The 69,593-nt window shown below is 52.3% G+C and overlaps 3 protein-coding genes across 4 annotated transcripts; 2 read left to right on the plus strand and 1 right to left on the minus strand.

Annotated features, from left to right (window-relative positions):
- The first annotated feature begins 13,700 nt into the window (after positions 1-13,700).
- Positions 13,701-23,260, plus strand: MAD2L2 (mitotic arrest deficient 2 like 2). Its single transcript, XM_065421287.1, has 9 exons — positions 13,701-13,746; positions 15,820-15,871; positions 16,548-16,666; positions 17,312-17,383; positions 18,841-18,941; positions 19,338-19,432; positions 20,076-20,149; positions 21,762-21,854; positions 22,637-23,260. The coding sequence occupies exons 2-9, from the start codon at positions 15,832-15,834 to the stop codon at positions 22,676-22,678; spliced, it is 636 nt and encodes a 211-aa protein (XP_065277359.1). The 5' UTR covers positions 13,701-13,746; positions 15,820-15,831; the 3' UTR covers positions 22,679-23,260.
- A 1,032-nt stretch (positions 23,261-24,292) lies between these two features.
- On the minus strand, positions 24,293-33,748 carry LOC135893416 (F-box only protein 6-like). Of its 2 annotated transcripts, XM_065421227.1 has the most exons (6): positions 33,713-33,748; positions 31,497-31,783; positions 30,505-30,631; positions 29,697-29,792; positions 29,005-29,140; positions 24,293-25,855 (listed from the first exon to the last, which is right to left on the minus strand). In XM_065421227.1, exons 2-6 carry the CDS (start codon positions 31,753-31,755, stop codon positions 25,709-25,711), a joined length of 765 nt encoding a protein of 254 aa, XP_065277299.1. In that variant the 5' UTR covers positions 31,756-31,783; positions 33,713-33,748; the 3' UTR covers positions 24,293-25,708. The 2 variants fall into 2 exon arrangements, with proteins under 2 accessions (XP_065277299.1, XP_065277296.1); XM_065421224.1 differs by lacking the exon at positions 33,713-33,748 and having other exon boundaries at positions 31,497-31,875.
- A 4,695-nt stretch (positions 33,749-38,443) lies between these two features.
- On the plus strand, positions 38,444-41,713 carry FBXO2 (F-box protein 2). The gene is made up of 5 exons (XM_065421367.1): positions 38,444-38,693; positions 40,233-40,359; positions 40,452-40,547; positions 40,987-41,122; positions 41,579-41,713. The coding sequence occupies exons 1-5, from the start codon at positions 38,444-38,446 to the stop codon at positions 41,711-41,713; spliced, it is 744 nt and encodes a 247-aa protein (XP_065277439.1).
- Positions 41,714-69,593: the final 27,880 nt, after the last annotated feature.

The raw sequence follows: 69,593 nt of genomic DNA on the forward strand, positions 1-69,593 counted from the left end.
TGAAGAGGCTCAAGGCTGGCAATGAATGAGTCCCTCCTCCTTGGTTACCTCCTCCTATTCCAGCCTTGGTTACAGCAGCACGGGCAAGGCCTGCAGGGGAGGAGAGGTTCCAGTTTCATGTGCAAATGAAGGTCATTAATCAATGCTGATGCCTCCCTTTGATTTCGGACTAGCCCCCCTACCTTTCCCTTTTACCTCCTGCCATCCGAGGAGCTAGAGATGCGATCCTGGCTCCTACGGGCAATGGTGGGGCAGCCCAGCACCAGCTGTCCTGCTGGAGCTGCCTGCCAGGCAGGTTGGCGCTCTGGGCCTCCTCACGGCTGGCTTGCTTGAAATGAAAATGTCAGAACTGGAAGCAGCCGATGGCCTTGTAGGACAGGTGATTGGCTTGCGGCTGGGCTGCACCAGGGAAGCTAAAGCAAAGCAGGGTCTGAGTAAACCCTGGAAGTGTTCCATTGAAGGGTAGCCAGGCGGCAGACGAATGCTTCCAGTCATCTCTGTTGGACTGACAAGGGTGGGAGGGCTGTCTCGTGTGCTGAATAGGGGATTGGGACTGGGCTTCTGAGCTGCTGTTCTTGGGTTCTGTTCCCTGCTCTGCCACTCTGTGGCCTTGGGCAAGTCACTTCACCACTCCTTGCCTCAGTTTCCCCATCTGTGAAATGGGGTTACTGGCGTCAGGAGGCTTGTTAGGTCAGTAAAGCCATTTGAGATCCTTAGATGGAATGGCGAGGGCAAAATAATATATTAACTTATCTTTGTATTCAGATTTCTCATGTGGTTTCTTTACTGCTCAAGTTTCTGTTCTAAGACGGGTCTTCAGACCCTCATACAATCAATGTATGGACTTCACTGCCCTGATCATACACATCTTCTCTCATCTCTCCCCCCACCCCTCCAAAACCAATCTTTCCCCATTGAGAATACTTCTGAAGCCGTTCTAGTGCACCTATTGCCGTGGGACAGAGGTACCGTTATTACCATGGCACTGAGGAGGCTGGTCCCCCTGAGTCAGGGCAATACACGTTTGGCTAGAGCAATGGGAAGCCCAACCCCCGAGGACACTGACCGTCTCTAGAATTTAACTGCAGCTCTTCACCTCCTCTGCTGGGTTAGACCACAAAAAAGCTTCCAGGGCTAACGCTGGTCCTGGTGGACTCGGCTTAATATGAGACTGTAACAAAAACTATATCACAGAGGAAGAACTGTATATCTTTGGGGGTGCAGAGCTTGGCACCCCAACATCTTTCCTCCCCCCAATTCTCTTCACTTCTGATTAATTTCCCCCTGCTCCCAGGACAGTGACCAGATAGCAAATGTGAAAAATCAGGACACTTTTTCCCCCGGGGCAGGGAGGGGGTTGCCTATATAAGACAAAGCCACTGATATCAGGACCTCTGGTCACCCCAGCTGCCAGTGAGCACCTCCTAAGTACATGCCTGCAATGGCTAAACCTCAGCCCACTGCACAGCGGCCATTAACCCTTCACGTTCCAGGCAGCCTCTATGGATTGTCCGGCTAGAGTCAGCATGACAAGAAAGCAGAGGAAAGGGGAATAACTAGCATCTCCTTTGATGCCAGCCCCACCGCTGCTTCATGAAGCCAACCATAGGAGGCCTGAGATTCTCTTCCACAGTTAAGATGTTTTCCCTGAGTTTCAAACTATGACACAGATTCAGTGTAAATCCAGAGCGTCTCCCCTGAGGTCAGTGAAAGCTCCTCTGCATTCACACCTGCATTACCGAGAGCAGAATCTGGCCCTGAGACAGGATAGAGGAGTCCCACCCTGAGCCAATGGGCCAGCTCAGCTTTCTGAGGGTTAGCTCCCAGGAAAGCAGGACTTCTGTGTCAGGGAGATTCAGTGTGCGCGTGTTAGGAATCAAACTTTAATTAAACATGAAAGACATGAGTTAAAAGGACTCGCCAAATGCCCATTACTTGGTACTGATAGAATCTTTACCATTTGCACATTTTGCTGGGGATTTGTCATCAGCACATGAGGAAGAAAGGGAAGCCCTGGCTGCCAGGAGCAACTGATGTGCTCATAAGAAGGAATTCTTCAGTCCTCTAGTGAAAACCCTGTTTATTCATCCCCAGCAAGCTCTGTCACAGCCTTCCTACAGTTACTGTGTGTGGGTCTTTAGAGAGTGGAAGGAGGCAAACCCTTCCATACTTTTCCACTCCCACTGGGAAAAGCCCCCTCCCCTGGAAGTTCAGGCCTAAGCAGTGTTAGTGTAGACAGCACCTGTACCTTTATTTAGGGCTGCTAACGAACAAGGAAAGCCGCGTGTCTAAGCATTGCTTTGCGAGGCCCTGGAATATCTTATTTGCCGAGGGAAGTCATGCTACAAAACAGCATTTCATTTTGGTTCATGCAAAATCTAGAGTTACAACTTGGAATCCATTTAGCAAAGCATCTGCAGTTCCCAATCCAAGGCCAGTGAAACAATAAATATTGTTGAGCAAAAACAGTATCTCTGTGTCCAGAACATTTTCATCTTTTTTTTTTTTTTAATTAGAGCAAGTCAGTTGGATCTTGGCAACTCTGAATTCTAAGGACTGGGAACAGTGTCTCACCTTCTCATCCACAGGAGAAATGGGAGGGTGCCAAGCGGAAGGAACAGCAGGTGCCAAGAGTGGATTAAACAGGCGGCTCTTGCCTGGGCTACACATCACAATCACTAGTGCAGCCACGAGCCCTTTGCTTTCCACTTGAACATTACCCCAGCCACGTGTTCTTTTGGGGACCTGATGACAAAGAATCAGATGCAGAACCCCCCTGCGGGGCTAAATGCTACTGTGAACTTAAATGCAGCTCTTCACCAACTGGGAAAGTGCAGCGCACAGTCCCTGGACCTAGCAGCTGCCCTGAGGGCATGATACAGTTTGGAATCTTGCAGGGGCCAGAGTGCTGCCTCCACTCTGCACTAGATCTGTGGGCATGGGGAAGAGGGCACAGGTTTGCAATAATAATGCAGTTAATAAATACATTATATCATACAGCACCTGTCATCAGAGGAGCTAAGAAGTGTTTATGCTGCTGTCCTGCCTGCGTGGCTCTAAAGACAACAGCATACATTCGGGCCGCCCTGAGTTAATGGAACTGATGCTCCATTAAAGGGCAACTCCTACAATGCCCCTTGTCAACATGGGACTCCTCCATATAGTGCATCCTCTTCTGCATCACCCAGTCATATGCCCAGATCCGGATGCTACCTCTACTTCCCATCTCCCTAGGCCCAATCCTCTTTCCCTGCACAGTCTGCAAGTTCTCCCTTCCCATCTGCGGTATCCTTTGCTTTACACACACAAACCCATTAGTTTCTGACCCTGGTCTGCATCTTCTCCAACCTCCCCCTGCTGCTCTTCCCATCAGCAGCCAGTCTGGCTCCTGCTCCTCCTCCCTCCAAACCAAGCTCCAGCCTAGCCTCTCTCCTGATTGAGCACCGCACTTGTACCAAGTCCCTTGTGCTGTGCATTTCAGAGACATAGCAGCCAGCATCAGGCTGACACCTCCACTCCACTCTCTTCATAACAGGATACATTCTGCGTTGATCTCAGTAGGTTCACATGGGGTGTTAAGTCAGAGCGGAATTTGGCCCTGCAAGGAGATGCCTTTGCCAGCCTGCTCTGAAACAAAGTTGTACATAGTGTAGAGACAAAAGTTCACCTCCTTCCTGGGGTCCGGCTTAATCAACAAAGATTATAAAGTTCCCCCAGGCTTGGCTGCTCCCAGGGTTCCTCCCTCAGTGCTGCTTGGCCCACACCCTAGATCCTCCTTCCTCTAGAGAGCCACTCCTGCCTCCCCTATGTCCAGGCAGGGTAATGAGTCACCCTCCTCCGTGTGTCAGCAGGACCCACTTAACATTCCCAGCAGGATCAACACCTGCTAACAGAGTGAAGGGTCCAAAGCAAATACTACCAAGCCTGTTCATGGTCCTAAAAGTACCCTCGGTGCAGACAGGATGGTTTAGGGGATTATTAATGGGCTACAGAGCCTTCCACTTCTAGGTCACCAGTTTGAATCCAACTTGGGTAAGTAGTGGCTGTTCAGTAGCTTATATAAGACATGAGTTTGTTGGGGCTCAAACCAGTTCCTAGTGGGCAGGCATCTGTAGCACAAAACCCACCAATGTAATTGGCACTAATGTGCTCTGTCATTTGTAGTCGAAAAACCAGGGACTTACTGTGCCACTGAAATGCAGCCATCTTCTGCCCCCAACTTAAAGGTGGTTCCTCGGGGATAAAGCAAAACATCAGACCAACAGCAAATTCATTCAAATATCTAACAATCCTCCCACTCCATATCTGGAGGAGTAGGGATGGGGGGGAACGGAAGCAGGAGCTCTGAGCCCATGAACAAAGAATGTTGGGACTCTTGACAGACAGACAGCACAGAGGAAACCAGCTTGTGCGCTCCAGGGCTGAATCAAAATGGATTGAACAGAAACCTGGGCCAGATTTATCCCTGGCTTTAAGGAAATTAATTCGCTGTGGGAGTGCTACAGTGTACCGCTCTCACGGCGCTCCAGATAGAGGAACATAAGCTGCAGGGATAGACAAATGTACGTGTGTCTCTCATCATCTGTGTGTGTTGTGTGCGTGCATGGCAGGCGTGATGGACAATGAATCCCAACCGCCCGGGCCAGGGATCACTGTAAAGAAGGCAAAGGGGCTCTCTCCATCTGTTTTTCTATTTCTGCAGGCAAGTGCTGGGGAACTTCACATGTTTCTCTCCCCTTCACCAGCATCCCCCCCTTATATGCACTCATCTCAAACACCACCACCCCAGATACAGGAAATGCCCATGGTCTCGTCCCTGGCTTTGAGCATTTCTTGCATATTCCAGTCACCGACTTTGTAAAGAGCTTTCTGTCGGGACAGCTTCCGTGCCAGAGCTGCCAGCCCAGGCATCCTCTTTCAGACCTAGCTCGTGCAGACAAAGAAGCACAAACCGCCTGCTCACTCTGTTCCTTTCAGGATCCACCTCCTCCTTTTCCGAACGGTCCACGAACTTGCTTCAGCTTTCCTCACTCCCCTCACTGAGCCCCACCCTGCTCCCCCTTCATTTGTCCACCCCTGGGCTCCTCCTTGTCCCTGGTCACCACAGTTGGTGAAAGAGCCTTCTTCTCTGCAGCTCCTTTCTCACTCTGTCGTTATTTAACTTGGTGTGGCATTTTACAGTTACTGCAAAAGCTGTTACACAAAAGGAAGTCCCAAGGCCAAATTTAGCAATGCCCTAAGCATTTGTATGAGGGCTGAGTTTGGCCTATATTGTGATTGTGGAAGGGTTGTGACTCTGACACAGGACTGAATGGGCTTTGGGAAAATACATGCCTGTCCCGTTTCATGGCCCCCTGCATCATATTCAGTAACACCTAACCCCCCACCACCACCACTATACAGCCTCTTGCTGAGCCTAGATGGCAGAGATGGTCGGTCCCCGCTGCCTGACCCACACTGTCTAATGTAAATGCTTTGCACTGCCATGGCCCCTTTCATCCAAGGATCTCAGAGTGCTTTACAGACCTTAGCCGCACAATGCACTTGAGAGGCAGCTCCTTAGGATTACCCCTGTTTTATTAACAGGTGGAGAGAGGCACAGAGGGGTAAGATCCACATTTTCAAAAGTGCCACCTAATTCTGGGTATCTCCCTTTTTGCATGCTCAACCCAAGACACCTTAAAGGGGCCTGATTCTCCATCGTCCTGCACCTTGGGTCGTCACGAACCCCTGTGCAAAGTGAGCATATAATGCTACCATTCCAAACGGGCAGGGCTTTACGTCCACGTTGGGCTCACTTTGCACTGGCAGGAATGACTGCACAAGCTGCAGGCCATGGCAAAGCAGGCCCCACTGGGGTTGTGATGGCCTCATCCCCTCTGCAAGTCAGGCCCAGGGTGTCTCAAGCGGAGCACTGAAAATCAGTGACCACTGGAAAACGTTGGCTTTGGTGGTCAATGGTAGAGCTGGGATGCCCTCCTGAGACCTGATGAGAGACGTAGTGTCACACGTGTAATGCTACTCAAGAAATCCCATCTTCAGCAGCTCACATACAGTGGGAGGTTTGCATTTATATGTTTGCCATCAGGTCACCACTAGCCTCCAGGGTTTTGCACTTTGGCTCTGAGCGGTGCTGGACACCTTGCAAATCTCTCATCTCCCAAGAGATGGGCCTTGCCTTCCTATTACCTTGAGCCTCAATCCTCTACCCGTACCCTTGGGAATAACTCTTACTTATGTGAGTAGCTCTATTGTCTTCAGTAGAACTATATCACTCATAGGAAGCAAGAGGGTTGCAGGACTGGGCCTCCAATGTCCTAGAAGGTGGAACAGACAGATAGGACATGGTATGGAAATGGAAGAGGGGCACCTGGATGAATATGCAGTACCCTCTGCTCTGCTCCCCCCCCCCCCCCCGGGGCTTCACAAAACAGCAGACACAGCCATCATTGGTGAGAGACGTGTGACCTGCTATCAAACAGGGTCTCCTCTTCCCAATAATGAGATTAAAATGGCAATGAGTCTGAGATTAGCATCCAAGATATAGTCACTTGCTGTCACCATGGCACTGAAGAATCTCTAATTTCATGCACAAAGCAGAGTGACAAATGGGGGACGATCAATAGGAAAGGACACTGCACACGCCACTGAAAAGCATCCAGCCAACTGATAAAAAACACCCACTGGAGTTACACTGGGGGGGATTTGACCCAATATGCTTGATCATTTCAGGGGGTGAATTTGTCCCCATGTATCAGCTCATTTAGAGAAAGATATTGACATTATTCCTTGTGTGATAAGTGTTGATTTTTTAAATCAGTTTTCACAAGAGAAATGCACAGTTTTATAAAAGGGAAATGTAATGAAAATGCAAACCAATTTCCATCCAAACTCTGTGCTGATGGAAGACTTCAGGTATGAATTGGATGAATGTCACATAAATTCTATATGATGAATTACCGGCTGTAATAAACCATTAGCTGATGCCAAAATCATTTAATTCAGAATCACAACCCCACTTTCACCAGCAGAAGAAGATTAGAGGACAATCAGGGAGCAATTGAGAGAGGTGTGTGCATGTGTTTCTCTGTGAATACAATTATTAGCTTAAAAACCCCCCCCAGGAAAACAGAAGCTTTCCATCATGGTAACTTTTCCCGATGGAGCAAGTGCAGGCTGAGGAGACGTCTAGGATCAATGGGACAGTGTGGTTACTCTTAGGTGCAAAGGGAGCTAGACAACTGAATGGAGGAAAACAAAGGGTAGAAAGCACAAACAAGCAAACTCAGGAAGACAACGTGAATGGAGTACCGGGATCTTAAAGTGACTCAGAGCCTCTAATAGTATCCAAAGTGACTAAGATTTAAAGGAACCGGGAAACAGCAACTGTGTCTGATTCTCAGCATGAATGGAGACGAGGGCGAGCAGATGATTAATCATAAGGACTGACCCCAGTAATCATGGCCCCATCTCCAAAGATCTATCCTAGAGCAGATCGCTAGATAGACCTAATCAGTGGGATGCGCTATAAATATTTCAGGTTCTTAAGTCCCACCACCTTTCTGCCATGCATTAAGAAACATAACTGGCATCTGTTGTGCAGATGATAGTTAGAAGTGACTGTATCATGACTCGGAGGAACCCGCCACAACCAAAATAATGAACCCTGTTGGCAACGGGCCTGCCTGTGAAATAAGCAATAAAATAACGAATAAAACCCTGTGAGAGACCAGACTCCGAACAGACAGTGCCTGGGGTGCCTTTGAATGGATTAAACTGCATCCCAGCCACAGCCTTTCCAGCAACCACAGTGACTAGAATCAATAATACAGGGGGGGGGGGGGGGGGAATCAGGCACAGGGAGGTAGAACAACTCAAACAATGCACTAATGAGAGGGATCCTGTCATAACAATGAAAGCTGAAAGCTGGCTGCCTCCCCCTAGCTTAGCCATCGCTGGCTAAAAGTGACTTTAGACTGGCACCAACCAGGAACATGGGAGCAGCAGCATGAGCCCCCGCCCCCGCCCTCAGCCCAGTCCGGGAGATTCTAAGTAGGAACATGATGTAAAGGCATCACCCCCCCCCCACACACACACACACACAGACTCTTCCCAAGAATCAGCAGCTGTAGCTGAAATCAGCAAAGGCGAACTGGACCAAAGCTCAGGACTGCAGAGAGTGGCGTGGGGGAGCGGGATCTCGAGCTGCCCAGGTGTGTGGGGGTGATGGGGAACCCCCTTCTGAGGGGCTGTGAACCCCAGAGGGGGAAGGGATCGGGGCAGCCTAAGGAAGTTGAGGTGTTTGGGCCGCGGGGCAGTCAGCCACCCCCAGCATCTCACAGCTCTCCGCCGGGCTGGGAGGGAGGGATGGGCAGGAAAGGTGTGTGGGCTGGGGGGTGAGGGGCGTCCCGCCAGAGGACGAGAGAACCTGCCCATTCCCTGCCCCCTCCCCAGAGAAGAGGGCTGAGCCGAGCTGCAAGGTCAGGGGTGCAGGGAGGGAGAGATCCGCTGCCTACCTGTCTGCAGCTCCTCGGCTCTGGAGTCAGCCCGGACGGCAGAGGCGGCTGGGAGGGCAGGGAGGGGAGCAGCCGATCTGCCTGGCTCAGGAGGCGGGGGGCTGTCCACACCAGAGAAGAGGAGGAGACAGGGGAGGGCGAGGCGAGAGGCAGTGGGGGAATGTGCAGAGCCGGCAGAGGAGCTGGGGACGCTGGGAAGCCCAGGGGAGAGGGGTGGGGGGATCAGATGGAGCTGGGGGGGGGGGGGTTGTGCGGAGACAGAAGGGCTGGTGTTGCAATGGGAGAGTGCGCGTTCCCGAGCCCAGGCGCGCCCCCGCGGGGCTGCTCCCCCAGCTAGTGGTCCCCAGAGAGAGAAGGAGACAAAGGCAGGAGGGAGCCCCCGGGGGGAGAAGTTGATGCTAGGCTACGAGAGTGAGAAGGGAAGTCCCCCCCCCCAGTCACAGGAATCAGGTGGGGGCTGCACAGCTCCACGCCTCACCTGCCTGCAGCTGCTGCCGGCCCGGGGCTCTGCTCCCGCCCCCGTTCACACCCGCAGCGCTTCAAAGCGGATTGGGGCCGCCTCTGGAGTCCCGGGGCAGCGAGCGGCGCGGTGACCGCAGGACACAATGAGATCAAGGCTCTGCTCAGCTGGTGGAGCGTCTGCCCCGCGTCTGCGGGCCCCGGACTCAGTCCCCAAAGAGATTAGTCTCCATTGCTGTCAAATGGGATGGAACAAATAGTCAGGGGGAGGTTGTTAGGCTGTTTGATGATAACCCACCACCACCACCACATGCATCATTCTAGAGAGTGGTGTAAAGGTGGGGAAAATACCCCCCCCCCAGCCCCTGATTTGGGGACATCTGTGTTAGCAGGGAAAAGAAAAGAGAAAGTCATCACCATCATGTACACTGGTCTCTTCAAAGCCAGGACACACCTGGGGTTTCACTTCCCTCCCTCTCCCTGCTTCTCACACACAGAGTTTTTTAATTCCCAGGAGTGGCTTGGCAGTTCAAATGGTCTCCCCCACATCCTTTCCCTCCTTCCTCTGCGCCACAGGCTCTATTTCTGGCTGTGTAAAAATAATAATAATAATAATCAGTCAATCTTAGCTGCTTGTCATAATTCTTAATGCACTGATCTCTTCTCAGAGATGATGTGTGTGTGACTTAGCATGGTACGTTTCAGCATTTCTCGTTTAGGGAATTTACCACAGAGTGTTACTGTTGAACATGTCAATGCATCAGAGATGCCACGGCCTGCTGTGCAACTACAGCATCCTTAACTCAGCCCTCTGGAGCACACACACTATTCCTCATGACTCTAAATGTGCCCATTCATGGCCCAATCCTGCCACGTCCTTCCCGTGTGCTGAGGCCTTTACTAGGTGAGTAGAACACTGGGGTTCTGTGGCGCTCATGTAAACCCTGGTCCTGCCCTCCTCATTCATGAATATTCCTTACTCAGGGAAGTAATCCGGCTGACTTCTTCGGAACTACTCACAGGAGTTAAGGTATCTGGGCTGCGCCACAAATAAAAGTACACCTGGGTTGTGTGGCAACCCTGATCTGCAACGTCCTCCTTGTTTTTGTGATTCAAAGCTTAGCCATAATGTTCAGCGCACAGCTGGTTTTTTGCATTCATTCATTTCAAAGAGTTCAGTTCTAATCCTGTTAAAATCAAGAGATGTTTTGCTATTGGCCTCGCTAGGAGCAGGACTGGGCCCAAAATGTGCGCACTGGGAGGGCTGAAGCTTGGCATACAGAATCTGAAACTGGTACTGCAGAGGCCTATTGCAAAAGACTCTAGATTTTACCAGGGCCGTGTCCCCCATTTTAAAACGGCATCAGAAAAGTCCCACTAGATCTAGAAGCTTTCCTCCTGGGCTCCTGCACCATCAGTGCTGTAGTAAAAGGGCCCAGTGCACAAATGTGGAGTATATGAAATTTGAAGTGACTGTGCAATTTAATGCTCCCCTGTCAAACTAAATATGGTAGTGAAAATTTAGAAGGTGGAATGACTGCGTGAGACAGGAGAATCAGTCTATCTAAGGTACTTCTACATGGTGGTATCTAAACACCTCACAATCCTTAATGCATTTATTCTAGTAACACCACTATGAGGTAGGGAAGTGCTATTATCCCCACTTTACAGATGGGAAACTGAGGCACAGAGCTACTACAGCTGCTACAGCGGCACAACTACACCTCTACCCCGATATAACGCAACCCGATATAACACAAGTTTGGATATAACGCGGTAAAGCAGCGCTCCGGAGGGGGGGGGCAGGGTTGCGCGCTCCGGCGGATCAAAGCAAGTTCGATATAACGCAGTTTCACCTATAACGAGGTAAGATTTTTTGGCTCCCGAGGACAGCGTTATATCGGGGTAGAGGTGTACTGCAGTGCAGCTGTGCCAGTCTTGTGCCTGGGCTGCTGCTGTAACCACTGAACCATCCTGCCTCTCATCAAGGGTGATTGGACTCTGAGGCAACAAAATTCATAGTGTGTGTGTGTGTGTGTGTGTGTGTGTGTGTGTGTGTGTGTGTGTGTATAGATAGATATAAATAATTTTTAATTCTCCATACCTGTTACTCATATCATTTTAGTTTATTAAGAATGACAGAATCTGAAAAAAACTTTTTTTAATGTTTGCATGTAAATTTGGACAATGAAAAAAAATCACTGAAGTCAGTTTCTTTGTCTTTATTTATTATGTGTATGTAGAGAATTTTGCTTTCTGGCTGTCAAACCGTGGCACAATGTTGCCCAGTGTGGGCTGTAAACACCAAAGGGAATGTTTACTTGTTTTTTTTTTTTAAATATATTCCGTGGAAAATTAATAAAAACGAATGGAGATATTTCTGTTGGTTATTGTCTTTTTTCAAACTGGTCTGAGAGTTTTTGACTAAAAGAAGCAGAATTTGGGGCCAAATTTGATCTAAAAGTGTCCCTCTAAGAGGGAGGTTTTCAAAAGGAGGCTGGATAGCCATCTGTCTTGGATGGGTTAGACCAGGGATTCTCAAACTTCATTGCACCGCGATCCTCTTCTGACAAAAAAAATTACTACATGATCCCCGGAGGGGGAACCGAAACCTGAGCCCACCCGAGCCCTGATGCTCCAGGCGGGGAGGGCCAAAGGCCAAGGGCTTCAGCCCTAGGCGGGGGACTTGTAACCTAAGTGCTACCACCCAGGGCTGAAGCCCTTGGGTTTCGGCCCCAGGCCCCAGCAAGTCTAACACTAGCTCTGGCGACCTCATTCAAAAGGGATTGTGACACACTTTGAGGTCCCGACCCACAGTTTGAGAACTGCTGGTTTAGACACAACAAAGCCTGCATCTTGGCAGGAGGTTAGACTAGATCAGTGGTTTTCAAAGTTCAGATCGCAACCCAGTACTGGGTCGCAGAATGCAAGGCACTGGGTTGCCTTGCTCAGCACCCAGGGATCCTGGCGGCCGGCCAGTAAAAACTAGTAGTCCCTACCTGTTCTGACACCGCGCTGCGCCCCGGAAGCAGCCAGCAGCAGGTCTGGCTTGTAGGCAGCGGGCGCCACGGGTTCCACGCATTGCCCCTGCCCCGAGCAGCAGCTCCGCACTCCCATTGGCTGGGAACTGGCCAATGGGAGCTGGGGGTGGGCGATGCCTGCAGGTGAGAGCCGCAAGGAGCCGCTTGCGTGCCTCTGCCTAGGAGCCAGTCCTGCTGCTGGCCACTTCCGGGGCACAGCGTTGTCCGTGGTGCCAGGACAGGCACTAAGCCTGCCTCTGCACCCCATCTGCGCCGCTGACTGGGAGCCGCCGGAGGTAAGCCCGTGCCCCAATCCCTTCCCCAGCCCTGAGCCCCCCTAAACCTGGAGCCCCTTCCTGCACCCCAACCCCTTCATCCCCGGCCCTACCCTAGAGCCCACACCCAGAGAGAGCCCTGACCCCCTCGTGCACCCCCACCCTAGCCCAGAGCCCCCTCCCACACCCTGAACCCCTCATTCCTGGCCCCACCCCCGCACTCCAATCCTCTGCCCCAGCCCTGAGCCCCCTCCGGGTCATGGGCATCAATAATTTTCTTCAACTGGGTCACCAGAAAAAAAGTTTGAAAACCACTGGACTAGATCCTTGCAGTCCCTTCTAACTCTATGGTTCTAGCATTATATGACAAAGCTGAAATGCTGTTACTATATTTTATGTAATGTAAGAACTTAGCCTCTGAGGATAGAACAAGAAGCAATGGGCTTAAACTGCAGCAAGGGAGGTCTAGGTTGGACATTAGGAAAAGGTTCCTAACTGTCAGGGTGGTTAAACACTGGAATAAATTGCCTAGGGAGGTTGTGGAATCTCCATCTCTGGAGATATTTAAGAGTAGGTTAGATAAATGTCTATCAGGGATGGTCTAGACAGTATTTGGTCCTGCCATGTGGGCAGGGGACTGGACTCGATGACCTCTCGAGGTCCCTTCCAGTCCTAGAATCTATGAATCTATGAACTCACACCTGCAAATCTTTACCTTCATTGGCCGGAATCATTCTTAGGGAAATCAATGGGAATATCTGTGTGACTAACCTTTGCAGGATTGGGCCCTAAATTCCAGACTATGTCCACGTCTCTGAGTAAATTAAATTAATGAGATATCCTATCTCTTAGAACTGGAAGGGACCTTGAAAGGTCATCGAGTCCAGCCCCCTGCCTTCACTAGCAGGACCAAGTACTGATTTTGCCCTAGATCCCTAAGTGGCCCCCCCTCAAGGATTGAGCTCACAACCCTCGGTTTAGCAGGCCAATGCTCAAACCACTGAGCTATCCCTCCCCCCAGGGATACATCCGTATGGCGCTTAAAAATGAGTTGAAACAAATCTGAGCGGGACTCACTGAAAGCCCTTGATCAAGTCACTCACCGCTTTGTGCCTCAGTTTCCCTACCTGTAAAATGAGACCATCAGATGAACACACACTCCGGAGACCCTTTATCTGAAGAGGAAGGGACACTGCGTAGCTGGGCTCAGCATGAGCCTCCCGCCCCTGGGGGACCCCCACCCGGAGATCCCCACACCAAGATCGTCAGAGGCCCCGGCTCCCCCAGCCCCTGGGCGCTGCGCCCCGCCCTCCAGCTGTGCGCGGCTGATCGCAGCTGGCAGGGCTGGCGCTGGGAGCGGGGCGCTAGGACCCGGCGGAAGGCAGGGGGCGGCGAGGCACGTCAAAGGGCCGCGCCGAGCGGACACCCCCGAGCCTGGCAACCGGGGCCCGGGCGGGCAGCGGCCGCCGCCCCGCGGTAAGGGCGGGCACAGGGGGCATCGGGGCCGCCCCGCGCGTGCCCCGAAAGGGGGGTGGGCCCGGAATGGGGGGTGGCCTCTCGCGTGCCCCGAAAGGGGGGGCTGGAATGGGGGGTGGCCTCTCGCGTGCCCCGAAAGGGGGGGGCTGGAATGGGGGGTGGCCTCTCGCGTGCCCCGAAAGGGGGGGCTGGAATGGGGGGTGGGCCCGCGCGTGCCCCGAAAGGGGGGCTGGAGGCATGGGGGAGGGGGGCCCTGAGTGTGCCCTAGACTGGGAGGGGGTGTTGGTGGGCTCGGTCCTGCGTCTGCCCTGAAATGAGAGCGGGGTGGGGGGTGCCCACATGAGACCCTGTTACTGGAAGGTGCCAAATTTCTCACAGAACCCCCCCCCCCCGCAAGGTGCCCAGTGCAGGGTGGGTCTGGGGGGGCGAAGCAGCCACCTGCTGCCCTGGAGAAGCCCTACTGGGGGTGGGCTTGTGGCGTGAGAGTGAACCGATCACCGTGGGGGAGAAGGGGGTGCGCTGCTGGATTCACGAGTGACTGCCACCGATTGCCAAATCCAGGCTTGCTCAGGATCCTGTCTGGCCAACTGCCCTGAATATGTAAAAAAAATTCGGATGGTACCAAAATAAAGTCATAAGAGCGTCTCCATTGAGGAGATGCTCAGGTTGTCACCAGCTTCCAAACAGCATCATTAAGAACACAGATACCCTCCATCCACTCGGACCTCCCAACCCCATTGACAAGAACCCTGCAGTGGGCTGAGTGGATCAGTACATTTTCCCATCTGCTGTAATCCAGGTACACACCTGGGACCTGATCCAAACCCCCTTGTAATGGATGGAAGGACTGATCTTAGTGGGTTCTGGGTCAGACCCAGGCTCCCCCATCCTCACCATAGTAAGCCTTATGCTGGGGCGGGGGGAGGGTTAGCCATTACAAACTGTGGTCTTGTCCTGCAGTTGTCCTCAGGTGGGTGCAGGTGTCTCTGTGTGGATTCATCTGCAGGATTAGGGTCTTTGTGAGAGGAAGGATGGTCTGAGGAGGATGGTCTGAGGTTGAAGGTACAAGCATGAGACACTGAAGAGCTGGGTTTAGTTCCCTGCTCTGCCACAGACTTCCTGTATGTCCTGGGGTGGAGGCCTAGATTATTATTATTATTTTAAGGTATTTAGGTGTTGCTGCACTCAGTGACAGTCAATGGAATTTAGGTTCTGAAGTGCCTAAATCCCTTTTGGAAATGAAATTTAGGCTTCTAAATCAGTTAGGCATTGCAGCCCTGAGGGCAGCCCTGCCTAAATACCTTCAAAATCTATGGCCTTAGTCTCTCTGTGCCTCAGTTCCCCAGGTAATGGCACTTCCCTGCCTCGTAGGGTGTTGTGAAGATAAGTACATTAATAATTGTGAGGTGCTCAGCTACTGTCTAATAGAGGCCATATAAGTACTTCACATGGGAGGGAAGTTTGGTTTTATAAAACACTTTTTCCCATGTCAATACAATTTTGTTGTTTGGCTTTAATCCTTCCCCTGCAGTGTTTGCAACTAAAACACTGCTGCATTTTGTTAGGGCAGGTGAACCAGGAAGGGAAATAGACAAAATTGTGAAACTGATTAGCTTATTTTCATTGCCCAGGCTAATGCAAAAAACAAACAAAAAACACCCCCAAACAAACAAAAACAAAACAAAATCACATATCCCAAAACATTAACAAACAAGAAACACTCCCACAAACAGCAGAAACCCTTCTGAGTACATTCAGATTTGCAATTTGAGGTGTTATCAGGAACACAAGGACAGATGTCATCTTGTGCAAAATTATGATTTGTAACCCACTATCCCTTTAACTGGGCTCCTGAGATCAGATCTGCGAGCAACCCCGATGGCAATTCAAGTAGATGGGGGCTATGCGGCCTTTGAAAATCAGGCCCCGTTGTTGGTTTGTGTAATAGCAGTTAGTGTGCGCGCAAATATCTAGAGTGTGGAATTTTGTTGTGGGCATGGAGGTAATGGGGGAGAGGGATCTGAATGGTGCCATGAGCTGAGAGGAAAAACTCCTTTCCCAATTCCTTCCCAGGTTACCGGAAAGATGACCACCCTCACCCGGCAAGATCTCAACTTTGGACAAGGTAGCGTAGCGTGCTGCTCTCCAGAAGCTCGTGAGGCTTCTTGCTGGCATGTGGAGGTAGAGCTGGCTCTGCCTTGGAGTGTTGGTCTTCTACCCCCTCAGCTACTGCTGCGAATGGGGTGCCACATGTACTGTACAGGGAAAATGGGACACCTTTATGCCTTGCTCGTGGGTTGTAGTATTGCAGGTCAGAGGTTATGATGACCACTGCCCTGCCCTGTTATGATCTTTGAAGCTCACAAGCTAAGCTGGGGTAGCTCTGGTCATACTTGGAAGTGAGACCTGTAAGGAGCACTTACAGGTCAACTTGCATCATTATATTTTTACATGGGTATATCATTAAATTCTGCCTTCCTCCAGTTCACCTGCAGTTTCAATTGGATACAGGATTTTTCTTTACTTCCGGTCATAAATGGTTGTATAGTGTTGCTGTGGTGTTAAATAGTTGGTGCATTCCACCCTAGAGGTGGTTACATCTCAGTGGTGAACGCAGTGATCTCAAAGGTAAAACGCTTTGGGAGGACAGTCATTTCACCGCAGTTCATAAAACAAGCAGTGTACAGATAAGCTGATGATCATGGGCAGCAGTTAACCAGCAGATTCCTGCAGCCAGGAAATATTTGCTGGGCTTGTTTTTCTTTACCTGCTTTGCTCCACCACCTCTTTCTGTTCTCTAGTGGTTGCAGACGTTCTCTCGGAATTTCTTGAAGTGGCTGTTCACCTCATCCTTTATGTTAGAGAAGTTTACCCCATTGGGATCTTTCAGAAGAGGAAAAAATACAATGTACCAGTCCAGGTAGGAGTCTCTCCTGTAGCTCTATGGCTATGAGGAAATACACAGTTAAGCAGGGAGCATGCTGTATGTTCAAAAGCACTATCGAAGAGGTAGGTATTATTATTAATGCTTAGCCTCAAGGAGGTGCTATTAGAATGGCATTTGTGGCCATGAATGAGATATTGGAGGTGCATTTGTTCTGGCCTGTGCCTAACTGAATTAGTTTATATTTGAACAAATGCAAACCCTTAATTATTTTCAAAGTGAATTGAGTGGCCCTGAAAAGGGATGAATTAACAACCCTGGAGTTTAAAACGTTACACTTATGCACAGAACAGATAGATCACAGGCAACAGCAGTACAGATTTCCCCCATGCTGCCCCCACAATGTGCTGTAATCCTGGCTGGGAGGGACTGTCTCTAAGAAAGACCAATTGTGAGGTGGACACTGGTTAGGCTAGTTGTCAGCAGACACCACTAGACTTATTTCCCATAAGCCACTGCACAGTTATCAGATGACAACAACTTCCAATCACCACTTACCTCTGCTGGATTTGAACTGGCAACCTAGTGGTAAAATATTCCATCACAGTAGCAACCCCCTGAGGCCCTGCAGCCCACCAGCCCTTCTGCTATTTGATCTGAGTTCTCATTCTGTTTGCACAGATGTCCTGTCATCCAGAGCTGAATCGGTACATCCAGGACACGTTGCATTGTGTGAAGCCACTGTTAGAGAAGGTGAGGCCATGCCAGAGACCCTCGTATGGGGCATGTCCCCTGCCCCAACTGCACTAGTCACAAATAGAGAACTTTACAGAGATTTGTATAGAGCAGTGGTCCCCAAACTTTTCAGGATCACACTCCCCCTAACCCTGTCCGCACCTCCCTCCCCTGGGGCCGGGGCTGCAGCTCCTGGGGGAAGTGGGGAAACGCGGTAAGGGGTCCAAGGCTGGGGCCGGGAACGGAGCCACAGCCAGGGGCCGAGGCCGAAACCATGGCTGGGAGCGGGATTGGGGGCAGGGCCACAGCAGAGCTGGGGGCAGAGCAGGGCTGGGTGGCGTTCTCTCCCTGCCCCCCATGGGGGCTGTCCCAGGTCTGCCACTGTTTTCCCCCCCCTCCCAAAGTTCCTCTGCACCCCCCCTAGGAGGGATGTACCCCACAGTTTGGGGACCATTGTTATAGAGTTAGTGACCTAATCAGTTTCCCCACAATCAGGGTCCAGGTTTGGTGGTGTTCATTTATTCACATTGAAACAGGTGAAGGGACACCAGCAGACTGCTAACTAATATATATATATATGTGTCCTGAACTATGGTATGTTACAAATGATTAAAATTGAAACACTTTAAAAAAAGGGTTATAAATCCTGAAGACACTAGTAACTTTACTCATGTGAGGAGCCTTATGGAAGTCAGGGAGACTATTAATGCAAGCGAAATTAGACACCTGCTTAAGGCCCCAATCCTGCAGTGAGGTCTGGCTGTGCAGAGCTCATTGCCTTCGTCTGTTTTTTAATCTCCGCAGTTTGGGGTTGCTCTCCGTTTGGAGGATTGAAATAGGGCGGTTTCACTTCCTGGTTAATTTTAATCAATTTCACTTTTGAGCATTAGCCACAAAGCTGCAGTGGTTGGTTGCCAACACCACGGGGGAATATCACTGGTTTATTTTTTTAAGCACTCTTTCCATTGTAACTCAATAAATAATAGTCTGTTGGCTTTAGGATTTTTAAACGCTTATTTTTACATAAACTAAATTATAGAGCCAAACTTGCCTTACTGGTGCTGTGAGTGTGAACTGTCCTCTGCTTTGTATTGTCCCTGAGTTGGGAGTGTATATATTGCGTGCCTTGTGTCTAATCCCCTGGGGGAGGTGGAAGCCTATGATGGCTGCACGTTGCCTCTCCCTGTAGCAGTAGCTAGAGAGGGAAATGTCCTATTTGGTGGACTGCAGCTCCCTACAGGTCTTGGGGGTAGTCCCCCAACAGGGATCTTGTATCCAATAATAAACTGGTAGGGCATTTGGTTGTAGCCAGAGCAATCCAGCAGCCTTTCTAAAGCACTGGGAAAACACTGAAGTGATGTGGGGCTAGAGCAGATAAGTATGTTCCTGATTCATAGGGAGCATCAGAGACAGGGGGAGCAGAGGAAAAGGGATGGTCAGGTGGGGAGTTCCTGACCCGGTGTCTGTGCTTGCAGAATGACGTGGAGAAGGTGGTGGTAGTAATCCTGGATAAAGAGCACCATCCAGTGGAGAGATTTGTCTTTGAGATCACTCAGCCACCTCTACTTTCCATCAGGTAAAGGTTCCCTCCTACCAGCCCAGTGCACAGGGCCGGCTCCAGGCACCAGCTTCTCAAGCAGGTGCTTGGGGCGGCCGTTCCGGACAGGGGCGGCAGTTCCAGGTATTCGGCGGCAATTTGGCGGACGGTCCCTCACTCCGCCTGGGAGTGAAGGACCTCCCGCCGAATTGCCACCGCAGATCGCGATCGCGGCTTTTTTTAGATTGCGATCGCGGCTTTTTGTTGTTGTTGTTTTGGCTGCTTGGGGCGGCCAAAACCCTGGAGCCGGCCCTGCCAGTGCAGCCAGTGCCTGCTTCCCTCTCCCTGTGTTCGACTTTGAGAGCTGATATTGGAAACAACTACCCCTCCCTCTGGGCCGGGGAGCTCCCCTAATGATCTCTGTCTCCTCCCCAGCTCGGACTCGCTGCTGTCCCACGTGGAGCAGTTGCTCCGTGCCTTCATCCTGAAGATTAGCGTGTGTGATGCCGTGCTCGACAACAACCCCCCAGGTAGGACTGAAAGCCTTCTCTTCTACAGGGAGGGCTCTAACTGCTGCTCCAGTGATACTCACTGTCTGATTTTACATAAAACTCTTTGCGTAAGGGGTGGTAAAATGTCTCTCTAGTGTGTTTGTCCAGGAGAGAGTTTGTTTTGCACAGCTGGGCTCACTGCCACTCAGACAGGCAGAAATGGAAATTTTAAAAAAAGTACAGGGGATTTAATCCCCAAAAGATCACAGGGCATGGTGCATATTAGACATATGCAGCATCACTGAAATGCAACCAGCTCTGGGGTGGAAGGCAGCAGCCAACTGAGCAAAGAGCATCCCGCTGAAAAGGTGAGGGTAGAAATAAAATTTTGATCACGAGCACTGGAGCAAAATCTGAATCCTATAAAAGGTGCCCTGGGCCAGTTGCATCAGGGGCCTGGAGATGGCAAGGTGGAGACCATGGAGGAGTCCATGGTTTCTGGTGCTAAGGAGAGCGCTAGCAAAGTCAGAGAGAGCAGAAAATGACAGGTTACTTTCCCAGTCCCTTTTGGAAAGGAACATGTCTTGGTATTTACCAAGCTGTGGATGATCCCTGTTACCTCGCAGGCCTCTGGCCATCGGATTACAGTGCCTTCCTCTCATCCCTGCCCCATCCCTTCTAGGCTGCACCTTCACTGTCCTGGTTCATACACGGGAGGCTGCCACGCGAAACATGGAGAAGATCCAGGTGATAAAGGTAGGTGATGCCTCTGTCTGCTTGTTGCTTGCGGTGAGCTGCATGGTAAAGAAGGATGGAAGTGAATTAAGGTGCTGCAGCTTTGGATTTTCCTTTCATCAGTGGGACTATATTATCATTCCCTGGAAGGGCTGGGCCACAGCAATTCCTGAGGTCTCGAAGAGCTCTCCCAAGAACTCTCCTTAACAAGGAAGGGGTGAAGTTTTGCACTTGGAACATACATGCAGTGTTGCAGGTATTTGGCCCTTTGAGGGGCATTGGGCCCAGCCCTGCCTGCGACTGATCAGGTGATTATAAAAGCTAACAAGTAGCCCAGCTGGGAGAGCTGCAGAGAGCAGGAAGGCTCCTGTTGAAGACTCTTGGACTAGGGTTATAGGAAGTAGGTTGGCTCCTGAGGTGGGACCTAGAGCAGGAGGTTCTCAAACTTCATTGCACTGCGACCCCCTTCTGACAACAAAAATTACTATATGGCCCCAGTAGGGTGGACTGAAGGCTGAGCCTGCCCCATCCCTGCCACCCTGGATTTGGGGGCCAAAGGCTTCAGCCCCAGGCAGGGGGCCTGTAATCTCAGCCCCATTGCCCAAGGCTGAAGCCCTCAGGCTTGGGCCCCAGACAGTGCGGCGCAGGCTTTGGCTTCGGCCCCTGGCCCCAGCAAATCTAAAGTAGCCCTGGCTAAGGTAGCCCTGGCGACCCACGGTTTGAGAACCACTGCCCTAGAGCAAGGTAGATCCCAGGCAGATGGCCTGTAGGAAGATTGGGGAAGAGCCGCCAGGAGTGAGAGGCGCTGACTGGCAGCCCCTGGGTCAGGGGAAGGGACTAGTTTGCGATGTGGAATTTGTTACCAGTTTTACATGAAACAACTCAAGCTGAAACCCTGCGAAGAAGGGCCTGAACCAGACAGCGGGCAGTGCCCCTAAGGCTGGGTGGACAGGCCAGCAGCCTACATGCATGTTAGCCAGTACATCCTCACAACACCCCCCTGGGGAAATAGCATACCTGTCTTCCAGACGGGCAAGTCACTAAGGGCTTGAACTTGCAAGGTGCTGAGCCCTCTTTCCCCTATGGGACACGTAACCCACTTTGAGTTCTTCTGCTGTAGCCCCAGTGCAGAGGTAAGGGCTGGAAGTGGAGGTCGGGGGAGGGAATTGGAGGAGGAGATTGAGGTCTCTGGGTGCATAGGGTAATGAGCCCTTAGTAATCAGAGACCTCTGCTGTTAAACCCGGCTGAGGGATGGGCGGGGTGGGCATTGGCAGTGTGTGGATTAGCAAGGCTTTCTGGTATAAACCACTCTTTAAAGCTGTGGGCTCCCTGTTACCTCTCCAGCCAGGCACGTGCTCTGCCTCTGCTCCTCACCCAGCCTGATCTATGGTCCCCCTCAAATCCTCATGTTCATCCCCCCCCAGTCCCTCCTTACTCCTTTACCATAGACCCAATGACTGGGAAGGAGGGGAGGGGGAGCACTTGTAGGGTGCAGAAGGCTGGAGGGAGGGGCAGTAGTGGGTCCCTGCCACCTCCACCCAACGCTGCTCCCATTTCCAGCCCTCTGAGGAGCCCAGAAAGGGAGGGTGCTTTCTCCTGTTCTGAGGAAGCCTCTTCTATTCCTGCCGCCAGGATTTCCCATGGATCCTGGCAGATGAGCAGGACGTGCACATGCATGACCCCCGGCTAATCCCCCTGAAGACCATGACGTCGGATATCTTAAAGGTGAGCAGAGCGCTCTAGCCCAGGCTGGCATGAGCGTTACTTCAATCCATGCAAACTCCCCGGGGAATCTGTCCCCCACTGCCGTCATCTACAGGGCAACGGCTTAGCACTGCTGTGAAGTATCTTACCCCAGTAGGAGATGCTGGTACTACTGAGTGCACTGAGCCCAGGCAAGCTTGGGAGGGCAGGACTTCCCCATCTCAAGTATGAAACCGGTTTGTGGCAAGATGCCCTGACCCCATCACCAGAAAGTTCAGCCTGGCCCAGACCATCTACGTGTACGGAGCTGGGGAGTGAGGTGCCCAATGGGCAAGCCAAAGAACACCCAACCCTGCTCCCTGCTAGTCAGAGGTGAGAGAGGCCACGCCACAGCCCCTGCTGGAGAGCTGGGTTGTAGCTCCTGTCTGTCAACGCTGTGTGTTTGAGTGGAACCCCTGCCCACGAACAGTCTGATTGTGAGGGGCTGACACCTCTTGGAAATGTGCCCAGAATTCCCCTTGGGAACTGTGCTCTTGAAGGCCTGGGCCCTAGCGCAAGAATAAATCCCTGGACTGAATTTCATGGGGGTGAATCCTTAGCTTTTGGTTGCTGCTCCACAGCACCAGTTTACACCATCTCATGCAAATAGACTCCGATCACAGGTGCAACCTATGGAGAAGCCCCAGTGGATTAAGTTTGGTTTCCCCCCTCTACAGTACAGTTCCCCATAGAATATATTAAACCAATACTGCAGGGGCTACTACACTCACGGTTTCTGAACCCCTTCTGTTACTCTCTTCTAGATGCAGCTTTATGTAGAAGAAAGAGCCCACAAAGGTACCTGATGCCGACTCTTCCTATCACCTTCAACCTTGTCCAAGGCTCAGATCTTCCAGAGGAATCCGGTGTCTTCTAGGGGGATGCAACTTATCTTAACAGGTGCTTCTTCAGCTGGCCTCCTGAGTGACTTAATGTCCATTGAGCAGCTCCCCACAGCCAGGCTGCCTATGGGTTTAAAGTGCTCTTACTGCTATATATAGAACTGACTCCTACATGTGAACAGGCTGTGTGTGTGTGTGTGTGTAGATTGTTACAGCAAATCCACAGATGCAAGATGTGAGGGATGTAATGTAAACTGCAAGTGGGAATCAGTACTTCTCACTTGTTCTTTATGATCCCGATTTAACCCTTTATAGGGCAGCTCAATTGCACATTGGTACTTGTATGTGACCGTCCATTTTGTGTACGTACCTCTGAGCATCCCACTGGATAACTTGGGCGTGTTCTGTTGGAAGCCTAAGCTCGTGTGACCCCACTGAAATCGCTAGCCTTACAGCGGGGATGAGTGGGGCCTTATCTACAATGTGTGTGTCCACTGTGAGTGATTGATCTGTAGAGCTGTCAATAAATACTGAGCAAGTTCTACCATCGCGGAGCTAGCCTGAATTGTGTCAAAGGCCGTGTGGTAGATGCACAGGCCTGTACCGGTCAGAACCATTTCACTCTGTGACCAAGTATAACTGGCACCATTGCCCGCAGTGGACTTGCTCTCTCTTCATTTTCAGCGTTAGACACAAGTGATGGCCCCATGTTTCCATGGGCAAGATCTAGGAGGGGTGGAGAACGTCCCCTGGATTCCTTTGGAGTCCCAGTCTCCCCCTGTACACTTACAACTCCAGGGGGAGAGGGATCCAGCCCTCCGATCGCCTGGATCCCCAGGAAACTAGGGCTGTACGCACAAGGTGCTGGGCCTCCCTCTGCCACCCCGTCTACATCACAGCTACTGTGGCGACGTGCTGCCACCACTCAGGCTTCTCTCAAGGAGGGGAGGCTCCCATGGCAAAGGTAATACAGCACCAGCCTCTTGCCTCTCACTGAAGGGTCTCCACGCCATCCTGTGGGGGAAACAATAGGCAGGTGCATTGTCCATGCAGCATAGGCCCATCTCCTGCTCAGCCCCCCCCCCCCCCCCCCCCCCCCGTCAGGGCCCTCTTTGATGTGCAGTGCTGTTACGCTGCAAGCGGAGGCGAGAGCTGGAGTCTGTTCCTTGTCTATGCTCCTACAAGTGTTGTTTGAGGGAGAGGGTTTTGCAAAAAGCACTTGAAGTTGTTCCACTCTGTTACCATTGAAATTTATGGCAAAACTCCCCTTGACTTTCCTGGGAGCAGTGGTAGAGTGGGGTGGGGGGTTTCACTGAAGTCTATACAACACCCTTTAGAAAAAAACAGGGTTGCAGAAGGCCTCAAAGTAGTAGAATCTCGTAGTACTGGTGAGGGTAGAAAAGGGAAGAGCACCGTTTGACTATTGGCTTCTAGACGGTGTTGGCAAGGCTGGCATAGAAACACCCTTGATGACGAATCAGTGAGATGACCAGCATGGAATCACCCGCTGCCCTACACCCAGTGTCAGAGAGCAGAACTCCATTAGACAAAGGAGAGTAAAGAAATTGACTAGGAATATACATATCACTTTATTCATTCCTATTGGCCAGCCAGTAGCACAAGCACTTCAGGGGTAAGGCAGACGGTTTATGTCTTCCCCACCCCAACTCCCTTTCCTTGGTCCTAGGATCACCCTGCACCTTCCCTCTATCCACACACGAAAGCAATAATGCCCAGGACTAGCGTACAGGGAGAGAGTTCTCTGGAGCTAGAACCTGGTCCCAGCTTCGCTTTACTTAGTCAATCTGCAGCTGTGAGGACCACCCAAGGCTGAAATCAGCGTCTAGTTTCTTTCCAAGCTGTAGGAAACATGGCAAAGTGACATACAGGGGAAAGATGGCTTAGGTCCAGTGGGTTGTTTCTCTTTTCAGCGTACAAAAGAGGCCTGGCAGTTTGTTGTTGTTGCTTTACACACTACACGTTGGAGTCTCACCTTATTTTCCAGGGAAGCTTCTGTGGCTGCCTGGAGAACCCAGCTGTTTGATGAGAGATACCAAGAAAGCAATGTAATTCAGACTACTTAGAACTGGTTTACATCTCTAACTCCAGTGCCCAATGAACCGTTGGAAGCAAAGCTCCTGAAAGATTCAAAACAACCCTAACTCCTATGTGAGAAGGGAGAAAGAGAGCTCATGTTCCAAAGCAAAGTGCTCCAATAAAAAGACTTGAAAATCCTGACACTAAAGTAGGGAAAACAACAAAGGTCCCTGTCCCCACATGGTCCCTTCAGGCCTTAACCACAGACCATAACCGCTCTGGGTCTCCTTCATCGCCACCCTGGTTTTTTGTATTTTATGTTTACAGTGAGCCGGCAGCATCCCCCTTTGCTTCTGGCTCAGGGTACAGTAGTAGCAGTAGCCAGTTCTGCCTTCCTCCAGGCTCCCCCTCTTCCTTCCTGTCTGCTTCTAGGGGTGTAGCTGCTGGGGAGACTTCCACCCAAGCCCTGCAGCTGTCCCGCCACTCAGTTAACTGGCCTCCTCTACCAAGGGCCTGCTTTTCAATCCAAACTCAATTAGGGTGAACAGGGGAGGAGATGAGGGACAGGGCGCTGAGTTAGCCATGCCTTTCAGAAGAGGCCGATTCCTTAGTTGGCAGTAGCCCCGGAGCACACTCCCTGCTGTGAGAAAGACACTCAGCTGCTTGGCCTGGCTAATGTCCCTGGTGTGAGATGCATGAGGTTAATATGGAGTCCCAGGGAAGACAAGTCATTTCAGAGAGCAGAGCTTGTAGGAGGCTTGGTGTTACCCAGGAGCACTTGCTCTTCAGACTCCAGCCAGGATATGAAAATACAGTCACGGAGAGGCTGGGGACAGCAAAACCAAAAGCTGACACCAGCCCACGTCTGACCTGGCAGAGCTCACGCAGATCACCTCAAGTGCTACGAGCGGCCTTTTGATTCCAGGGCCCCGAGCCGGAGTCTGCCTCGTGGCCTCTCTACGGTGACCTCCCTGGCTCAATGGTGATGCTGCTGTTTGTCACTCTGCACCCATACCATCCTGCCCAGTACTGCGTGTCCTGTCCTCCGTGTTTGAACAAGATGTGACGAACTCCAGCCTTGTAGTTGCGGAAGGTGTAAGAGATCTGAGAGGTAAGAAAGGGAGAAAAAAATCTTTCATTTTGCCTGATGAACTCAGCCCCAGTCCTGTGACTGTGAGCATGTCTGTACTGCAAAAATCTCAACACTAAGCCGAGGCAGCCAGTCTCAGAGGCAGGTCAGCCCGGCTCGGCAAGAGGGTGGGTCTCAGAGCCTGGGCTCCAGCCCAAACGGGCTATTTTTAGCCCTGTAGCACGAGCCTGGGTCAGTTGACGCAGGCTTTGAGAGGTGCTGCTATAGGGTGGTGTTTTGTTTGTGTTTTAAACAGTGTAGGCATCCCCTATGGTAAAGTAAGAGCTCTGGCCTTGTGAAGAAGTTAGCTCATGGACATCCTCTATGAGCTGGAAGAGGGGAAGAGATAAAGTCTTGCGTTGCTCTATACGGAAGGCCAGAAAAGGTTAAATTAAAGTTCCACATTAAAAATCCAGGCCCCGTCTAGCCTGGAAGCCTCCTTGATATCTATAGTCGGATACTAGAGACCCCAAGTCCTCCCACATTCAGTTCACCGTGGCAGTGGCTACGTGGTGCAGACGGGCCTGGGGTGTTTAACCACTGCACTGGAAAGGATGTAAGCACCTTGCTAAATCAGGACCGTGAGCATCCACTCATGCTACTGCAGGGGAAGAATCATCACTTGATGTTTTCAAACCAGTTGCAGGGATTTTGACGCATCTTCCATTAAATCACCGAGGCCTGGTCTATGCTACTAGGTTTAGGCTTATGGTGTGCACAAACCACTGCCTATCATGCTGGCCAATACAGTCTCATTGTTTCCCTGTGCTGCCCCTCTGTATCCCTCTGTTGTCTGTCTTATATTAGATTGGCTGCTCTGTGGGACAAGGCCTGTCCTCTTGTTCTGAGTTTGCATCACACCTAATGCAAAGGTCCTGGTCTTTGACTCAGGCTCTGAGGCACTGTTGCAACAACTAATGATAATGATTTACTAGCAAAACTCGGCTTCTGTCGGCACAGCCGTGCACACGTCCACACTCAAATTTAAGTCCTGCCGCACAAACTTGCACTCCTGCCAGTGAAGTTACACCAGTTTGAGTGACATGAGCCCCTCCACCTGGACTGTGTGGATGCTGTATTAGCTACACTGGTACCAAGAGTCCTCCAGCAACAGGCCCATGATGCCACGGTCTCTGCGGCAGCGACCGCTCTGCTCCACGTGTTGAACGCTGCGGTGACTGGAAGCCTGCCCCCCTTTAAGCCACCTTTACTGATAAACCACTCTAGGGTAGACAAGGCCTGAGGCGAACATCACTGCACCAGTTACACTGGCTTCACGTTTAGAAGGTTTATCCTCCCTCCCCCCACCGCGTTGAGAAAACATTGAAATAAAGTGAGCACCCACAAAATGCCGCCTCTAAGAGCTACCCTCTATTCTGCCAGGGAAATCAATCTTCCTGCTATGTCTGAAGTTAAAAAAAGCAAGCAGAGAAACATCCCTTCAACCCCCTTCCGCACTTTAGCTAAGTCATACAAAGCACACACCCAATTTCTTAATCCTTTTCCGGTCACCTTTATCAGTCACCAATCAAACTTCCCTTCTTTTTCTGACAGATCAGCTTCCCCTCTCACTCAGGGCCAGCTGCTGCTTAGCAATGACACCTCTGGCTGCCACCTCTCCCATATTAAATAACGTTGAGGCCCACAGCAGGCACTTGAAAATACTTTCAGGAAAGAGGAACATCACAGGCCTTAAAACAAAGGGTGCAGGGAACTCAGATGCAAAATTAAAGGCACACTAAAGAGGAACTACTGGCATTTGACTCAGCTTGGCTTTTCTATACAAATAACAAATTGCTTTGACAAAAAACTGATAGCAATACGGCCAGGGGGGATTTGGAAATGCCAGTGCAATATCTAGTTGTTAGCCAACAGTTCCCAGCAGCATGAGCAACCCAAACAGGAAGAACTAAGCCTGAAAGTGAAACTCAACTTGATTCTCAGCTTGCACAGTGTAGAAAACCAATGATGTTACAGAGAGGGGAATACAGATCAATTTTCAAAGCTTTTCAGTTCATATTTGATGGGTGATTTGGGCCAGACATAGAAATACGTTTACAGTGTGATTATTGTTAAGCTAAATTCCTGTAGTGGCAGGTTTATTTGAAAATATTTGGATTTTAAATTTTCTCCTTTAAGCCTTGCAAACCAACCAAACAAAAAGTTTTGCTAAAGCAGGAGACTGAAGTGAAACTACGCCGGTCTAGCTTCACATCCGCCATGCTGAAAAATAAACAAACTAGAACAGGAACAGGCACATTCCATTTTTAAAGTGCTCAGGTTTTAATACTGGGGTTAGCAACAGGCAGGACATTTGTTTAAAACATAAAATAAAAATGATTCCTCTGACAATGGCATTGTCTACACTGGGAATTACCCTGATTTCAATCAGTTGTGGCCAGCAGCCAGCCCACATGCTCAAGAGCAAACCCTCCTATACACAAGGAAAGCTGCAAAGTCAGGGCTAATACACAGAATAGACAAGGCCAGTGTCCCTTAAATTTGGGGTTTATCTACCCAAGCCAATCGTTCCAGTATAACTTGAGGTGCTGGGTTACAGTGGTGTGCTCTTCCTCTGGTTTAAGAGTGGCTTATCTGTTTGGTTTAATTAGATTAGGAACAGGTTTGAACCAAACCAAAATAGTGTCTACACAGTGTCTTGCACCAGTTTAACTATAATGGTTTAAGAGCCAATTCAAAATTATATTGGTGCAACTTTCTTGTTTAGACAAGTCCCTTGAAACCTCATGATAAAGTTGGTTCAGGTTTCCAAAGTAACTTTGCTCCAGTCTCAGTCAAAAGAATGTCCATACAAAGCACAAGGGACCTGACTGGTCATGTTCTCTATTCGCTTTGCATTTATTTCAACCCTCCATGTTGAAACAGATGTGGGACGTGCTGAGGATCTGCGACCCCCACTGAACCCAGTTCACTCTCTCACAGCTGTGTTGCTTCTGCAGAGCCACTAAGGAATAACTTTAGCGCTGGAGGCCCAGAGAGAGCAGATGTGCTGGGGAAGGAGGCCCCATTGTTATCCAGCCATTGTTCAGATTAGAGTCATGTGTTAAAACCACAGCACTGATCTAAAGCTGCTGCCCACACAGCTAGTCTCTGGATTCCTCACCTCTCTCCACTCTGCATCACTCCATTGCTCTATGACCACTGGTTCAGGACAGAACTCGTTAAGGACGATGTAGTCTGCAGAGAGCAGCTTCACACAGAGTTCATAACGGCACCCACAGTCAAACCTGGCAGCATACCTGGAGAGACAGTGAGAGGTCAGGCACTGGGAAGATGCACACACCTGCCGGGACAGTCACCGTTCTGGGGATGCCTGTTGCCAGAGACAAGCCATCCCTGCTCTTGGCAGGGGTTAGTCATTTTATACAGGGGCTCGGAAATGAAACTGGGGCTAAACTGAAGCCTGCCCATGGGATGGGAAAGCCAGTTTGCACCCCTTATCTGTAATGGCATCTCCAGTTCTGTAGTAACCCGAAGGTGGTATTACTGTTACCTAGCATTCTTCTTCAGAGTACCTCAAAGAGCTGTACAGATGGGGAGTATCATCATGCCCTGGCGGGGAAACTGAGTCATGTGAGCCTGTGACAGAATTCTGGAGTCCTGGCTCTATGACTTTCAACACTAGATCATGAGCCCTTCCAGACTCAGGAACAGAACCCAAGTCTGACTTGTTCTTTATTAAATCATTACAGTCCCCGGAGGTAGAGTCAAAGAACTCTACTGATGTAGTCCCAGCTGAAATCCAGAGTTGTCCTAGCATATGCAGAGAGTCTAGTTTTTAATGTGCACACTCACCAGTCCTTGACTATAATATCAGGCCGTATTTCATCCATCAGCTGGTCCCAGTAACCCTCTTTCTTTAGGTCAATGAGCTGAGACTTTAGACACTGCCTGGGAACAGATCATGTAAGTTTTTAGCATCACATGCAACTTGTATGTGCCTATTTCCTCGTCTCTCCACTGGAGTTTAGTGGTTCCCTTTAGTTAAAGCCCAGGGCTCACCCCAGATTAGTAACACCCCGGTACTTTGCGGTACATGCTGCTAGCCCAGAGAGCACATGGTGTCAAGGATGCAGCAGCAGACATCCTGCCCACTCAACAGCAGCTAATCCTCACCTTTGACCCCTACTCAACTGCTTTCATCGTGGGTCGCTGGAATCAGACACACACTCAGAGCCTGAATCCGATTATCCCACGGGTTTGGAACAAACTCCGTTCAGTTTTACTGGCAAAGGACTGCGAAGAAAGCTGCTGTCTAGGTTATACTCCATTTACCAAACCTTTAGACAAGCTGTTTGGCCAATGCTTATATTAGAAGAGAAACAAAAATCCGAGCTGTGAGGAGCTTCCCGTCTCCGCTAAAAAGCTCTACTGGTTTTGTATCATTGGGTGCCCTTGAGACGTTGCCTGGGTGGCAGTATGCCTCATAAGAGGGCAGAGAGGACGCGCCCTCTGTATCTCCACAAGGTTACTAGTTACTGCTTCCTCTTTCTATTCCTGGACCCAGCTCCACCCTCCTGCATGGAGTTCGGTGTGTTCTCAAACTGCCAGGGGGCCCTCTTCCCTCCAGGCCCAGCTTCAGAGCACGAGATCTGATTCTTACTCATAAGAGGTGACAAAGTATTTGCGCACATGTGGGCTGGGAAAGTCTCTCCCGTGTGGCCCAGGCAGGTCCTCGACTTTCCATTCATTTCCCTCGTTCGGATTCAGATTCCAGGACTGAAAGCTCTCTAGGGAGGGATCACAAAGGGGACAGTGAGGCCACCCAACCAGCAGACGGAGGGTTAATCCCCAAAAGGGAGAGCAGAAGGATCTGAGAACCTGAAGTTTTCAGCCCTCCCCTCAATTTTCCGCAAGATTCTAGTTTTCACTTTAAAAAGCGAGTCGCGGGGTGGGGAATCCATTCCCAGTGATTTCAAGGTGTATCTAGTTTCCCTATTGCAGAGTCTCCTCAGGCCTAATCTACGCTACCCATTTCTTCCCTAGGTGAGCCTGGCGGTCAGCCAGCACTATCCGTAACAGCAGCATTCAGCAAAGACCAGGCACCCCAGCAAACTGATGTGCTGCCGCCACTTTACATCAGCCTTGTACGAAAGGCTCCCGCTGCACACTTCCACAGGAGGCCGCGAGCCGGCCCAAACCCCCTCGCCTACCCTAGAGCGACCTAGGTAACAATTCCCCACTGCTCAGCTGCACTGGGGCCACCGCAGGCTGGGGGGCGGGAAGTGGAGGGGCCAAGCGTGCAGCAGGCTGCAGCAGCCGGTGATTTTATCACCATGTCATTTAAACTGGCTACACACTTTCATGCTGCCAAAGCCCTGCCTATGCTGGAGATTTGTTCTGGTTACACCCATAGGTGTAGCTGCACCAGTGCTACCCTTCAGGCTCCACAGGTGCAGCTTTACCAGCCTATGCTAATGGTTGCACCAGCACAGCTAAATCAGAAGCCAAACACAGATGGCTGTAGCCAGGGCAAATCCACAGCGTAGGCGAGGCCCAAAAGATTAGACCTTGGGCAAGGCTATGAACTGACCATCCTCCTAGCTGCTGGGGAATTCCCCGCCCACCGCCACTTTCCGATAAAAAGGAACAAACCTTCAGCACAAGGATTTTTGAGTAAGTTTTTCTTCAGGCTGCAGAGGAAATAGAAAATCTTCCAGTCCTTGATAGTCTTGTCCCACTTCTCATGATAAAAGCCCTCCCGCTGGCACTTGCGTTTCCACACCGTGGCTAAGTTGACCACATCCCGCCACAGGACACAGACAAGCCGGCAGTTACAGATCAGCTCCCGGGCGGGGACCAGGGAAAAGAGTTCCACCAGGACATCTTCGGGCAGGTCACCGATGTTCGCCATCTTTCTGTGGGCCCAGGGCTCCAGCAGCCTGTAATGCAGGCCGGGGAGAGAGTCACCAGGCACGTTCTGCCCAGAAAGGGTGGGAACACAACAAGCAGAGCAGGTCTCCCATTGAATCATGGTGGGAGGGGAGGGAATGGAAGGAGAAGGAAAGGGAGTTAGGACCTGGAAGTCAGATTTATAAAGCACTGCGCTAGGCAGACATCCCAGAGTGCTGCACTGAGGCTGTGGCTACACTGGCAAAAATGGGACCCGACAGCCACCAATGTCTCTCACCAAGGGTGAGTTGTGGTCCCATTTATGCAAAGCTCTTAAGGCCAGATGTTTAGGTGTATCAAATGCAAATGGGGCTTAGTTGGATGCATGAGTCTCTATGGGAGTCAAGCACCTAACCTGCGTAGGCGATTCTGAAAATCCCCCATGGCATCTATCTACGTCTTTAGGCTCCTACATATTTCTGAAAATCTGGCCCTTAGGCTCCCTCTACACAGGACTTTGAACCATGTGCTAAAGCTAGGGTGACCAGACAGCAAGTGTGAAAAATCGGGACGGGGGTGGGGGGTAAAAGGCGCCTATGTAAGACAAAGCCCCAAATATTGGGACAGTCCCTATACAATCAGGACATCTAGTCACCCTAGCTAAAGCGAAAGCTAAACTCCATTCAAACACGTTTCCAATTTGCGCTGGCCAACTGCAGATTGACAGGGCCCAGCTGATCCCAAGACGCATGGCTAGGCATCTCCCTGGTGGGATTTGCAGCTGTGTAGGAGAAACCTTGTGCAAATGGGTCCTGAGCTGGGCTGCCTCTGCCTACGCATGGGGCATGCTAGTCCCACCCATGTGTAGGCGTCAGTCAATATGCAATGCTAGTCACCCACGTCCTCCAGTCAAACAGATTCACTTTCCCATGCCACAAATCCTGCTTATCTTCCCAGCCCAGATAGGAGATCCTGCACCCCATCACATGCATGGGCCCTACGATTGCCACTGAGGTTACCACCTAGTGGGTATTTGACCAGCCTGGCCATTTTTTTTTTAATGGACTTGCCAGTTGCCAGAAAAATAATTTAATCTGCCATTGTGTTTTTTTTTATGTGGGGCTAAAGATTTGCATTATTCTCACAACACACTGAGACAGCCAACGTTAAAAGTTTCTGCGTCCAACTGAAGATAGCCCGCAGGAGTGCGACCGCTGCAGTAAGTGATAACAACTGAAAAGACAGCAGCTGTCTGCCCACCAACACGCAAGCGGGTTTGAGTCATACGGAGCCATGCAATGTTATCTATATGGGATCTCTCTCCAGATACTATAGGGAGCTGTTCAAGGGTTGGGGTGCGAAGTTGCCTTGTGGTTGGGGCTGTGGCAGGCTTGCCTTGGGGAGGGGTGGAGAGGGGGGAGATCTGTTTTGTTTGGGGTGTGGTTTTTTTTGCATTTCCAAGCTGCTAACACTAGTTGCCACCTGGCCAAAGGTTTTCCCAGGGCGGTCCTGGGAAATGTGTCAGGGGGCCCAGCAGACGCTGCCAGCTGCACCCCGGATGTACCCGAGAAGTGCCAACCCCAATGGGCCCCCTTCTGCCATGCAAAGCCCCCGCCCCGCCCCAGGAGCCCGACTCAGCCCCACAAGGGATCCCGGCCCGCAGCCCCATACACGGGCCGCAGCGGGGCCCCCGGCTCCTGCCCAGCTGCCAGGCGGAGGAACCCGGCCTCCGCCCGGCCTGGCCCCCGGCGCGGGGAGGCTGCCCCGGCCGCTTGCAGCCGAGATCCAGGCCGCCGAGCCCGGGCTACCAGCTCGGCCCGCCGCCGCCTGCGTCTCCTTCCCCAGGGCAGGGGCAGGAAGTGCGACCCGACCCCTCCCTCCCCGGGGCCCAGACCACACTCACCGCCCCCCCCGAGACACCCCGGTCGCCTCGTTCCCCAGCCCGGAGCCCCGCTTTCCTCCTGCCCCCGCCAGCTCACCGCACTCCGGAGCCCGGCGGCCTGGAGCCGGGGACAGCTGCCGAGGGCGGCCGTAGAGAAAGAAAAGGAAAGTAAAACTGCTGCTGTGCCAAGCCCGGAGCTCCCCCTGGCTGTCAAGTCTGCAGCCACCGCCGGTCTCTCGTTTGTACTCCCAGTTACCTCTCATGGGCAGGGGCTGGTCTTTGTACAGCGCCTAGCACCCCGGGGGTCGAGGGCCACGCCTGGGGTTCCTGGGCGCTACCACAGCCTCAGTAAATAATAAAGCTGAAGAGCGAGAAAAGGAGACAGGTGCTGGGTACGACAGGGACAAGCACAGGATAGGAGCACCCAGGCCACAGCTACGCTAGGAACTCCTGGCAGCCTGGCTAGGTCGGACAGGGATGCCATGAGGTGTGACCAGCATCAGGCCTGTCTGCCATTAAAAGCCTCTAGTGTAGATCCAGGTATACTGACTAACTTTTGCTGGTACAGGTTAGGGTGCCTGCAGGACAGTGGAAGAGCGGTGGGAGGTGACCGGAGGCGGCTGTGCAGACAGAAGTGGAGCGTTGCAGGTATAAGCTGTAGCCGCACTACAAGTGCTTTGCCAGTATCACTGTACCATGGTGCAAATCACTCCTAGTGTAGACGTGGCCCGAGCTGGGTGGACAGCCAGGGGGTGCACCCTTCATGTTACCAGCAGCTTCTGTTATCGCTTGTATCTGACTATTCTGTTATAGGAATCTGCTTCATCTTAAGGGAAAATGTACTTAAACAGGGAGGAATTAAAGTTACAAGAGGCAGAAGAATAAACCAATTTGAGGAAAAGGAAAAAGTTTCATTGTTAAAAAAAGAAAAAAAAACCCTTCAGAAAGAGGGAACCATTTTTGTGAATTATGCACGCAAGTAATTATTGTTCTTGCCCAACCCTCTGTCATGGACTGAGAGCTCCTTGGAGCAGAAGTGTTTGGAAAGCACCTAGCAGAGAGTGGGCATTCATACAACTAAATAACGAGAAACGTGATTTAGAGAAATAAGGATAAGGGGATGTCTAGGACAAAAAAATAATAATCACGTTATAAACAAACACCTCTCTCTCCAGTTGCTAATCGCACTTGGATGATTAGGAGTGAAATCATTTTACAAACCTAGTTTACTTTTCACCATCGATACCAATACCAAAACCAGTCAAAATGCTAAGTACATAAGAGCAAATCTTTACAGCTCCTAACAAAACTGAATAGCCACATGATGCACTTACTGTAAACTTTGTCCTTCCTGTGTCCCTGTGGATAATTAAAGTTTTTTCTCTTAATTAGCCTCTTAGAGTTGGTAGGACAACTCCCACCTTTTCATGTTCTCTGTATGTGTATATATATATCTCCTTACTATATGTTCCATTCTGTGCATCCGATGAAGTGGGCTGTAGCCCACAAAAGCTTATGCTCAAATAAATTTGTTAGTCTCTAAGGTGCCACAAGTGCTCCTGTTCTTGTCCCTTGTCGCTGGCTTTACTCTGCAAAGCACCTAGCACATTCCCGAGCCCTGCATACAGAACTACAATAATTATGTGGCCTGTTCCCTTTTGGCATTTCACTGTACTTGGACCACAAAACTAGTTCAGGCTCGGCTCCTGCAAGCTCTTACGCACACTAGTAATTCTGTGCACACGAGTAAGTCTCCTGCAGTAGAGCTGCTCACGAGGGTTGCAGGCACGTGACCTTTCTGAAAATCGGGCCCAAGGTGTCTCAAGTTGGGCATCCAAAAAGTGGAGGTGCCCACAAGTTAGAGGCCGCTTTTGAAAATGCAACTGCCTGCCTGCAGCTGGGGAGGAGAGATGGGCATGAGACAGTGGGAGGAGGAGGAACAGGAGTAGAGTCATGGTTATGCAGCTCTCCCAAGGGGATGAGGAGAGCCCCAGAACTGAGGTAGAAGATGACAGTAAGGCAGGAGGCAGACTCGAGAAGGGAATGTCAATTGCACTTAGAGATTGAATTTACTCATGCAGTTCATTGTTAACACAAAACATTATAGTTTGGGAGGATGAGCTGTCGGGTCTTAGCCTCTCCCATTCCCTAGTAGCTGGGTATGGAAGGTGGCATCAGCCTACACCCCAGCTGGGATTTCTCTTTGCCCCTGGGGAGCCAGCCCCTCCGGGATCCTTCGATCTAGCTAGCTGTTTATCACCCTCACCAGTGTGATACATGAGAACCTGCATCTCACAGCCACTGGGTGCCCCTCAGCCAGTGCTGCAGCGCCATCCGGAGGTGGAGAGCAGAGCGTCAGGGATAGAGACGGGATACAGCACAGCAGGCCCTATTCGGTCCCTCACTTTAACGTGCAGTTTGGTCTCCCCTTGCCCTGGGATCTTGCATGAAACAGGCAAAAGTTCCTAATGCCGGGGGAATTCAGGGTGGCAAAGGGCACATTCATCCTCCCAACACCCTGGGAGGTAAGTGTCAACACCCCGCCCCCCCCCCCCACTTTGACTGGTCAGGAGGCAGAGAGGAGCAAGTGACTTGCCCAAGCTCACACAGAGCCTGAATTAGAAATCAGGAGTCCCAGACTCATACACCCCCCCCCAGGTAACTCTCCAGCCAGATCAGCAATATCACGCGAGCCAATACACGAGCGCATCCTGGATTGCAGCCAATGATGCACTGTCCCTTTAAGAGGGGAACCCATTCTGCCTGCTCTATGCTCTAGCAGAGCCCTGCCAGCATTAGTTACTTGCCTGCGACAGACCAATCCAGAACGGTGCCGCCGTCTCAGGAGCAGCAAGTGAGGTAGGAGCTTCTCAGCATCTCCTGTTCCTCTCTCACTGCCAGGCTGGGATGCGGCTAGGGAGGCAGGCCTTTTGCACGGCAGCCTCGGCTTGTGCTGCAGCATCCTTGGTGTGTTACGGGCATTGTTAGGACAGGTGCTTTAACCCTGCAGCGCTCCCTGCTCTCTTTGCAAGGCAGGGAGTGCACCTTTAAGGCTTGTGCAGACAGGGGAACAGGGCACAGGAAAGGTTTGGGAAGCGCAGGGCACCTGGCAGAGGAGACCAGGGTGTGCCCCCAAATAGGGAAAGAGCTGGAATCGGAAGTTGTTCAGTTCATTGTGGACTCAGGTTAAGTTAAGGAGAGACTCTTCGGAAGGGGACAGGGGAGGACATGAAAGCAGGGCTGGGGGCCGAGACTGGGGCAAGGCGGTGAAATTGAAGGAGAACCGATGAGTCTGGCTAGTCCGGAGACGGGGTGAGCTTGTCAGGGAGGGTGCAGCGAAGTTGCTGCAGACGATGAAGTCAGCAGGGACTGCAGCCTGCGTGATCGGAGTCTGGCCTGTTCTGCCCTTCAGGAATTTCCTTCATCTTAAACGCTGAGCTTGTAACCTGGTTGTGGGGGAGGATGCTAATACCACCCCTCAGAGCCGTGGAATTTTGCCATCTGATGCCAGTGCAGGACAGATGGGAGACACCTGGAGCTCAGAGCTTTTGGGTTCAGAATACCAACAGCAATGACCTCTGCATCCTGCCCTGACTTGCTCAAGTGACACAGCACTTAGTGCTGTTGGCCTGGCTGTATTAATGCTGCCAAGGTTTCTGCAAATGGCATGTCAGGTTTGCCCGCTTGGTTCCATTCGCTCCCGGCAGCACACAGAAGATGGCCCGAATAGAGCCTAGTGCTAGAAGAAAGCTATGATTGGCTCCTGGTGAGTCTGGTCAGGTCCCCTCCAGACTGCATCTTGGTGCAGCCTCAGCAGCTTCTCAACAGCAGGAGTCAGAGGGGATAAAAGCACCGTCATGGTGCATCCCATATTAATGACATGCGGTTTGCAATCTGCACTCTCATCTCCGGTTACTCCGGCGCAGTTGGCTCCAAAGGCTGGGCCGGTGGGGGTAGGCGTGGCTCAATGACACAGAAGGTTTCTGAGTCCGCACCCTCACGTAGGGCGAGTGCTAAGGGACACTTCTGACCCTGTTGCCAGGATTCCTAGGCCTTGGAGGGAGGAGTCAGAGGGGACTCGACTGAGATATTTGCCATTACACAAAGTGCATCATTCTGTCCTGTCCTGTCACCTGAGAGCAAAGGGGCCACTCTGTGATACGAAGGGCTTGCAAATTTCAAACACACCCAACTAAATCTGACGCATTGTCAAGGATTTACAGGGCGCCAATCACCATGGTATCTGGGCACCATTACACGGCATACACCAAGACATTAGTCATCTTATGAAGGGAAACCCAACACCCTGATGCCTGCAGCTTTTTATCTGGCAGTGAATCCAATAGCAAGGCCAGGTGTCTTGCAGCTCTTGCTACAAACAGCCAGGTTCCTGCATAAGCACATTTCTGGAAGGATTGCACTGCAGAGGCACAGGCTGGCTAGTGACAACACCAACCTCAAGCACTCACAAGCTTCACCCTTGGGCTGTTGCATTTTAATTGTCTGTTACTTCACTGCCGCCAGAAGTCAGAGGCTTCAATAAGAAAGTTCTTGCAGTTCTGTAATAACTTAATATAAGAATAACCTACTCTCATGTTTCAGGGTCTAAGGTGCTCAGGGGTCAGGAGGAATTAATTCCGCCTCGAACACTGGTGCCCAACAGCCTGGTGCAACATGGGCTGGGTTGTCTTTTTTCCCATCCTCTCAGGCTGCAGTCATTGGCTACTTCCAGAGGTGGGATACCAGCCCCGATGGACCAATTACCTGTTCAAGGCGTGTAAATCCTCTCCCCTTGTTCTCAGAAAGCTCCGCCCAGCCTGGCCGGAGGATGGAATCCCTCCCTGAAGCCGTCCTGATCCAGATCCTGGCCTCCATCCCTGCAGTGGAGCTGGTGCTGGTGTGCCGCCTGGTCTGCTGCCAGTGGAAGAACCTTGTGGACGGAGCAGCTCTCTGGATCCTGAAGTGCCAGCAGGAGGGCTTCACCGGGGCAGAGCCTGAAGAGGAGGCCGAGAACTGGCAAACGTTCTACTTCCTGAGTAAGAGGAAGAGGAATTTAATCAAGAACCCCTGCGGCGAAGGCGAGTGACTGAACTTTGTAACACCTTCGCCCGGCGGGGGGGGAGGACCGGCTGGTTACTGAGCATTGTGCATCTCCAATCACTTTAAGAGGCCCTGGGTTGGGGAGAGATGCAGCACCCGTCTCACTGTGTGTGAGACTAAATCAACAGCAGCTGGCCTGGGGGTTCCATTAACAGGGGTGGTGGCCAGGCGTTGGATCCTCTTTACACAAGCACCTGCTGGGGATTTCCAGGATGGGGGCACGTGCTCAGGTCCACCGTGGTTAGTGGCCAGTGCAGCATAACAACATCACCACCATCTGTGGTGCTTTACTGCACTGTACGCCACCCTCCCCTACAACTTGGGGGCTTCAGCTCCAGCTTCCAAAGAAGAGGAAGGACTGTGTGCTGGTCAAGGCACAGGACTGCAGGGCCTGAGATTTGGGTACCTTTTGGCTCCGCTACGGATTCAGTGGCAATTCACTTACAGGGTTGGTTTCAAAGGGTCTCCGTTGGGCCAGGATTCTGCAGAGGGTTTGGCTACTATTGGGGGTCTCACAACAAAATAAAAAAACAAGGGGAATTTTTGAAGGAGAACATGGGCAGTGCTTGTTTGAAAATCTGCTTTTAAATGATGTACCCAAGGCTATGTAGTGAGTTTGTGGCAGAGTTTAGAGCTCAAGAACCCCTGGTTCCTGCTCTGCCTACAGACCACTGGATCACGCTACTTCTGGCTGTATCACTCACCAACAGTTGAGCCGATTTGCTTCCAACTTTCCAATATAATTCTGAAAATGCTCAAGCCAAAAGGAAGGGTGGTGGTGGTGGTGGATCTTTTGGTCTGTTCTGACCACGTTAGAGGAGAGTTGAAAACAAGGCTAAGCAAGGAATACTGGCTCCAACTTTACAAAGAAAACCTTTACCCGTCTTATGAAAGAGTTAAAAAATTGAATGAGCTTGTCCCCACTGATGCCAAGTGCTAGCTCTGTGCATTTGATTTCAGCTTGGAGAAGGAAACGGATCAGTCCTCTCCTGCACTAGCCTAGGAGCCCTGGGAATGTTGAAATACAATAAAAATAGTTTTCAGTGGACTTGTTTAAATGATCACGGAACCATTGCAATCAATGGGGGGGGGGGGTGGGTTGTAGAAGCTTGTTTTTACCAATCTGACATTTTTGGTCTAAATTTGACCCCGAAAGCAGCTCTCTAAGGCCTGGTCCACACACAAAGTCAGAGCAATTTAACATCACACCTTTATTTAAACTGTTGCAATATGTACCTAGACCAGTCTGAAATGCTGGGCAGGGCTCTCTAGTGAAGGGAGGCTGCTAAGACAATGATCAGAGCGTAGGTGCTGAGAATCGAGGGCCAGATTACGATAGTCCTACCAAACAGTCCCTTGCACTGCAGATAGTCAATGGCTCGCTTGCGAAGTAAAGCACAACTCAAATCGAACTCCCTGCCTGGATCTATTAAAGAAATCCCCACGTAGGAAGGTGAAAGAGGCTTGAAGCCACGCGACTATAACCCAGAGTCTCTCTCTTGTTCTGCTCTCTGCAGAGGATTTAGAGCACTGGGGGGAAGTGGAGAACGGAGGTGACGGCTGGAAAATTGAGGACCTGCCGGGAGGCTGTGGAAAAGAATTTCCCAGCGATGGAGTCCACAAATACTTCGTCACCTCCTACGAGTAAGGCTGCCCTCTTCTCTGGCTGGGTTCTACCCTACGCTGGCATGTGAGGAAACAGGGCTGCGCTCACCCGGTAACTTCTCGTCTTCCAGGTGGTGCCGCAAGTCTCAGGTCATCGACCTCAGGGCTGAGGGTTACTGGGAGGAGCTGCTGGACACAACCCAGCCTAAAATTGTGGTAAAGGACTGGTAAGTGTGTGTGTGTGGGGGGGGGGGGGGGATTGTGCTGTGCTGGCAGGGAGAGAGGGGAAAGGCCAAGGGAAGCAGAGAGAGGGAGATGAGGAGAGGCTGGAGTTGTGTCTACACTGGGCTTCTTTGACCCCCATTTCCCACCATTGCTTACGTGGGCATGGGTCCATCAATGGTAGCAGAGGCACTGCTCCATGCCTCTTGCAGACACACTGGTGAGAACACCAGCCCTGGGTCTGCACTAGCGCTCCAGCCTAGCTAGCGGCGGTGGGAGACTGGAACAAGCTCACTGTAATCCAGGTGGTTGGGGCTTGGCTTTCTGGACATGGCTTGGTGTAGGACGGTGCCCAGCCCGGGCCCAGCCGCATTGCTCTCAGCACCGGGCCTGTTTGCTGAGCGGCCGCGAGGGGCGAGGCTGGCAGCCTGGGTCTCTTTGCAGGTACGCGGGTCGCAGCGACGCCGGCTGCCTCTACCAGCTGCACGTGAAGCTGCTGTCGGAGCATGAGGATGTCCTGGCGGAGTACCAGAGCGACACCGTCGCCATTCCGCAGGACAACACCGCCGACTGGACTGAGGTGAGTCACGGCGAGCGGCTGGGCAGAGTCAGGGTGACGGGACAGGGCAGCGCATGCTTTGGGGCCGCAGGCAAAGCCTGATAGGAAGGGGCTTCCCTTGGTGAGCTCAGCTGCCAAAGGAGCAGGATGGGGTGAAGGCTGGGTGGGGGGGTCTTTACCCCGGGATCCTGTCTCTCTCCTCTTCTGCAGCTGGGACCATGAGGCTGGGTTCCATGTGGCTCAGTAACCTGCCAACCCAGCCACGTGAGTGGGTGGGGAGAGGGAAGTGGCATGGAAGGAGAAAGCTGCTGATGGCTCCAGCGTAGCAGTGGGGCCCGAAGACCATCAGATAGCCCATCTCCCGCCAGCGGCTGGTGACCCCATCCCCGCAGGGCCTCGCTCCCCGGAGGGGAGATTCAGGGGCGGCTTGTGACTTCCCGGAAGCCATTGTCTCTCTTTCTCTCTCTGCCCCCTCAGCTCTCCCACACCTTCTCCGACTACGGCCCCGGGGCTCGCTTTGTGCGCTTTGAACACGGCGGCCAGGACACGCTCTTCTGGAAGGGATGGTACGGGGTCCGCATGACCAACAGCAGCGTGACGGTGGAGCCGTAGCTGGGCCTTGGCCCCTCAAGCCAGACCAGGTCCCATTCACCGCAGCTGATCCCTTGGGTCCTCCATAGGCTTTGGATAGTTTCTGCGTGGTGCTGCTTCCAGAGACGAGGCAGGAGCTCCAGGCTGAGAGTATATCGTGTGTGTGTATGTGTGTGTGTGTGTGTGAGTGTGAGAGAGAGAGAGAGAGAGAGAGAGAGACACTGCATGCAGCTGCCCACCTTTCCTCACTGGGTTACGCAGAGTCTGGGAGTAGCTGCTTTGGGGTCCATTAATGCACCAACCCTTAGAAAGCTTTTAAAAATCTCAGTGCTCTCCTCTGCCCCACTCGCCCGACGCCCTTTCAGCGAGCCGCAGCATCGCTTTGGAATGGTGCCAAGGCTGGAGTAGGGGGAATGAGCGAGCTGGCTATAAATAATTCCAGGACCTTCCCTCTCCTTTCGGCTGACATCACCTCAGACCCTAAACCTCCCTCCCCGGCAGCCGCGTTGAACAGTGACTCTCACAGTGCCGCTTACCAGCATCAGATACAGTCCACTTCGAGAGGGATTCAGGCTTCATCTTTTAGATGCTTCAAGAGAGCGGCATGGTCCTATGGTCTCAACACAGGACCTGGAAGCCCCAAGTCCCAGTTCTGCCACTGAGCCCCTCTGTGGCCTGGGGCAAGTCACTTAGCTTCTCTCCCCATCTATAACAACAGTTGCCTACTTCCTGGGGGACAGAGCTCGTTAAAGTTTGCTGTGCTAGGTGACTGGTTTCTTTAGTATTAAGAATCATGCAAAGCAGCAGGGAGAGGAGGGTGCCTTTCGCCTTAGGCTGGGCCCAGGAAGGGAACGTAAAGATAAAGGTGGAGTCTGCCCTGGAGCCTGGTCTAGTTTTGTTAAAGATGAAGCAGCTTAGCTAGTATAAGCCAAAGTCTGGAGAGAGACCAGGACCTGGGCCCAGGCAGATCAGCTGGAAATAGTCCAGATGGGAGAGAGAAAGCGAGTGAACGGAACCAGATCCAGCTGCCCCAATGGACCTCTAGACTGGGCTAAATCCTGACCTCAGGCTTTGGCTTTTTGTAGGCAGGAAAGGGGGCGGTTCTTAGAGAAACCCTCTGCTAAAGAGCATCTTCTGCTTCATCCCTTGGGAACCTCGGCCCTCTCTCTGAACCTCCCCGGCGTGCTGTACCCCACGTACCAGGGAAGGGCGTGCACGAGAGCCGCTTCTCGGCTGACACACCAGGGACTGACCCAGGGACCTCCAGAGCTACCGCTTGAGCTACAGACCCAAGGCTCCTGTGTGGGGAGGGCTGGAACAGGTTCATATCCTCTGCAAATCAGCCTCTGCCCCACCTCCATCTCCTCCTGCTCCCCTCCATCCTCCTCATCTCTCCACTCGGCTTGCTCCGCTTTTCATGCTAGCCCCGGTGCCTCCTTCCCAAGTGCCCTCACTCTCCTCCTCTGGGGGACATTCTCCCAGACTCCGCACTCTGACGCCTCCGGCGTTTCTTGGGCTTGAAGCTCCTGGGGATTGTATCTGTGGGATGTAGCCCAGGCTCTTACGTCACACGCTAGAGATAACAGGCGGAAGGGAAGGCTGGGCAATGCAGGAAGCCACATGCTACGGAGCCTAAGAACCCACTGCAGCCTCTGAGCTGTGCCCAGGGCCTGCAGCTAGCCCCGTGCTAGTCAGGCTTTGGGAGCCTAAAGAAGCTGCTGCTAAGCGTCACCTGCCCAAGGATGATCCCTGACTGTTTACATGGGGCCTCTGGAAACCACAGATTCACCTCGAATGCACATGCCTATATGCCAGAAACATTTACGTGCATACTCCCCCTTAATGCCCCTTGGCACGGCTTAGGGCTATGCCCACATCACTGAAAAGAAAGTCCTAAACTTAGCTGAGCCAAAACTAACCCCCCCCACACCGCCCGGCAACCAACCCTAGTGAAAGATCCTAGGCAACCCCTTCCCTTAAGCAGGCCCCCTTCCCTTAAGCAGGCCCCCTTCCCTTAAGCAGGCTGACTGGGTGGTTGTGGGGAGAGAGAGAGAGTGACTGTGTGAGTGTCCTCTTTGCCTCTGCTGTCAGGGCAGTGCACCCAATTTAACCCCTTAGCACCAAATTGTGCCATTACCCAATGCAACATGCTCGTGTTTCTTTTGCAAAAGGCAAGAGCAGTGCTTAATTTGTGACCTCTGGCCTTGGCAGCTCAGAGCCCGGAGGTGCCGGCGCAGCTCAGAGCCCGGAGGTGCCGGGGCAGCTCAGAGCCCCGGCACTTCCGGCCTTGCTGCGTCAGTTATGGAAGTAAAACAATTGCTTGAGCCCCGGCCCCTCTTGCATTACAAACGAAGCCCTGGGCAAGCGTTTCTGAGCCACCACCGCGTGTGTCCAGCCTTCTGTCGGGCTCTCTGCGAGTCGCTGCACGTGGACACATGGGCCCCTCTTGAATTCTAAGCCACTGTCCAAGCCGGAGGGTCTCTCTGGCTGAAGACCACAAATAAAAGCACTGTGTGTACAAGCCCCGCCTGGAGGGTCTGTCTGTCTCTCCAGGCTCAGCTCGCTTTCCTCCTGCCATACATGGGTAGGCAGGGCTATGCCAGCTGCCTTCAGCCAAAGGGTGTGTGGCCAGGATTCCTTCCTCAGGGCTGGATCCCCCACGGGGAGGGCCAACATCCCAGCTATACCCGTCCCCTTAAGGAGCAGGCTATGCATGGGCGAAGGGGCCCATTGCCCCTGCTCTGCAGACCAAGTGCGGCAGCCCCACCAATCAAACGCACAAAGAGGCGGAAGTAAATCTGGGGACCCCTTGCAGGCATCCCTGGGGAGCTGGGAGAGCACAGGAGCCGGTCCGGCGCCAGCAAGAGCTTTTCACCCAGCACGTGTCCCCTTCCCTCACTTGGGGCTCTAAGCTCCAAGAGACACAGGCTGTGAACCGGCCCCTGCCGAATGGGAGATGAGGCTCTGCCTGCTCAGAGTCCGAGACCTCTCGCTGCTGCCTCCCAGGAACCCAGGCTTTCCTGGAACCCCCGGCTGGCCCTTGAGTCCCCTCCCTTGCTTCACAACGCTGCCCCAGTTGGGGGACTGAAGCCTGGAGTTAACTCCCTGCTTGCTGGGTAGGTCTCAGTACCCATCCCTGCTGCACACACGGGCTCCGCATGGTGCTCGTTAATACCCAGCTCAGTGTCAGTTGCCTGCCCCCTGGGAAGAGACAAGAGCCTGGACTATCCCTAGGGAATTGATACAGGCAGCAGAGGGATCCATGCAACCAGCCACGATACAATTCCTGTGGCACCCACCCCACGTAACATGTGCAGGCCTGAGCTTCACCTCCTCAGGCACTGGGTGTCCCCATCGCTCCACCGGCTGACGGTGCAGGTCTACAGAAGGGAAGTCCTGCCGCCGGAGTCCCTGTGGATGTGCCAGCAGGAGCCCTCAGGGAAGGTTGAGGGAGGCCCAGTGGCTCAGCCTGGCCGTGTGGGGAACAACAGAGTAAACAGGATCCTTGGGCAAAGGAGGAGCAGCTCTGTGGTTAGAGAGCCTGGCTGGGGGCGACTCCAGAGGGAGTTCCCGGAAACGCCCCTGACCCAGAGCACACGCTGAACGTACTCTGGTGGGATTCTTGTGCCACCACCAGGCCTGCCCTGGGCCTGTATCTGAGGGTGGGGGTTACCCTGGCAGTACCTGGTCCCAGTGGGGTCCTGCCTATTCTTTATGCCTGCACTCCAGAGCCCCCTGCCGCCTTTAAACAGGGGGCTGGATTTCCCCCTCTCACTAGCTTGACCTCTGTGTCACTCCACTGAAGACAGGGCCACTCCTGATTTACACCTGGTGTAAGAGCTCAGACCAAGGCCCAGGCGTTTCCTGCTCTGAGGGAGAAGGATCAGCTGAAGGGGGCCCACCTTCCATAACAGTGGCTGGCTGGCATCTCCTGTGCCCAGCAGATGGCTCTGTGGTACCACAACAGGTCCATGATGTGGATTTTCAGAGCTAGCCCCAACGCCTGTAAGCAACGGCTGGGCCCCTTGCTGGACTCGCCCCCACAGCTGCTTTGCCAGCGCTGTGCCCAACACGATCATGACCTGCTGTCCCCGCTGCTCTCCGGTGTCTTTCTAGCCGCTCACGCCACACATCCGGGTTTGGTGGGTAGGACTGCAACTCAGCCGTCAGTCTGCCAGGGCCAGGCTGGTGGGCAGGGGGTACGAAAGCACTGCCGCCAGTTAGGCACCTAACTCCCATGGAAAGGCAATGGAAGTTGGGTGCCTGACTCCCTTAGGCCTGAAAAGATCAACCTAGCTACATCGCTCAGGAGTGTGAACAATTTCACGCCCTGCGCGAGGTAGTGACGCCAACCTGAGCCCCGGCATAGACGCAGTGAAGCCGATGGAAGAAATCTCCCAGTAACCCAGCTCCCAACTCTCAGCGAGGTGGTTAACTGCGTCAGCGGAAAAAACCCACCTGTCGATATAGGAGCGTCCACTCTTCACCAGAGCAGTGCCGCTGGGGGCGCCAACATGGCCTTAGGCACTTTTGAAAATCCTGCCCCTTGTGTCTGTTCTAAATGCTATGCATCTGCCCCCCTTTGCAGCACAGGTGCAGGAACCAGGGGTGCAGGGGGTGCTGCAGCACCCCCAGGTTCTATGCAGGGCTCTGGCTGCTGGCCCTGCACCTGGGGGCTCTGCTCCCGGCCCTGCATGCGGGGTCCCGGCTGCCAGTCCCGTGCCCCGGGCTCTGTCCCTGCCCCCAGCTGTGGCCCCAGCCTTGGCCCCGCCCCTTATCCTTGTCTGCATCACCCCCCTCCCAGAGCCATGGCCCTGCTCCTAGCCCCAGCTCTAAGGTGCAGCGGGGGGGGGGGGGCGCAGACAAGGCTAAGGGGGGTGTGCAGCACCCCCACTCTAAAAAGTGTTCCAGCACCACTGCTTTGCAGCCGGCCCCCCACACCTGGCTCCTGCAGCCAACAATGAAATCTGCCCCAAGGACCCCCCCACCCCTCTCTTCAGAGATCCAAGTGTCCCCCAGTTCACAACTCACATTTACTAGGCCAACTGAGCATGCCTGGATCCTTGGGCTGCCCCATGTAACAGGCTTCAGTGTCATTCCTTGGGCTAACAGACCACCGTGGGCCCCACTGCAAGTTAATGTACCCATGACAGAGGAGCAGAGGGGTCTTCACCCTTAAACACCACTGTGCCACTGAAGTGCTGAGTCATGGACAGCTTCAGTGACCAAAGGGTTTCCTGCCCCTTTCTGTAAATAGCAGCACCACCTATTCCTTGTATTACCATAGTGCCTAGCTGTCCCAGTCATGGGCCAAGGCCCCACGGTGCTAAGTGTTATACAAAGACAGGCCCTGCCCCCAAAGAGCTTACAATAGCACTTTCCATCAGCAGCTCTCAAAGCACGTTACAAAGCCCATTTTACAGAAGAGGAAACTGAGGCACAGAGGCGACTTCCCCAAGGTCACCCTGGAGGTCAGTGGCCCAACTGGAAATGGAACTGAGTCCCAGTCCAGTGCCCTATCACCTCAACCACACTGCCTTACCCAATGCCCACAGCAGAGTCAGCTTTGATAAGTTCCTCCTCACCCCAAGCGCTTATCCAATGGCAGTTACTCCCCTCAACCAGCTGGTGCAGCGGCAGCTGGGTGAAGCGTGTCAGCCAGCAAACATCCTCCCTGAGTCCCTCTCAGCCGGATCCTTCTGTGCCTGCATCCTCTTCCACTGCCCACCTCTCCCACTCCGCCCCTTGCTGCTTCAGCTTCCCTCCCTCCATGGTCCAAGAACCCCCCCACAGCTGCTACACTGTGCCCCTGTCTCCTGGGAAACCAACGCGCCCCCTCCAGCAATTCCCTCCCACCTTTCCCACTGAATAAATGGAGGGGATGATTCCAAATGGAAGGGCTAAGGATACTTCAGTTAAGGACATGCCCGTTAAGGATGGCTGGATTAAAGGCCCCTCACTTAAGGATGTGTCTACTAAGGATACCTAAATTGAGGTGATTTTGTTAAAGGCATCTCAGTTTTACTTTTGTTCTTCTTTCTTTTGGTCTTCTGTTTTTTTCCCCTTAAACAAACTAACCGCCCCGGTAAAATAAATACAAAACCCTGTCATTACTGGAACATCAACGCTCAGAACCACCAAAGTCTTCCTCCCCAGACTTGATTGCACCCCACCATCTGCCATTCTGGAACACCTACTTTTAAACCGGGATTGGAGGAGTGAAGCACCTGCCTGTACCCGGGCCAAGAGCAGCCAGGGGAGTAATGGCAGCTCACACTCACACGGTGCCTTTAACCCACAAATGACGCTGCAGCCACCTCTGGGATGGAACGTGGTTGCTATTGAACAAGCCCTCAGCAACAACATCAGGAAATGGAGAAGTCTGCTGTCTCTAGTTGGAACCTGCGGGAGAAGGGGATGAATGAGGGGGGCGATTTTATGAAAGCAGAACAACAGTTCCCCAAACGTGGCCAGGAAACCGGCACTAACCCCCTTCTTTCTCTGGCAAGAAAGTTCATCTTTAACGAACCCATCAACAGCTCAGGGAGACGCCAGGAGAAAAGCACTAGACACAGCCTATATTCAACCCCTAGCCAGCCACAACAGCTGGTGCCCCATCTCGTAAGTGGCATCTGATGCACACAATGGCCAATCACCCGGCTAGAGCCCCACGGTCGTTTTCCTTTCTGAAAAGCCCTCTCCAGCCAGCCCTAGCTATAAATGCCACGAGAATTGAAAGGGTTCTTTCATAACAGCCCCTGCAGTTAGCCACTTGCGGAGGAACAGAACAGAACCGGATGGGGCCTGCCGAGGAAGCACTAACATTCATCTCTTTGTTGGGCCTAATTGAATTTTCTACACGAAGCAGCTATTATTATCCACAGGGGAGTTCGGTGGCCAGATGGAGGAGTTTGCTCCCCTGCCTGGATTCAGGATTGGACGGGGTGCGGGGGGGGGGGGGGAGAAACTGGAGGAGGAGAGGGGAAATCGATCTGGTATTTCTCGAGCTCAGTTGCTTCAGTCAGTTTCCTAAGGAGATTGATTCTCTTTAAATTAAATGGCTTTCTGAGGCAGCAGCAGGGCAGCAGCACACCCAGATAGCCAGGATATGCTTCCACTCTGATGCCAAGCTCCCCGGACCTCTGCACCCTAGCCCGGACATGTCCATCCCCTGCTGTCCTTTCTGGGGATCTCTTATCATGAAGACATTTAAGGGGACAGTGTCGCCTGCTGGTTGGAGCAGGGTACTGGGAGTCAAGAGACCTGGATTCTGTCCCTAGCCCTGCCCCAGATTTTCCCTGAGATACTGGGCAAGTCACTTGTCCTGCTCCGTGCCTCAGTTTCCCCATTTGTGAAGTGAGGCTAATGATGCTTTTCCCACCTTTGTGGAGTGCTTTAAGAATCCCAGGAAAGCAGCGGTATAAAGGCATTATTACTTCCATGCCACATGCTCTTGATGGCTGGAGCGCTGGGGGGTTTTAATCCTCCAGACGCTCAGTCCTTGAGTCTCTCCGAAGCCGGGGATGAGATCCTGGCCCCATTGAAATCAAAGGCAAAACTCCCAGGGACTTCAACGGCGCCAAGATTTCAGCCAAACTCTCGCCATTTTCTCCATTTTCTCCCAGTTTTGCTGTGCGTTAATAGCCCAAGGCAGAGGTGGTTATAATGCACCAGTGCCAGCAGGGGGCACTCTGGCTGTAGCTTCAGTGAAGCAGGACTCTAGCTCTCCGGTTTTCCTGACTCTTTCCCTGGGAGCTGTTAACACTGCGGTGTAAAGTACCTGGAATAATTTAAGATGTTTTAAATTTAATGCTGTATTTTGATTCCGGTTTCCAATTCCTGAAGCTGGTCTCCCCCCAGACGTAGCTTGGCCTCAGCCGTTTCCTTTTCTTCTGCCCATCCTAATTTTAAAAGAATATTCAGTCTCAATTTCCATAGCCCATTTCAGCCAAACGAATCCCAAAGCTGTTTACTAACCTAAGGGCAATCGTGCTTTCCCTGTTCAAGAATGCAGCCATCTCTGGTGCGGAACACTTCAACGCCACACAGCTGTTTAGCACAGGAAGGGAAAGACTATATTACATTTAGTTCAAATTACAGGGGAAGTTTAATGACCCAGTTAACCCAGCCAGAACTGAATCTCAGCATCCTGGCTAACATCTCACTCTTCCAAAGACAGAGCAACGAGAGTGTTGTTGACCACAGGTCAAGCCACTCAACTCAAGGAACCTCCAGCAGCACGGCACCCTCGCGCTATGCTAGGGCATTGGTTTGATAGCACGCAGTAGTAAAAGGACTGTCTATTCCACCACCAGCACTACTTCTGCAGAACCCGGCTTTTCGCTAGAGGTCCCCACTCAAAGAACTGACCCTTGACCTTGCTTGAGTTGGCAAAAATCACAGCTGGGCGTGGCCAGTCTATGTCGTTCTCTGGATTGTACCTGTCGTGGGAGACTGATCTACCTATGGTGTCATGTTCATTTCTATACGCACCCAGTTTGACAGACAGCACCTACAGGATGCCTGCCTTTGGGTTTCTACTCAGTGCCTCTGCTCGGGACCCACAGACGTCTCTGTCGATACTGGATGTGTGAGCGCTAGGCTGGTTTGCGACTGCATCACGAGCTGAGGCATCAACTGGTTCCCATAGGGATCTGCACAGAGCCTGCTGCCTCTTTGATTTATACCCAGACTCAGAGGGTTAGAGTCTGACCACACACTCACCAGGACATGGATTGCACTGGTTTGATATCGCACTTCAACCCAAAGGTCCTGGCTATGCAGGAGGGAGACACGGACTCTGGGGTATGCTAAGGCTCAGGGTGTTGGGGGGAGAGCCAGGTGGGTGCTTTATTGCCTTCCAATGCAGGCCCTTTAGCCTAGCTGTCTTGGGGCCTGACGGAGGAGTGGCTCTGAGTAGCTACGCTGATGCAGATGGTTTTCTGGGGCACTTAATAGCAGAGCTGGGTGAAATTATTCAGACAAATAGTTTATTCCCTGAAAAGGGCAGTTTTGGGTCGACAAACGATTTGCAAAGTTGGGTGGAATTCAGCCAATAGTTTCACCACCCCCAATTTTTTTCCCCCCAAAGGAGTTGAAATGTTTCCTTTGGACCTTGTGGAAACACAATGTTTCAACTTTTCATTTTGAAACAACGTCCTGGTTCAAAGCAATTTCATTTGGACATTTTGTTAGATTTAAAAGCCGCCCCAACCTACGTGACCTCCAAACACACACAACTTTCGGCTGAAACAAAATATTTCTTTTGACCCAGGACAACAGTTTGTAGTTTTTCATTTTGGCGAGAAAAAAAACCAAGCCTGGCAACTCTATAGATTTGATGTGATTTTTCATTTCACTCCCTGAACTGAAAAATCAATGGTCTGCCCAGCTCTGCTCAGCAGGGCGGGTGCAAAAGGGAGCTTAGCTAGCACGAGAGAGAAGCCGCTGGTCGAGCTCAACCACAAAACTTCTCACTCATATCCCAATCTCCTGCTGCCGTTCGCCTGCCCTCACGCAGCCAGTGGCGCTGGGCCTGGCCTATTGGCGAGACGCCCGCGGGAGGCAAACGCATGCTGAAGCCCGAGTCCTGGATACAGTACACGTGCCCTTGGATAACCTCCTTTGAGCAGCCCAAAGTTATCCAGTCGCCGCTGCTCTGCTTGAGGGAATAAAAGATCCATTACACAGCAAAGCCACCTGTCCCTCTCGAGGGGACGACAGAAATCAGTGCACAGAGAGAGCCGGGCCAGGCTGACGGGAGGCTGGGGACGTGTTCAATCACAGTGTAGGGGAGCAGCTCAATGATCTCCCAGTGGAGATAAGTGGGTTTTCGGTAATGAGACACTTTCCCAGGTAGCACTTGGGAGCTGTGCTCCGCGGAGATGCAGGCAGCATTGTCTGGTGGGCCACCGGGCGGGGGGAGAGAGATGCTTGTCGTGCCAGATCTCTGCTACGCCAGGGCCTGAAGCTGACTGGTTAAGATTAGAGAGAGTGTGTGTGTGTGTGTGTGTGTGTGTGTGCACGCACATGTGGGAATCTCTACAGCTGCTCCCCCCGGCATGCACACACACACACACACACACACACACACACACCAAGAACTCCTTGACTTCTGAAGCCAACCTCCCAACCCTTTGGATCCCTTGCGACAGGACCACTCCAGACAGCACGAGGCGGTCCTGTCGGGAATGCCTATCAGGGGCGTCTCCCCTGCTTTGAGTTACCTTGAGCCAAACCAGACCTACCTACATTTGGAGTTGGTTTTTTTCCCCAGGGCCACTCTGCCCTGTGGGCAGGCGCCCACATCCTAAACCCCATCACCCTAACGGGTGGCATCCGCTTGGGAGGGCAAAGACTAAACTCACCTCTCACCCATAAGGGAGCTTCTCTAGTCCAGGGCAGAGGGAGGCACATCGGAGGGGCTGTTTAGTGGAAGCCAGCCCTGCCTGTGCTGCGATGAGGCAGTGCAGTAGGATGCAGAGCAGGGCATATCCCTGGGGATCCTTTATCAGGTAGGTAGAGTCTGTCTCAGCTCACCTTCTTGCCTTCCACCGCTCCATCCCCAGGGCTCTCCATCACCAGCAGACCCAGGAGATCAGAGCAGAATGTCTCTGCTGTGCTAAGCCTCCCGTCTCTGGGAAACGGATTAATCTCCCCTGGAAGCTGGAGCTTCCCAAGGGGGCTGGGAGGGAAATCTCAGAGCCACGTGAGTGGAACCCCCCCAGGGTCCTGTGGCCAGGAGCGGCTCCTCTTGTTCACATTGCCACACTGTGTATTGCAAAGCGAAGCAGATAACATCCTGATCCAGATATGAGTAATGACTTCGCTTTTTTTCCCCGTAAATTAAACGTAATCTTGTGTTGACTCTGCCGTACAAGGAGAAATAATGAAGAAGATTAAGATGAGATCTTGTTCACTCTTGCTGAACAAAAGCCAATTAATTGCCAGCAGGATGACTGTGGAGTCTGATCTTAGACAAATACAGGCAGAGAGGGACCAGGTGGAGGTGGCCTGCTTTGGTGTAGCGATAACTCTGGCAGGACGGATGAATTTAATGCGAAGAAGCTTTTAGCCATGCGACCTCCGCCCCAGGCAGCTTCCCAGGCATCCCTCACCATCGGGGGTTGTGCAAATGGAACAGGAGGGAGGGAGGTTTCTCACCCGCCGTGCAAAGATGGCAGGATGTAATGAGAAGTTTCCAGCCTGGCTTTTTTGGCATTTCCCCCCTCTCCTGTCGTGTTATCAGGTAACTGGCGGGAAATAGGGGAGCAGGTCCTCTGGCACTGTAAAAGATGGAACCAAAACCACTGCTTCCCTGAGATATCACTCAAAACCATGGCATAAGGGCCAGCAGAGACTATGGCATTTGATGAGACACTGGCAGTGGAAGACCATGGCACGTCATGAGAGACAATGGAAGAACGTGGCGTGTGAGGACTGTGGCGTGTGATGGAAGCAGACGGCAAGTAGAGAAAGACGACGGCAGTGGCAAATGGCGGCACAGGATGGTGGCCTCTGGTGGAAGCCGATGGCCTGGAGCACCGTGCCACCGGATAGAAGCCAGTAGCATGGGATGACAGAACCTGGCACAAGAAGAGGTCCTATGGCATTGGCGTCGCAGCAGGCACTGGTGGGTCGGGAAGAGAGAGGAGAACGCCCACCTCTTAGTCACTCTCCCATGCCTGACTGCAATGGCAGAGTTCAGCCAAGCAAACACCTGTTCAGTTCATCACCACTCCCGCGGCCTTGACAGCCCCGAGTGCCCTGCCAGAGAAGGAATCCATAACCGCCAGAAATAAAAGGCGCTGAGTGAATTTGTGGCCGATTTAGTTGGAGTTAGAGGAAATACTTCTCTCTTTCACACTGGTTCAAAAAAAAAAAATGGAGCCCATTCGAGGCCCGCAGCGCTCGCACTGACAGACAAAAATGACTTAGGAGGTGAAAAATGGGCAGGGAAAGTGATTTTCTTTGCTTGCGTTGCCGGGGGAATTAGATCTTGGTTTTTTCGTCACCACCAAGTGGAATAATCCAATATATTAAAGCTAATGTGCTTCTTGTATTTATTGCCGTGTATTTGACCTAACAGAGTTTTATTCCTACATTAAGAATGAAACCATTCTGGGAGGCAAGCTGCAAAGCCCTAGATCAATTACTGCCATCTTCAAACAGCAGAAAAATGAATTATTCCTCATAAAAAGAAAAAAAAAACCCTTGAAAATAATAATAATAAAAAAAACCCCTACCGTCCTTTCTGCTCACGCCATGAATTCTGCACCGTAGATTTAGCTGAGTTAGATAAAATTGAGTTTGGTCTCCAAGCAACATTTAAAAAGCAGGCAGTGGTGTAAGGCCAGTGCTTTGCAGAAGGGCATGTGCACGCAAACACATCACACCCTCCTGCATCCCGGCTACCCGGCTGGTTATAGGGCAGACAATAAGCCGGATACAGCCCACAGATTTTATGCTGTGCCCGTGTTAGGTCACGTTTTATTAAAGTGGCAGAGAGTATACAGGAGGGTAAAAATCGATACAAGAAGGCTGTAGTTGATCAATAAAAAACAACCCTTGAAAAGCCAGGCAAGGCAGGGTGTGAAAGTGCTGAATTTCACCTTAACTCTCCCCACTTCGGGCTTGTGCCAAAGCCAATTGAAGCCAACAAGGAAAGACTTCCATTCAATTTAATAGGCTTTGGCTCGGCCAGCCTCCCATTGTTACGCGGGTGGAATTTCACCAATATGTGAAATTTCCTTCATGCCTGTGAGTCTCCAGTACTGAGGACAATGCACTAATTGTGCCCTGGGGGATTCTCATACAGGTAGACACAAGAGCTTTAAAGCTACATTGGCGACTTGGAATCATCCGTGCGGAGCATGCCCAGACTTCACATGACAGGCCTTTAGTGAGCTGTGGGGAATGACTGCCCTCAGTAGAGCGTTTGTCTAGCTTGCCTTGATTGGTAGGTATTTATATGTCCCTCATAACCAGAGTATCTGAGTGCTTCACAATCAGTGGATTCTCTCCTCATAAGCTCCTCCCCCCTCCAGGTGGAGACGTATTACCCAGGGCGCCAGCAGCTGTATGCACGTTACCCTGGTACATACCATTGGAGGGGCACCGATTTGAGGGCAGGGCTGCCCAGAGTGGGGGCTAAAGGGGCAGTTTGACCCAGCCCCCCATTTCAGAGGACCCTCAATCCATCTGACATCGCAACCCAGCACGCAGGGTCACAATGCCACTCAGGTTTAGCCCCGCAGCCCCTCTGTCATGATGGTGGGGCCACAGGGCCAAATTTCAGTGACTGCCATTACAACCCAGCACTGGGCCAGACCTGAGCGGTGCTGGGATCCTGTACGCTAGGTCACAATGCCACTCACTGAAATTTGGCCTGATGGTCCCATGTCACAAACACCCAGAGCAGGATGGCAGGCCCAGCCCTCTGGGACAGGAGCCAATCTGCCATTACAGGGTGAATGTAGCTGTGCACACCCGGTGAAAAGTTGCTGGGGGTACCCCAGTTCACAGATGGAGGTCAGAGCACAGGTAGATTAAGTGACTTGCCTAAGGTCATACAGGAAGTCTGTGGCTGAGGCAGGAATTGACCCCAGGTCTATGACGCCCTAGGACAGTGCCCTGCCCACTAGACCATCCTTCCTAGCCAACCAGCCCATGCTAAACAAGACTGTACAGTCCATTTTCCCCCCACCTGTGGTGCACGTACAGCCATGAAGAAAGGCAAAGTCGGCCCAACCACCATACAACGAAGAGTAAGGCATTTGAGTTTGTGGTCATGAGCAAGCTAAAGCTGTGTATTACAGATGGAGCAGGTAGTCTCTGAATTTCTGATTTTTCTCAGGTCCTCTCTCCACATGCTGAGTTAAGGTAACCTGGGTCCACTAACTGGATCCATTCCAATGGATGGGTTTCATTTACCCTTAATTTTAGCTCTAAATATCCTTGGGGCTCAAGGGCTGAGGGGTTTATTTTTTAAGTCTGTTCTAAGGGGTAGTCAATAGGCGGCCCGTGGGCCAGACCCTTTTGAACAGACCCTGAAATCTTTTTATTTACTTATGATCATCTTTATTGAAGTTTGGATTTTTTTATTTTCTTCTTCTCTGGAGTCCGGACCTTGACTACACCTTGACCAAGAAATTTGGACCCTGACAAAAACTAATTGACTCCCCCATGTAAAGGGTTTTGCGGGGCGAGGGGGTAAGCATCAAATTGCTGCTTTAACTCCAGCTCGCCTGGGAATTTTTAAACTATTGCGTAAGCTTCCTGGTAGCAGTGCCCTGTTTGTGACAGCAGGAACTCCAGCAGGGGGCGAGCTTCCTCACAGCAGTGGCCTGTCATTGCAGGCCTCTGTAGAGACGTAGCGCCAGAGCAGGGGTGGCTGGCGATATTCAGAACAGGCAGAGAGAGGCAGTTTGCCTCTTCGCGTGGCTGGGGCAGCTCTGCTAAAGATGGCCTTTAGCCGCTAGCAGCGGCTGGTCATTTCGCCTCTCTGCGGAAGAGCCACTGGACAGCGCTATTACTGTCACACACACCCCCGCCACGCCCTACACATTACTCAGCTGGGTCCTAATAAGCCTCTGAACCGTTTAGGTGCTTAACCCCATCTCTAGTTCCCGCTGAAGATTCTCCCATCGCCAGCCGAGCCGGCCAGAGGATCCGGACAACAGCAAATGCTCTGGATCCCCTCTCCGCAGCTTGCAGCTGCTGCAATGGCCTTCCATCGACACATGCCAGCGAGCGAGCAGATGGCTGTGCAGACCTTTGAACTGCATGAATAATCAAAGCTGCCTGTTCCTCTCTCTCTCTCTCTCCCACGCGGCAGCATGGGCAGGCAATTGACCCGGGTCCCCAGAGAGCGCCACTGCAGACCAAGACGCGGAGCTCCTGCTGTTTTACTAATGACAGCTATGCTGAAACCCAGAACGCCATGCTGCTTCTAAATCCTTCCATTGCAGATTCTTTCCTTTACATCTAATGGTCATGGGATGGGAGAGGCAGAAGGGGCAGGTGGCAATTCTGCTCTGCTGGGCCTAATGGTTTCCAGGCTGTCTTTTTTGTCACAGATAAGCTCCCCTCCTCTTGTGGCTGAAACCATCATCAGAAAGTTGGACAAGTTCCCCCTGGTCATAGGACAGCAGCACAAGGATGGTGGGAGGCAAAGAGAGGGGAATGGTATTTGTCACAGTAAGCACTTAGCACAGCCATGGCACCTTTCAATCCAAAGATCTCAAAGCACTTTAAAAAGGAGGGCGAGTCCCATTATGCCCATGTTACAGATGGGATAACTGAGTCAGATTTGCCTAAGGTCATGCAAGGAATCAACGGCAGAGTCAGAAACAGAACCTACGTCTCATGATGCCCACTTCTGTGCTGTGGGCCACAGTGCTACCCCTTTGGGAAGGGAATGGAGCAACTGGGTTGGCACTGATGGGATTTCCCTTTTGGGCTGTGCCATTTCAGGTACCTCGGTGTGATCCAAGTTCCCAGGGCCATACACACAGGTTCTTCTCGGGGCTGTGGCTCCTCTACAGATGCAGGCTGCAGGCATGTGCATCTCTCTGTCTCATGGCTTGGTAAAGTCCTGATGGAGCGGGCAGCGCCTGCTCCGAGGATGGTTTCCAAGCTGCTAGGGCAGGCTAGAGAGCAGGGGCAGGACTGCTGCCATACCAGTAGGGGGAGCGGGCCTGGCACATGAGTTGCCAAGCCAGCCCCCAAGCAACCACTAGGGTTTGACAAGGCTGGCCCTGCTCCCAGGGACGCTATCAGCCTTTCACCGATAGTCCCCTCTGCCACCTTGCGTGCAGGGCGCGAGGCCGAGCTCGCATTGGAAAATATTTTGCTATGGTATAAAGGGGCCAGATGGGGAGTGGGAGGGCTCCTGGTACAGGGATAACATTAGGGTGTAGGCCAGAATTGTGTGTTACTCCAGATATCAGAGTAGCAGCCGTGTTAGTCTGTATCCGCAAAAATAACAGGAGTACTTGTGGCACCTTAGAGACTAACAAATTTATTAGAGCATAAGCTTTCGTGGGCTACAACCCACTTCTTCGGATGCATCCGAAGAAGTGGGTTGTAGCCCACGAAAGCTTATGCTCTAATAAATTTGTTAGTCTCTAAGGTGCCACAAGTACTCCTGTTATTTTTACTCCAGATAGTGTCTAAGGGTGCCGGGCTAATATTGAGGTGCAGAGGCAGAGTTGGGGTGCATAGCTGCTGTTGCACTGCAGGGCCAGGTCCTGGGAGTGTCCCTGGGTCTCTGAGGCTTATGGCCGTGCTGATGGCTGGGTCGCTTGAGCGCGTGAATCTCCTGCAAACGTTTAACCTCTGACAAGTTCCATCAATCCCGACGGGCTGGTGCCCTCTCCCTCCTCCGCAAACACGCCACCCCGCTATTGAGATGTTAACCACATCATTAAATTGCTGGGTACCTGCCAGAAAGCCGCTCAGCAGGTCTGCTTTCCAGTTCCTGCCTCCGACACTGATTCCTTTTTAACCCACTTGCCAGCCCCCTTTTCCGGCCCTCCACATCCTGCTCTGCCTGCAGCCAACAGCTCTGGAAGAGAAACATCCATCTCTAATGACACCGACCGGAATTGATTCCGTTCTACCTGTTTAATTATGGAGATTGGGGCTTAAAAGCTTATTCAGTCAGTCAGTCTAACCTGCAGCTTCAAAGAAACAGAAAATAATACACACAGTGCTTGGAATACAATTCCCACCCCCCGCCCAGGACAAATGCTAACACCCTAGCATGGGCACACTCGCTCCATGAGCACCATCCTCCACTACCCAGTAACTTGGGTAGCTGTAACAACCTCCCCGTGTCCTCACTGTTGCAGCACAGACCTCTGCCACTGGCGCTCAAGGAGCGACTCCATTAGCTAGCAGTAGTAGTAGGTAATTATCCTCTAGCAGAACTATCACTAGAGGGGGATGACACACACATTTTGCCCACGTATGCCTCTGCAAAGCAGATGCAAGATGCTACCCGCACCAGAATTCTCCACTCCACCAGGGAGAGGGGTTCACACCCACTTTGCACATGTGTAAACAGCAAGGCAAAGGCGCAAGGCAGCACAGAGAACCAGGCCCCTTCTGACCCCGGTCTTCAACCAACGCAGCTTTGCTTTAAACCCTGCTAACAGCCAGGACCTCATAACTAGGATGTCCTGTTGTCCCCACCGTACCCATTCCAGCTGGGCTTGCTCAGCCTGCTAGATCACGGCAATCACACCAACATTTTCTTATTGCAGGGGAAGCGGTGTGGATTTCAGGCCCGCTTTATTTTATTTGGCAGTATTTAATATTGGTAATACTGTGTAGTTCAGCAGCATCTAAAGGCCCCAATGGAGGGCAGGGTCCCATTGTGCCTGGCGCTGTACGAACACAGAGTAAGAGATTTCCTGCAGCACAGACTAAGTAGACCAGACTAAAGGGTGGGAGAGGAAACAGAGGCAAAGTGCCACACAGCTGAGCTGGGAATACAACCAGGTCTCTCGACCCGCCTCCCATTGCCCTACCCATTAGGCCACGCTGCTGGTTTTCAGGTTCTGACCCCTCCAGAGCAACTGATGCTCTGTGATTCATTCCTCTCTACTGACTTGGGAGAGCACCTTCGAATTGACTCATTAACCCCGCAGCCAGCTTATTCCTACGGAAGGCCTGCCTTCCTCATTATGCAGAGCGGTAATTACCTGGCTCATCCACACAGGTAATCAAGAGTCTGAAGCTGGCCTCGGAGACCATGGAGACCAATTAGCTGCTCCAGACTATCACATTCCCACCTTATGAAATTACCAAATGTGTATCTGCAAATCGCTAGATAAGGACAATTAGCTCCAATAGAAAATAGCCTGGCCTCCACAGAATGGAGGTAGCTGTTTATAAGGGCTGTGTTTGCTCAAACCATTGGGGCTGGAATGAGATGTAGAAAGGAGGGGGAGAGAGAAAAAGAGGAAGGCCAGGTCAAAGAATGGATTGAATTTGCTGCCAGCATGTGTGTACGCCCATGACTGCCTGCACACATGGGTCCATGTACACGTGTAGGTAATGCATATGTACAGATTTAACTACTTCATTGGAACAGACAATCAAGCTTTAGACCCTTGCTCACAAAAGGCAGAGTAGCTAGCCCACGCCAAGGTGCCCGGCAAGAAAATCTGAGTACTGCAAGCAGATGCTGTAAGAGGGGAATCCAGATTTTGTACTGCATGAATGTGAAATAACACCTAAGAAGGAAACCAAAAGGAGAATGCAGATCCCACTGTGTCCATGAAAACACCAGGCTTTGACCACGAAAATCCTAGAGTTTCTTACACCAAGATCCCTGACACTCAGTTAATCAGTAACATAGACCTTCTCATCAACATAAACCAGAGCAATCTTCTCCCTGGCTGCCAGACGACAACAAAATGTCTGCCTATGTCCACTCTTTTTCATATGTGCCTTTCCCAACATGCTCTCTGCAGCTATTATGGACACTAGCTCCTTCCCTTCCCCTCTGAGTTGAGTCTAGCCACTATCAGTCAATCAAGTCACAAGCTAACCAACATGGTGGATCTCCAGATGAGCACGCTGGCCACCTAAGCTGCTCTTAGCCACAGCAGACCCAGCACGCTACGCTCCCAAAAGGCTGGGGCCTTTTCCTTTTGCTGCCTTCCTTGTAAATCAACTCCAGCAGCCTCCTTATGAGGAATAAATAATACAACTGCACGTGCCAAGCAACTCCCTGAATCAAGCTCTAGAGGGAGAAACTTCTCCTGCTCCTAAAGAGAGCCTTCCAAAAAACACTTAAAGCTTCTGATGGGATTAGTAAATAATGAACTGGAGACCCTTTGCCCAGCACTGGGTCAGGGGAGGATCATGAATAATTTACAGCTGCTAATGGGAGAAATGAACACCGACGCCCTGTCGGCCGCTTCTTCCAGGAAAAGCTCAATTCAGCTCGGCGCCCTTCTTCCGGAAACTCCAGATCGCCTGCCCACCAAAAGGCACTCTGGAATGGAAAGAGCAGTTGAGTAGCCCAGGAGACGTGAGAGGCATATGCAGGCCTGTGCCGGGCTCAGAGGGAGAACAGCTGGACCATCCCACTCAGATCTGAAGACTGAACTCAGGTTCGGGACAGGTGAGGGTCCTGGAGCGCCCTAATGCCTCTGCGCTTCCGTGACAGCATCCTGGGTCCAGCAATCGTCCCCAGGCTAGATCCCCGCGCTGGGGCATTCCAAGTTCAGGGGGATGACGACAGACATCAGTGCGCCTGGACTGACCCACGTGTTAGGATTTCAGTTGGGAATGGAAGAGCTCACTGGTTTAGGACTCAAAGAGTGCATGGATCATCCCCCCTTCTTTATGGGCTTGTCCTCACCCCTGCTATGGCGAGGAGTGATTTACAAATGCCAGAGTAATCACTTGCCCCTTCTATCTCATGCCATGTCAGCGGAGAGTCCAGCTCTCTGGAGGTGGGTGAGCTGTCCCCAGCCTGCCTGCTAGGGCATGGGGTACAGGGCTTCCTGAACTGGGGGAGCTGGTCTGGAGTAGCTTATGGAGACTTTCCCCCTCCTGGATGCTGCGCCACTTCCCCTTTACACATAGAAATGTGCGGTTCCCAGAGAGGCCAGGCCTTGAGTCTCTGTCCCCTAATCTCCATCGCTCTTTTGTTTCCTCATTCTCTGTCTCAGTCTTTTCAGTCTTCATCCCTCCCCGTCATTCTCTCTTCACCTCCATCTCTCTCCGATTCCCTGTTGGATTTCCTGCCACTCTTCCTCTACCTTCCTTGTTCTTGCTCTTTCTACCCACCCCCTTTTATTCCTCCTCTCCCTCCCTCTCCGTCTCTCTGCCCCTTTGCCTCCTGCACTGACAGCTGCCACCATTCAGTCTACTGCTGGAGCCGTATGCACCGAGCGGGCTTTGGATAGAGAGACTCTAAACACTGAAAGGCTTTTGCTGACAAAGCTCGTGTAATCAGAGGGCAAGATTCTGCTGCCACTCGTGCTAGGGCAGGGCCAGGGATTTGGCTGCTTCGTGGGAGAGGAGGTGTGAGCCAGCCTCCCAGGAGTCCCTCCGGGCAGCCAGACCTGCCCTATCACAGCCCTCGCTCTGCAGACAGCTGCTCTGCAGATCACAGTCGTGACCACACTGCTTGACGGCTCTTCTCTTGCTGGCTTGGTCCTGGCCAGCTCAATACGATCCCCTCTCAGATGTTTGGTATCAGAGTAGGTGCTCGACACCACCGACGTCCCTTGGGCTCATGTCTCAGCGCCGCACAAGGGGTCTTGGGAAGAGAACTTCACTGAGAGCTCAGGTCATGCTGGAGGTTGGTCTTCACCTGGGGAGGAAGGTATCTGGAAGTCCTTCCTCCATTCACCCAGCTAAGGGGAATTCCAGATGGGTGCATGCAGAGCTGGTTGTGTACTAAGATCCTTCCCTCACTGCACAGCAGGAAACGACGGGGGAGTGGAAGGATGATCTGGGATGCTAGCTGAGGACTCAGGACACCTGGGTTCAATTCCCTGCTTTGCCACCGACTCCCGGTGTGTCCTTGGGCCAGTCACTTAGTCTCTCTGTGTCTCAGTTTCCCTCTGTACAATGGGGATCGTAGCACTGGCCTGCCTCAGAGGGCTGTTGTGAGGACGCTCAGATATTACAGTAACGTGTGTACGTGGGGGGTATACTTACTTTGCTAGATAGAGGGGAATGGATGAACAGGAGCTAGTATGTGACTCTGTGCCAGTCTGATAGTCTCTGCTCCACCTCCCTGCCCCCGTACCACCTTCCCCATCACAGTGCTCTGAAATGAGGCTGGAAGAACTCATTGAACTGAGTCACATCATCGTGGTCTTCATTTCTGACGAACATCATCACGCACTTCGGTAACGCCCTTCAACCCAGCAGCTCAAAATGCTGCAAGTCTCACAACCAGCATAAGAGAAATCATGAAGCACACAACACTGCTTTGAAGTCAGTAAGGAACAACACAAGATCACTTCATAGGCTGTGGAACTGCAGCCACCTCTGGGGTGGAGTGAGAGCTGGGAGAAAAATGCAGAACAAAAGCATTTATTTAAATGAATTTTGCCTTCTATCCCTGTTTGTGAATCATCAAAAATCAGGGGGGGGTTTTGGTGCAAATTTTGTTATTCACAATTATTTGCTGAATAATTTCCATGAAGGATTTTTGCCCTGCGCTTTCTTGTATATGAAATTCATCCCAATTTGATTGAACGTGTAGGTCAGGTGGTAGGTTTCCAGACCCTTGATTGGATCAGCGGAACTCTTTGGATCCCCGGTTTCCAGTGCTGTCATTTGCAATGACGAATTGGACATTTTCATTCTGTGACTATCCAGAAGCGTTCGCTTAAAATTCCCTGTTTCACCACGTGTTCCTATGAGTCAACTCCTTTGCAGGATGTGAATGCCAAAGGGCCTGGACACAGGTGAAATACAGTCGTTGCAAAATTCAAATATCACTCACAAGCATTCCTTTCCCACATTTGGCTAGTTCCAGGTGAAAACAGCTGCTCATATGTGCAGCTATAAAGCATGGGTTTGAGACAGGATGTGAAGAAAAATAAAGTATCCAGTTGAAACTGCATGAGTCATTTAAATGGACAGGATGCAATTACCTGAGTTGAAGTTTGGCCAGGATACTGCCGTTAACACGCCATCTCTTGTGAAAAATGCCATGGGCTCTTTAATTATTTTGTCCCTTGGTCCAAGCGGTTCACCAATATTCGGAGCCTTGCTGGGTTGTTTCCGTTAGGAGGATACATTGAGGCAGGTATATTCTTGATGCAATATTGTTTATTGACAAAGAATGTACACAAAGTCCTGTTTCTCTGAACACAGTAGGAACAAATCAGGAACAGCGCCCTTGCTCACAAATCCAAGCTTGCCCTTCCAGCCAGTCCTGTGTCCAAAAGAAGCTCTCTCCCTCTCGGCTTCCTCCCACAGCCATATTCGCCAGTGCTGCCCAGGCCTTTTTAGGTGCTGTTTGCTTCTTAGACACTCAGGTCCAGCCCCTGTGTTGGCAGTCAGGCCAGGGAAACCCTTCTTATTCTCCCTGAGTTTGTTCTTGCTCAGGTTTTCCCATGCAGTCCACAACCTTGGGCAGTGGCTTCTATTGTTTCAGCTCTCTCTCTAAACAAAGGGGCAGTTAATTGCTCCATCAATTAACCTGAATGCAGGTGACTAGCACCCCCAGCAGCTTCAGCGAGGCCTATGATTACCCACGGATCAAAGACACGCTGGTTGGCAGCCACCAAACACCCTCCAGCCTAACAAAAGTACACATGGTCAGACCCAAGGGTTTAGGTCTCATCCAAAAGATCTCAGCAGTACAGGAAGAGAGCCCTCTACTGAATCACCAGCACCCAATCAATCCTGGAAGCTCTCCTAGCCACTGATTGAAGCGGCCTGCGCCTGCTGAGCATGCAATCATGGCACAAGGTGACCCGACTGCACAACCAGCTCGCAAGAAGCAATAGGGCCCAACCAACCTAGCTCTTCAATTAGCTGCTGAAAGCTGGGGCAGCTCTGGGCACCAGCCAGCCGGGAGCACAAAGCTGGAGAAGAATGTTATTACCTCTCTGGCTCCTCCCAAAGGAGAGGCTCTTCCCATCCTCTTTCCATTTACACCGGCCCTTAAAGGAGAGACTGGTCCCAGCCAAGGTTCTTGGCGCTCACTCAAATCACTCCCCGAAGCCCTGAAATGCCAATTGCCTCCATCAGTCACATCCATCCTCACCCCTCTCTCGTCTGCAATTACAGGATCGATTTTCTGCCTGGCTTTGTTTTCCTGGCATCGCACCAGCGTGAGGCAGACACCAGCTCAGTCCTCTCTGCTGATCAGGGCACGAGGGGGCACAGTCCCTGAGAGACACAGGAGCTGCCGCGGGGGACATTTGATTCATCAAGGCTGGTGCCCCGCCTCCAGCCCCGGCCAAGGCCCAAGGACAAGGAAGGCACCAAGCCTTCCAGCCGACGTGGCCAGCTGTGCAAAGCTGCGGCACAGAGGAAGGGGGAAAGAAATTCCTTCCTGATCCCCCGCAGGAGCTCGGCTTACCCCCGAAGCATGAGATTCAATTACCCTTATCATTATCTTAGCTTGTATAGCTAGGAATGTTATTAGCGGTGATGAAATTATCGAGCCCTGTTTTACAGCAGAGAGAAAGGGGGAGGCTGCTTGTGACAGCTGCTGTGAAACAATCTTCTCGTTCTGCTCTGGGTCACCTCTCTGGGTCTCTCCCGGGCTCCCCTAATGTGCAACAGTTTCCTTATTCCACATTAGTCCTTTCTCCCATTGGCTGCCACCCAGACACAGAGGTAGCACCTTTCCCCAGACGTTGGGTTGAGGACAGCATCCTGTTGAGCCATGCCCCAAGCAACCCAGGAATCCCTCCAGGCCAGCGGGGGGAGAAGCTGAGGGCCGAATGACCTGGCTATGGAGGGGTAGAAACCCGCATGCTTCAGGGCATAAGCCACTCTTTCATTAATGGAGGTCAGGAGGCAGTTTCCCCTAGGGGCATGTTCTGCTAGAGCTGTGCACTGCAGAGCTCGGAAGCATTTGGGCTGGTAATCCCTATGGTCCGAGAAGGACCCTCCAAATCAGGGCTGAGGGGCCCAAGGCTGAATTAACGTAACAACGAGCAGAGTGGGGGCCAGGGGGAGGGGCCTAGGGCTCTTTCCTGAGGCCCCGCCCCAGGTACCAGAACTGCAGCTTTGAGCACCTGAGGAGGAGAGACGCCTGCTCAGCTTCTCCTCGCGGCAGGACAGCGTCCTTCCCTGGGAGTGCAGCTCGCAGAGTCCCACCCCCCAAATGACAGCCCAGGGCACCCGGCAGGGCAGAACTGGGTGTGCAGGGGGAGCGTTTCGTTAGCAGATTTAACCCTAGCCAAAGAAACAAGCCACGAGTGCCCTTCCTCTGCCCCCACCAATAGTTCTGGGCTTGCCACCCTCAGTCTCCCTGGGGAAAAGCCCCCGGGGGCTAGGAGCTAAACTACAGCTTCTAGGGACTGTAAAAACTTACAAAGCTGCCTCCACGGGTCGCCAGCCAATGACTAGCAAAGCACCGGCATCCGGTAGCCCATTAAGTAGTACCGGAGAATTCCCACCAACTCCTTCTGGCTGCTCTCTCTGTCTTCAGAGCTGGCCTCAGCCTCACTCTTGTCTGGGATGGCCCAGGCCCAGCAGGGCGGGGTTTACCCCAAAGGGGAATGTGTGTGTGGCGGAGGGGCTATACGGACGGTGTGGGCTGAAAGGGAGCGTGGAAGCCATTGCATGGGGAGAGACGTGTGGAGTGAGAGGGCGTTTTGGAGGAAGGGCCTTGGATATTGGGGGAGGGCAAGGTGTGAGGCATGTATGGAGTAGTCCGGCAGACGAAGTGTTTGTATGGGTTGGAGGAGTGTATGGGGGACTTAGTGAGTATCTGCAAGGGGTGTGTGTGTGTGTGTGTGTGTGTGAGAGAGAGAGACTGCATACTGTGCACATGATGGGAACTGCGGGTGTCCAGTCACACGTCATACCAGAGCTCCTGCTAGGAACACGTGCTTGAAAGAGGGGGTGTCATTTGTGCAGAGGAGGTAATGATGACTGGGTGGGGTGGGGACATGTGTGTCTAAGTGTTCCTGTCTTGGGGTGTATTTGGGAAGGAGGGGTACAGGATATGTTTAGAGTAGTGAGTGAGAGGATTGTGTGTGCATAGGGGTGTACGCGTGCATGGGGCCGCTGCACGGGATTGGCGTGTGAGGTCTGGTGCGTGCAAGGAAGGAGAAGGTGGGAAGAAGGCGGAGTGTGTCGTGCACACACAAGTACAGCCACCTACCACGAGTGCGTTGGAGGCAGCTGGGTGTGTGAGGGACCTTGTGTACAAGTCGATATTGGGGAGTAGCTGTCACATCCCACCCCAGCCATGGGTCCCTCTCCAGTGGCCGCCCCGCCCCCACGCTGCCCCCACTCCCGCTGTTGGAAAGCGTTTGAAATTCATCACTGTTTGTAAGAAAGCACTTAAAGAACAGAGCAGAACGGATAGCTAAATTAAACCTGCTGAGAGCGCCTGTTTAATTGAAAATGCCATCTGTAATTTAAATGTCAGAGCCGGGATGGTTATTAAAACCCTCCTTGATTACTGCGCCTCATTTCACAGTTTCAAAACAGACAAGGAAAAGCTGCAAATGGGCCATGTAACATGGCATTGCTGAGCAATTAATAACTTCCCCCGCCTGCCTCTGCACCGACCCGCGCTCGCTCCCAGCCTCGGGGACCCAGCCCCAGCTCAGGTACTCTGCAGAGCCCGGCTAGCAGCACAGCTTGGGCACGGCGGGCATCGCTCATGCTGCTTCGCTCCCCTAGGCAGGCTGGCCTTATGCTTAGCTCGGCCCTAAACTGCTGGGAGGGAACGTCTGGTCGCCCCATTCAGTCCCACGGCGAGGACCAGACAGTGGGTGATAGGATCCAGTCCCGTGGGCGAGAGACAGTGTCTGTGTCTCTCTTCTGATGACGGAAACAGGGCCACCCTGGGAGTTGCAGACCGCGGCTGGGATGCTGGGTGCCCTAGGAAAGGGTGGCCTCTTGCTGTGGCTGTGCATTAGGGCAGCTCTATCCCTGCTTTGACTCTTCCTAGCTGGCAGCCCATGCCACCCCCACACCCCACTCTCTGCTCCCCAGACTCGTCCAACACTCCCCATGCGCAGCCCTGGCGGAGCCAGAACTCTGAGCCCTTCGTGGTTACCTGCAAGATCAGGGCCTAACTCTGGCTGCCATCGAACTTAATGGGCAAACTCCCCCTGACTCGACTGGGGCGGGGGAGTGGGACCAGGGCCCTTTGATCCCCTGCATACCGGTGAGGGTGTTGGAGGGGAATAGCACAGAGGGCAGAGCTGCCCTGTCTTTGCATCCCTACACTGCAGCTGGGGGCGAGCTTCCCAGCCTGGCTAGACAGACTTGCTCTAGCAGGGCTGGCGAGAGCTTGCTAAAAATAGCTGTGTGGACGCTACAGAACCGGCAGAGGCTCAGACTAGCCCCCCACCCTCAGACCCATCCTACCGCCCAACACTGCCCCCTGGGAGCGGGCTCACCGCCCATTAATTAACCACTCCCACAGCTCTAGTAATAAATATGAAGGGGCGCGGGGTGTTGAAGTGGGAAGGGAAACTGCTTGGGTGATTTGTTTGAAGCTTAGGGTGACTTTCCAAACAGTTGCGGCATAATTCTTTCAAGGTCACTTTCCGTGAGCGTTTGTGTGTTCTAGTGCCACTACTTCTGACAGCTCAAATATTCACCAGGAGCCAGTTTCCAGTCACCGTGAAATGCGCCGTGCACACTGTGTACGTGAGCCATCCATCGGGGAGCAGACACACCACCTGATACAGGGCTGTAACGTTTGAGGCCTAGAAACGTATAAAAAATGAAAGAGGAGATTGCGGGGTATTCACATGACTCCAGGGGCTGGGGCTTTATGAAAAACAACAGGTACTGTGATGAAATTGTTGGAGTTGGCAACAACAGCTGGGTAAACTCTTTGTTGCAAATCATTAGGGCACTGAGTCAAATCCTCAAAGCAAACCGATCAGCGGCAGTAGCAGTTTCGAGTGGCACTGCTAGACTGGGGCTGCCCTCCCTTCCCAAGCCACTGCTTCAGTGGGGAAGCCAAGGCACAGCGGTGCAGGGCAGAAGGGTCCCACTTGCCCGTGTAGCGGGGACAGCAGATGGAGCACAGGGTCTGATGCAGAGCCGTGCGCGATAAGGCTGCTAGGTACAACAATGGGCCCCGTAGCGCACTCCCCGCAGGACTAGTGCGATCGTGGTAATGAATCCCCTCAGAGCTGCTCTGTCTCTTGTTCCTTTCGCTGCTTACTACATGCTGTCCCTTTCCTTGCCCAGCCCAGCACACCCCCCCCCCGCCCCCGTAGCCTTCAGCCTGCTCTGAACCTACCCTAATCTGACCTGCCACATCCCTGCTCCGAATACCATGCTGCACCCCCAGCGCCCCCCTCTACCTTGCTCGGACCTGCCCTGTGCTTCCTAAACACTGCCACATCCGCCTCTCCTGCCATGCATGCTGTAGTGTCTCCTGCCCCGCCCATCTGTGCCGCCCACCATGCCCGGGTCTGGCCTGCTCCCTATTCTGATTGGACCTATTATCACAAACCCACCACTGCTGTTTATCCCCCTGCATCCCACTCTGATCTGCCGTAGCCCGGCTGCACCCCACTCCGACCATGATCTGACCGACCGTGGACCCTGCTGCGCCTCACTCCGACCTGCAGCCCCTCCACGCTCCCCTGCTACGTCCCCAGCGTTTCTCATCTAAATGGAGGAGATGAAGTTGGAGAGAAAGTCACTTGTAATTAGGTCTGGGTCTGGCTGAGGAGGTCGTTTTAACCTGCAAGTGTTCAGCTCATTAGAGGCAAATGTATTGACAGGGGTATTGATTTGCATAAGTTAGGTGCAATTAGGTGAAGGCCTCCTGCGGTATCACTGAGCTGCAGCTCGTGCCCTTGAGCTGGGATTCCCGGAGGCAGAGCATGAGGTGCCCAGGTACAGAAATGCAACCCTAGCTCAGCTGGGTGAGGCATAGCAGGGTGCAGTGGGGAGGGGTCATGCTGGACCACTCTCCTCTCACCTCCATCATCTTCCTTGCCACACATTCTGCTTCCCCTGCCCTTGGAGAGCTCCTGGCCCCTCCTCTCCTCAACTCAGGAGCTCACCAGCTACCCAGGGCAAACTTCTCCAGCCTCTCCTTCCCTGCCCTCTCCCTGCCCCATCTGAGCCTCCAGAGCTTCTCGGAGCCTCTCCAAACCCATCAGCCCATCTCCATCCCCTTCCTTTTCACCTCTCATCTCCCTCCTTCCATCCTATCCTCAGTCTCGGGCAGCCCCTGCCCAGCCATCTC

This window comes from Emys orbicularis, chromosome 22 (assembly GCF_028017835.1).
Source record: "Emys orbicularis isolate rEmyOrb1 chromosome 22, rEmyOrb1.hap1, whole genome shotgun sequence".
In the NCBI taxonomy this organism is placed as follows: Eukaryota; Metazoa; Chordata; order Testudines; family Emydidae; genus Emys; species Emys orbicularis.

Bases quoted from the DNA above. Each gene is read 5' to 3' on its own strand.
- MAD2L2 (XM_065421287.1), top strand. From the start codon at position 15,832: ATGACCACCCTCACCCGGCAAGATCTCAACTTTGGACAAG. The intron at 20,150-21,761 runs GTAGGTGATGCC...TCCTGCCGCCAG, and splicing joins AGAAGATCCAGGTGATAAAG to GATTTCCCATGGATCCTGGC. The intron at 21,855-22,636 runs GTGAGCAGAGCG...ACTCTCTTCTAG, and splicing joins TGACGTCGGATATCTTAAAG to ATGCAGCTTTATGTAGAAGA.
- LOC135893416 (XM_065421224.1), bottom strand. From the start codon at position 31,875: ATGATTCAATGGGAGACCTGCTCTGCTTGTTGTGTTCCCACCCTTTCT. The intron at 30,632-31,496 runs GTTTGTTCCTTT...ATCCCTCCCTAG, and splicing joins CAAAAATCCTTGTGCTGAAG to AGAGCTTTCAGTCCTGGAAT. The intron at 29,141-29,696 runs GTGAGTGTGCAC...CTGTCTCTCCAG, and splicing joins GATATTATAGTCAAGGACTG to GTATGCTGCCAGGTTTGACT.
- FBXO2 (XM_065421367.1), top strand. From the start codon at position 38,444: ATGGAATCCCTCCCTGAAGCCGTCCTGATCCAGATCCTGGCCTCCATC. The intron at 38,694-40,232 runs GCGAGTGACTGA...TGCTCTCTGCAG, and splicing joins CAAGAACCCCTGCGGCGAAG to AGGATTTAGAGCACTGGGGG. The intron at 40,548-40,986 runs GTAAGTGTGTGT...GTCTCTTTGCAG, and splicing joins AAAATTGTGGTAAAGGACTG to GTACGCGGGTCGCAGCGACG.